Here is a 72,089-nt window from a genome sequence, read left to right on the forward strand (position 1 = left end):
TCCCAGCTTAAAAAAATGGCAAAGCAGAATGATCTGTGTGAGGATAAAGACCTGAATAGACAAAAAGGAAATCATTTTTCCTTTAAACGTTACACTAGCTGCTGTGCAATTTCAGCAGATGGAGGAGAGATGTGTAATATGTGCCCTGAGTGCAGAAGACTGGTGTTAAAGGAATAGTGCGTTAAAAAATGTTATTGTCCCGATAGTTCGGCATGTGGTTTTAAGCAAACTGTGATCGATCGTAAAGACATTTCCTATGCACCTTACCTAAGTTTTCCTCACTTTTACACATGTGAAATCAACGAGCGGGGTGCGGCCATCTTGTGCTAATCTTATCCGTTGCCGCATTGCCCTAAGATCAACTGCCCTCGCGGCACTAAATCATATCACCTGCCCCTGAAGCTGACATCACTATTCCTAGCGATATTCTCCACCTATTTTCATGACTTTAGTGGACAGCGTAGCCAAACGCGCCCAGTCATCACCTACGTCTTACCGTAAATTGATACAGAACCCGGAATATCAACACACACATCCTCTCACAGCACAGCGCGTCCCAAATCGGAATATAAAATGCTATTTTTAAAGGAAACATCAATACTCTGCAATTTACAATGTGCTTTTATTTCACAAAAAAACGCTTGAAGAACGTCTGGTGCTTTCAATTTACCACCAAAATCCTTGGGTTATAGTATCAAAACTATATCATGAAGCACACAGTGTTCCTTTCGGGATAAGATGCGTATTCAACGCACCTTGAATCGCAAGGCTTAGGCATCAGCTTCTTGCTATACCACCGTAAACAATGACAGCTTGCTCCTTGTCGCTGGTATCGCCAAAGGGCATATCGGTCCCGGGCGATCGTCCCACATCAGTGTAATCGAAATCCATCCGTTTAGGCGTATCTGCCACTGCTGGCTGAAAAATCCATCTGTTGGCATCTGGAAACGATGGCAATCGCAGAACGGCAAAATATAGCTGTGTAGAAAACATAATAAAATATATATTTTAGTAGCTGTTCTTTATTCAAATTTATCCATTTACCCTTTAATTCTGCACCGAGTGAAACCTAATAACGAACACAAACCACAAACAATGGAAACACACAAAAAATTCGAACAACACATAGACGGAATTATAACTGAATTTTTATTTTATTTTCAAATTTGTTTATTGGCTTTTGTCATAATGTAATTACATGCAGCACACCAAGAGTGCCGATAGAAAAGAGCATAGAAAGAGAAAAAACAACAATCTCAAACGGTAACATGATAACATAACTGTCTCCTTGTCTGAGCTACATTATTCAGGTATTGGTTTCTCAGCGGGGCATGACTTAATGGTGGTGGGGTTTCTAAGTTTCAGTGACTGCATTAAGTGTTCAGGGTCTCCCATATGTGTTTCTATGTTCTAGCAGTGCTGAATAGTTCAAGTTAATATTGTTCATGGGGGTTTGTCGTCTGAAGGATAGATTATAGATCTGGTCATCTCCTTCCATGCTACCAGAGTGTCGCTTGCTTTGTCGGTTGGCCTGAGGACGCTTTCCTCCCATGCTCTTGTCTCCGCCTCAACCCATCGTATCAGTTCAGTGTGCCAGGCATTATATCTGGGCCCCGTTGGATTTTCCCAGGACATAGCGATTGTCTCTTGGCCAATATGCACAGTAAGTCCATTAGCTTCACCCGGTGTTTGAGTTTAGCCGGTCTGGTATACGTTCCCAAGAGGCATTCTTCAGAAGTCCATCTGTAGCTGGAGGTGCCCGTTTTGTCATATGTCCGTTTGATTTTTGCCCACAGGGATTGTACTATGTTGCATTCCCAGAACATGTGTATGAGGTCTGCCTTGTCTGCTTTGCACCATGGGCAGTTGGGGCTTACATGTTCGTTTAAAGTCGATAGCATGTGTGGGGTCAGATATGTCCGGTGGAGGACATTCAATTGTATGAAGCGAAATCTGTGGTTTCTGGACACTGCTTTAGGGAACGTTAGTGCCCTGTTCCATTCCCCTTCCGATAATTCCCGGCCTGCGTCCAATTCCCACCTGTTTTTCAGTTCCTCACCTTTCGGGTTGGGGGTGTCGTTAAGGTGGCTGTATATTTGGGAAACCAATTTCTGTCCTTCGCCTAAATTGTAAAGTAGAGTTGTGAGAGAATCTGGCTCAGGTTCTTCTGGCCAGGTGTCCCACTTAAGTCGTGCTATTTCACGTATCCTTCGATACCACAAATAATGCCCAGTGGGTATTCCATCCTCGTCTTGTAGTGAGCTGAATTCTCTGAAGGAGCCCCCTGCATATAGGTCCCTCCATGTGTAAACTCCTTTCTTCTCCCAGGCCCTGAGGTGCAGCAGGTCCGAGTCCGTTTTACACAGGTCCCAGATCATCGGTATGTCTGGGGAATACAGGTGTGTCTGGTGTCCTAGTGACTTCGCTCTTTGCCAGATTTGCCGTCCCAGGATGGCTATAAAGGCCATGTTTCTTAGTAGGTGACATGGCGCCCAGATGAGTTATTTTAGTTGCAGCGGGGCGATCAAGGACTGTAGGAGGGGAGTCTCAGATGTGGTCTCGTCAGCTAGCCATTTGGACACAAAACTGAGTTGGGCAGCTAAATAGTATTTTTCAAAGTTCGGGAGTTGAATTCCCCCCTGGGCATATGGTAGAACCAGTGTAGAGTGTGCTATTTTATGTCTGCCCTGTCCCCAGATGAATTCACTGATTATTGATTCCAGTAGACGGAAAAACAGCTTCTTGATGTAACATTGTACGTTTTGGAATTTATATAAGAGTCTAGGGAGGATAATCATTTAGTTATCGAAGCTCTCCCCATTGCTGACAGTGGAAGTTTCACCCAGATGGTCATGGAACTGCGCAGTGTGGGTAATACTGCATTTGGGTTGTGTTCATGCATCAGTTGTGGGGTGTGCATGACCTGAATACCCAGATAGCGAAACTTGGTGGTCTGCCACTGTATCCCTAGTGTTGGGAGCTCCTGCGTATTTCTGTCTTTGAGACCTGCTAACGGGAATAGGCAGGACTTTGCTTTATTGAATTATATGCCCGAGACTTTAGAGAAGTTGTCGAGGACTTCTAGCATAGTGGGAACATTAAGGTGTGGGTCCCTAACATATAGTAATACATTGTCCGCGTGAAGCTAGATGATGTGGTCTATCTCTCCTATTCTTATTCTGGCATCGAAGAATTGTTTTTGAAAATAAATAGCAATGGGTTCTAGGCCCAATATATACAGCATGGGAGATAGTGGGCAGCCTTGCCGGGTGCCTCTGCATATGTCCCAAGCCTCTGCTACATATCTCCCTGTTTTTACACGTGCTCTTGGCTTGGTGTATAGAATTTGAATCCACCTAATAAATCTCAGGCCAAATCCGAATTCCCTCAAGACCGCGAGTAGCCACTCCCAAAATATAGAATCAAATGCCTTAATGGCATCGAGGGATAGTAGAGCGTAGGGTTCGGTGTCTGTGTCTGTTTGTTTGATAATGTGTTGGAGTCTGCGTAAATTCATAGTCGTATTTCTACCTGGGACAAATCCACATTGATCTGCATGTACAATATCACCTAACAGTCTAGAGAGTCTCTGTGCTAAGATTGTGGTTAGCAGTTTGACGTCATAATTGAGCATGGCCAGCGGGCGATAGGAGTCGCAACGCTCTGCCGTTTTGTTTGGTTTGAGGATTGGGATCACTAAGGTTTCTCGCATGCTGTCTGTTAGGACTCCTCGTTCGTATGTTTCTTGGAACACCTCGTGTAATAGTGGTACTAGAGAGGGGCCATACGTTTTATAGAATTCCTAGGGTAGCCCGTCACTCCCAGGAGCCTTGCACGTGGCTTGTGACTTAATCGCTTCTGCAATTTCTTCTATTGTGATATCCGCTTCTAAGGCTTCAGCTTGTGCATGGGGGAGCCTGGGTAGCCCTATCTCCTCCAAGGTGTCTGCTATCTGTTGTGCAGGTAGTTTGGTTTGATGGGAGTATAGGTGCGTGTAATAGTCTTTAAAGGTGTTATTTATGTTCTGTTGGGTCTGAAGTGTGTTACCCTGCACGTCTTGTATTGTGGTGATGGTGTGTCGGGGGTGTTCCCTTTTGCAGAGCCATGCCAACAGCCTGCTGGGCCTATCCGCATCTATATGTGCTCTATTTGTTCTAGTAGCATAATCAAACTTGGCAGGTCTATTCCATGTGTTTGAGCATTCAACTCAGAGTGTCCTGAGCCTGTCTTTATGTTGCTGTGGGTTCGTGGAGTCATTACTAAGCCTCTCTATCGTTGCTTCCGCTTGTGTTAGTTCATCACGTAGCAGTCTTCTGATACCCCCTGCCTTCGACATGACCACCCCTCTGGTTACTATCTTTAAGGTTTCCCATACTGTGCTTACATGTTCCACACTTCCCTTATTTAGTTCTATGTATTCGTCAATCGAGTCCTGGAGTTCTTCTCAAAATGCCTGGTCTTTTAAAGCCTCTATGGGCATACGCCACGTGGGAATGGGGGGTCTGGGGCCTGCATGGTTCCATGTTATTACTAAGGGAGAGTGATCTGATATCGTTCTCCCCAGATACTTTGCCTCTTCCATCTGGGGTAGGTGTTCCCTGCTTACAAAGAGATAATCTAGCCTCGTATGGAGGTCATGTGGGGACGAATAGTACGAGTAGTTTCGAGTCTGTGGGTGGAGCTCTCTCCATATGTCTGTCAGATCTAGTCTGTCTAGCATCGTATTAAGCACAGTCGTGGCAGCTGATGTAGTTGTGGGTGGTGGTAATGACCTATCTAGTGTCGGATCATGTACGCAATTAAAATCCCCGCCCCATATGAACAAGCCATTTCTATGTTGTGTGATCTTTGTGTACATCAAGGCCAAGTGAGTCGGGATGTTGTTGTTAGGCAGATAAGAGTTTACTATGCAGAGTTCCTGTTGCTCAATGTGTCCCCATACTATCACGTATCGGCCCTCTGGGTCACTCTCATATTTAGACAGACGAAAGGGGAGTTGAGGGTGAATCCAAGTGTATACCCTGCGAGCAAACTTGGAGTAAGCAGTCTGAAACCCCTGCCCACCCCAATGTTCTTGAAGTTTGGTCATGGAATCTTTGGTGCAATGCGTTTCCTGTAAAAGCGCTATTCCCACTTTATTCCTGTGCAGGTATGACTTAATTCTGTTCCTTCGGAGGTATGTACCAAGGCCCCTCACGTTCCATGTCATTATTTGTACTTTCCCTGCCATGCCGCTTCAAGAGAGGTGTCCCTGGTTTCACTATTCCGCAGGGAGGTCACCCATAGCATGTCGTCCACTCCTGCCCTCATCCCCGCTTCTACTGTAAAGTATTCTGGAGACTTACCAACTGTTTTAACTTTCATTCGGAAGAATGAGTGAACCAAAACGTGTAACTGCAAACTGCCCCCATCAGTTGCTTCCAACTTTCAGCGCTCGGGGGCTCCCGAGCCTTCCGGGCCACTCCAGGCCTCTCGGTACGGGTGGTGTGCAGGCATTCTGTCTGCACTGTCCTCGTGGGGGTGGGTCAGCTCTGTTCTGGGTGGGGCGGGATGTCGACGATGCCGCGTTCAAGTCCTTATGCTCCTGCCCAATTAAGCCGACTATTCGTTGCTGCGTTAAGTAAGGTCTCAAAGGTAATGTCACGGTCGCTCAGTTTGGCGGCTGCTCTTCTTCGTGGTCTCAAGCGTTCGTAATCATTGGTTTCCTTCCATGGTTTCTTCTGCGCCGCCAGCAAGGTTGTTATGCTCAAGCCACATATTTGCTGCAGATGGAGTCTCAAGAAAGATTGCCTTTCCTTTGTAAAGTATTTTAAGTCTTGCTGGGTACAGTAACATATACTTCAGGCCAAGTTTCCGTAATCTCGCTTTTATAGGTATGAAGGAGTTCCTCGCTCGTTGCACCACAGGGGTGTAGTCAGGGTATATAACTATTGTGGAATCATTCTTCCTGATCACTCCACCTTCCCTTGAGAACCGTAGTATTATCTCTCTGTCACGGAAATTTAATATTTTAGCTATTATTGGGCGAGGATACGACCCAGGCAGCGGTCTCTTCTGGAGCGATCAATGGGCTTGTTCCACTGAGAACCCTTGAGTAAGTTTACCTGCACCAATTTCTTGAAGCAGTAATGTTTCGATGAATTCAGTGGGGTTCGGGCCTTCCATGTCCTCTGGAATCCTGAGTATTCGAACATTGTTTCGACGGGCACGTCCTTCCGCGTCTTCGGAGTGTGATTCTAATCTAGCCACTGTTGCTTCCAGTTGTTGAACTTTTGCTTTCAGCACGTGCGTGTCTTCGCCGAGTTCTTGTAGGGAAGTTCCCGTTTTAGTCACTCTCTCGGTCAGATTGGGGACATCTTGCCTCATCAGTTGTATGTCTGATCGTATTTCACCGATCATACCTTCCATAGATGTTCGGAGGGCTGCAATGGCTTGCAAAATTTGAGCATCTCGAGGATCCGTCGCCGTCGTTGGTGCTTCCACCACGGCAGTGGCCTCCTGCAGCGACTAGTGGTTCGATCTGCCTGTTGTAAAAAAATCCATTGTCGCGTTTTTGGATTTGTTCTTGGGAGGTGACATGGTCCAGTTCGGGGTTTCGAGGTCTAAGCGGTAGGCCCCGTGTCGTAGCCTTGGGTGCAAGGTGGGAGCCTAGAGGTTCACTGTATGTGGCTCCAACTTGGATGTGATGTTATACACCGGGTCGCAGCGCAGCCGCAGGTTCCCGCCTATCGGGCTTTATGGATTGACTCAGGACTCTCGCCTCTAGGCTGGTGTTTCAGTGATCACCGTTCCCTTCCAGGCAGGTGGGGTAGAAGCACTGCCTCCGGGTGTGTTCATGGCCATCCGGGTCTGTTCCATCAGTGTTCAGCGACCTCCAGTACTGGCAGTTCCAGCTCGTCGGCAGATTATTGTATGTTGACAAGGTTTATGGTATCCAGCCTCAGGGTGCGGTGGTCGATGTCCCCAAATTTGGGCACTCACCGTGTTGTTCACAATTTCAAAGTGGACTTAGAGTTGGTGTGAAGCCGCAGATCGAAGTAGGCTGGTGGTAATTCAAGTGCCCAGTTCTGTGGGTCGCCTGGCGCGTTTAGGTGCCTGTCAAGTTGTAAGCTTGGGGCTAGAGTCAATGGGTATGCCGTGGTACAATTGCAGCCTCCCCGGGCTCGTTAATGTGTGTTTACACCGTATCTCGGCAGTCCTTTCCCGTTTCAGTTCCCCTCTTGTGTTTCTGCCGGCAGGTGATCGGCAACATGCTTATTTGTGCCGGGGGGTGTCTGCTGTCCGTGTGCAGTGTCACCCGGTCATAGAACACAGTTCCGATTTTTCTCCCTTTCAGTGACAGGCAGTTCACCGAGTAGGCGCCAGCGTTACTATCTGGTATGCCGCGGGGGTTGAATTCAGGCGGCCCTCTCCGTCTCTGCTTCCCTGCGCGGTCGGAGGTCCACCGCACCTCCTCGCGCCAGATCGGATCGATTTGTGCGTGTGACTATCTGCGTCTCCAGCGAGGCAGCAGCACAACGTTGTGCTCCTTCCGCGGGAACGCCGACAGCCCACAGCCTCGGTAGCTCGCAGAGGGGCCCCAGTCGGCGGTCCAAGCAATCGGGCACTCCGTGCGATTTCACCGTCACCGTTCGTTTTTTGTCCCCGCAGGGGAAGCCGCCATGTTAGGTGTCTCCGTTTTCCAAGTTACGGGTACCGAATCTCCCCAATAATGCAGTCGAATGCAGGAGAAGGGTTCTTCTGTGCACACGTTTGTTTATATCTCAGCCCTTTAAGATATAACGCCGTTATCACGTTTGTTGCAGGATCATGGGCAGGAGCACCGTGGGTTGCGACTTCACTCCATGCGTGCTGGCCACGCCCCCCCCGGCATTATAACGGAATATTAGCAATGAACTTGTGGTTGGTGGAAGCTGGGGGAACCCAGACATGGACTCCATGCTCACTGTGCTCAGAGAGGCACAACAAGGCTGAAACGTGTATGGGGTTGCTGTAGGTACTCTAGTACAGAAGGGAATTGGCATAGCATTTCGGTGCTCTACTGACCATGTGGGCGGTACAATGCCTGATATGCAAACGGATATTTCCCATCTGTAGAAGGTACAGTGAGCTAAAAGCAATGGCTGAAGACTATCAAAGTGGGAAAAAAACCACAGAACTGGTTATCATCTCATGTTATTTCTAGACAGGGGCGCCTGCTACCTTTTTAAAAAATGTAACGGAACTGGCAACATAAAATTTTGACAAGCGAACCAAGTCCCCTTGGAAAATGTTCTGCACCCGGCTCACCCAATAATACAATGTTGATAGCACACACTGATATGCCATGGGACAAAGTGGTTTAGATATCACCAGCCTGCATACAGGTTGTGTTTGCATGTTTTCACAATATGCCCCAACCAACAACCCATAACAATGTAAGCAAGCAATACCGGTGAGAAAATGAAACATTTACTTGTTCATCTATAAACTCGTCTTTATTCACTTAACTTACATTATATTTGGTATTTACATTCACTTGGACTTGGCGTAACGCAGAGTGTCCGCTCAAAACAACGGTTTTCATAGAATGAAAATAATTGTTCCAATGTCAAGTTTTAAAATAGTGAACCTTATCATTTTTACGGGTATTCGACACCTTCTGTCCTTCAATCCATAGCGAATTCTCCCTTTCTTCCAAGGTCGAACAACAATTGAACCTTGTTTTGAGTGTGTATGCCTGGTAACTTTTGTTTTTGTGAAGGCAAGCCACAAATCAAAAACATACTGTACAAGACGCATCGGTGTGAACTCCCCACAAGCAACATCAAACAAAGTGACCTTCACTCCATGAGAGCGATTAGCCCCGCTGACCAACGTGGCATTTGAAATATGTTTGAAAAATACACAAATTGTTTGCTGGCATCCACCAATGCCGCGCTATCGTGAATACTTTTTTACCCATCAATAGTGCTAGTGATTTAGATATTTTTGGACAACAGTTACAGTTAGGGTAAGTAAAACAGATAATTAGGAAACCATTTTCAAATAGGCCGAATGACATCTTTCTACTAGGCCCGAAAATCCATCTCTTTGTACAAATGTAGCTCTCCCATCCCCCGGCGCTTAGCTCAGCCAGCCCACACCATCTACTCCCCATTGCCACGTCTGCGTGCGCCTTGTTCTTGCGAAGGAATGTGCTCTGAGGATAACTTGAGAGACTGACAAGTCATAAATCCAAGTGCCCATTCATCTCCACTGAAATTCATGTGCACTCACAGCCTCCACCACGCCAGGCCTGAGCCCACCAGCTCAGACCCCGCAGTTCCTTTCACGGTGATATCCATTTGACCCTCCCGTGCCCTGATCATTCAAGGACCCACAAGAGCGGGGCGAAAGCGGGAGGGGGCACAACACAGAGTTACACAGTATGGCATCCTACAACAGGCACTTCGTTCAAAATGAAGTTGACAAAGAGGATACATTTGAAAAGACACTTTGGATGCTATGGCCACCTATGTTGAGCTTTAAATAGGATACCTCTTAATACTTTTAATAGCTTTGAAATTCGAGTTTAATAGCATTACATTGTTCATGTACAATGTACAAACATTGGTGAACAAATCCCAAAAGTTATAGTGAGCACATTAAGAACACTGCTACAAATCATTTATACCGGGAAGTCAACTGTCCAACGAGTTCTGCTTTAGGTGGACAGGGCTCGTTTGCAATGTTTTGTGGCAATGTATGTGTCCTAGGAACAAAATCAGGATCAAATCCATGAGTATGCATGGCCAACACAGTCAAAGTGAGATCTTTTTACAAAATTGAATTCCATTTCCTGGTATATTGGCTTGGCCACCCATTTTTTGCTTCGCTTTGCAAAGGCACAGGTGTAATGAAGCATCCCAAAGTTTCCTGCAGTTCTCGATTGTTCTCTCCCTACATTCTCGTTATGCGCTAATACGGCTAGTAATGTCCTAGCTTGCATCCCGTCTATGCTGAAATGCAACCTTTTGGGTCTGTACTTTAAGCACCTATTGTGGAACACCTCCAAATCTCTGGTGTGATAGAATTCTGTGAGTCCCTTTAGGTCTCTTGAAAGAGTTTTATCAAACACAACCTTCTCAAGAGCTTTGTGTAGAGGTGAAGATGGAACCAACCACTTCTTCTTCTTGCGTTCCTGCTCCTCCGATGAAGGTCCATATGCACATTCGTGAAAATGTTGGTTTTCTGTCCATGAGTGAACGTTGGAACAGTGGTGCATTAATGAGGGCCATTTTTCAAATAGAATTTCCACAGACCCATCACAAGTTTTGGAGCTCCACCAAAGATGGTTGCTGAAAGACTGAGACCACTGTAAAATATTTTCCAAACCCTTTTTTTTGCCAGCAGCTGTCCTTTTTTTATTGACTGATTTGGCAATGTGCCATACATCAAATTGATGACAAATGTTTGGAAACTGCTCTCGCATGGTCTTGGCTATTGCCTGTCAGTGGCTATGAGGTCTATTTGCATTCCCCTTGATTGAAGATGTTCAAGGGATTTTATGAAAATATGTTTCTCCATGGCCACAGAGGATTAACATTGGGCACCTGCATGATCTCCGAACTCACAATTATTTTAGTTTCCATATCTTGAAAGTGGTATGTGCAGTACTTTGCTGAAAAACCAGGGCTATCACACTGTCCATCGCCAGCTAGCCTGAACCGTTTGAAAAGAAAATTCCCTTTCGATTGATATTTGTTCACTTTTCCAGTCTTGACTAATAGCAGGGAATAAGAATTCTCTTTGATATTTGTAGTACTATGTTTTAGCAAGGAACTGAACTCCACAAATTGACAGAAACTCAACAATTTACTAAAAGTAGAGCCACTGAAAAGTAAAGCTGCTGAACGTAGTAGAGTTCTGGCTGGCACTTTGCCCACCATCGGTTGAGCAGACCATGAAAATGTTTCATGGAGTTGGGAACAGCTTGCTTGGATTTTCAGGTTAGTGCCTTGTAATACACGAGACACATTCACCAATGGCTGCCTCTATATTTTCCCCCTCAATGTATGGACACATTTCAGCTTCAGTATAATCTCTACCAGGTAGCTGTCGAATACAATGTATTTCTGCTCCTTTTTTAGGCAATCGTCCCGCATGATTGTGGTTTGTGAGTCAACTGTGGTGGACAAATCGCCCAACCTAGACAAACTGTAGTCGAGATCTCTGCCAAGTTCCTCGGTCAGTTGCTTTGAAGCCTCAGTCTCTGTTAGTTCAGCTTGTGTTATTTGCACACGAATTGGAAAAACCATCAACGTTGAATGTTTATTGGGTGGACCTATTTTTGTGGGTGTAAATTGTGTCATGTGGTCAGCGAGGAATTCCAAAGCATCTTCAGTATATTCAGTTTCATCTTGTCGAATTCTCACATTGTAGCAATGCTCCAAGAACATTTTGCTGGCTTTGCCGGTCACATTCAATTCAGTTTCAGGCCATTGGACATAAACATCTCATAAACTGTCTTTATTGACAGGACCACGCTGCGCCAAATCTGCTTGGCAAGCCGCATCTTTGGTTTCATTTGTTGTCTGTGTCTTTATACTTCTTTTCCTTCTGGGCTTCTAGGAGATGGGTTGTAAAAACATGTTCAATGTATAGAACACATACAGTAGATAGCAATTTAAATACAAAAACATGTTATGAAGAAAACACCAGCCCAAAACACTTCTAGAAAACGAAATTGTTTTTTAGTTACCCTTGTTTTCTTGATCTTCTGTGAAACCGTGGTCTTTTCTGTAACGACCACACCAGCAAGCTGATCCACCACCTCTGATCCATGTGCCTCCACTTCTAATTCCACACCCTGTGTACATTCCTTGAATAGAATATTAATTTAAAAAAAGAAAAGTCAATCGTGTTGGAAATTAAAATCTTTCATTGCACACACACATACCCTCGCAAACAGTGTACGTCATTTAGTCAAAATATACATTTCAAATTTCACCCTGATTGATGGCAAGTGTACTTGATCAGAGATCACTGTGCAAAACATACTGATTTTAATGTTGCCCTCAAAGATTTTGCAATGTATTCTGCATTAGGGAGAAAGTGTAATGTTAGAACTGAAATCAGAAAAGTTTGAAACACTGCACGTTTATATGAATGTCACTGTCTAATAGTATCCTTTATAGGATTTACTTTTTGTCATTCAAGGGAACTGTAAGTACGAATACCTCATACTCTGGACCAGCTGCAAAGGATGATGTAATTGTAGTCAAAGTACCAGCGACCCCTGTAATACAGTACCTGTTTTAGTACAGATGAAAACAACAAAACAGAACTGAGACAATGGGATGCAGACAATGGTACAAGAGAAACCCATAAATGACACCTAGTGTAAACAACCGACCGGATACATAAACACTTTCATATTATTTGAAATTCCAAGCATTATACATTCTCATGATTGAAAAGTGAAATAAAAATACCTGATAGGCGCTAGAGGTTGTTGACTCCTGAAAATAAATGGATGCAGAATCGTGCTCCTTCATTTTCAGTGCATTGTCATCAAGTCGTAAAAGGGAAAATTAGATTTGCATTAGATATGTAGGAAAATCCAACTGTCGAGAATATAAACTTCTGCAAGTCTGTAGGGCTCACCATTGGTATACTGGACATGTCAGTGGTTTTGTCACTTCCGAGGGCCTGTGCTTCCGTTAGTATGCTTTCCTAAAGAAATGGACATGTCAAGCAAACTATTACGAAAACATAATGCTTCTTGTGAAGGGCACTATGGCATTGTTTTCCATGGTCATAATGACTTCATTTGAGGCTCCATAAACAAGGGACAGATGTATAGTGAAATGTGGTATAGTTAAAATGTAATACAATCTGGTACATATGCACACTTTAGTAAGACACATTTACCCCGAAAGCACCAATGCGTTCATTAAGTTACCTGTTCAGTAGCCCACCTCTTGCAGCTAATTCATCATCCGGGACTCACCTGAGGCAGCGTGTGCATCAATAGAGTTGGAATTGCATTTGGAAGCAATTTACGAAACATTCTGGCTCGACGCTTTTTTGTGTACTTCGATTGGTCGCACATATTGTCTGTAAAGTGCAGGCTGCAGATGCAGAATCGATTGGCCCGCAAGTCTCAGAAGACAGCCCGGGCTCTACTTTCAATCTCGTGCACCGCAAAACCACAATATCGAACACAACTTCTTATGAAATCAATATCATTTGGGAATGTATGCAGGATTGTGCCCCGACTTTTGACATGGCTCCTAGAATGGCAACCCAAAACCATACAAGCAGGCATTTTTGAAAAATCGATAAGATCTGTATAAAAAAAGTATAAATAATTAAAAAATAATGGTATTGAATGCATATTATTGATGGAATAATATCATAATTTTCTATGCAATAGTTGTTTTGGTCAAAGAAGTAAAACCTGTGTAGCGTAGTCGAATATTCACTGAGCTAACTATCATACAGAATTGATTGATGTGACGCAAATCGTAACGTGTTACTCGTCCATTGAATGTACTTTCATGCAGCAAAAGGAAACATGCCTATAGACATGGTCCGAGAAAGATGCGATTCTATTACAATTGACACTGATGAAATTTGCTACATATCGAGATCAGAACACTTGAAACATTAGTCAATGGTAAAGTCATTGAGGTGAATGAACATTAAACTACTGGGTACATTAGGTCGAAATAGATAGACATTTTGAGATCAGAAAGAGATGAATATAATGAAGTTAATAGGTGACCTGCCCTTACCTTGACTAACAAGCAATTAGATTCAGCAAGCAGGGGAGTTAGTAACAGGAGAACAGGTAGCACGATCAAGAGTTGACTTCAAGTGCTCCGAGATGTTCTCCGGATAAATATCAAGGGGTTTACAAAGGATTAGAAAAGTGGGTGTGTGAATGTGTGGCATGTTTCTGGCGGGGTCTGCAAGAGGGGAGCCTGGAGACACAGGGTCTGGGGAGGCCATGTGTCATGACCCGGCGAAATTGCCCCTTCTGGACCTCATGGTCATTGTCACGAAGGGCTTGTACTCCTTGTTCCTCCCAACATGGCCGTACCAAGCTCCGTGCTACGCACTAGCTTTCACGTCGTGGCACGTACTACAAATTGGTCACGCCCCTGCGGGTCCGCGTGTCTCAACACTATCTTCGGTAGTGACCCGACGTGTGTTTGCTCTCTACTTTGGTTTCCTTGATCCTCTTACTTCCTTCCTTGCCATTTATCCTGTTCCTGGATTTCCCCCCCCTACTTACTCGTTCATCGCTAATCCTGGATACCCTGGAACCACGAACTTCCCGGAACTCTGAACGCGTCCTGCAACCTGACGAGGCTCGGGCGAGCCTATTCAAGACCCGAACCATCCACAGGAAGAGTCCTGCGGCCGAACAATGGAGATCCCGATCACAGGTGAGACGGGGGGAGATTTACGACAGTTTGAGACGCCAAACGATCAATACGGATTCTACCATGGAGAATGCTATTCAGGACCTGATGCGCGAAATGCAAGAACTTTCCACAGAGATGCAGAATTTAAAAGCCGAGAATGCGGCGCTAAGACAGCTTATCTTGTCACGTGACTCCGCGAACAAGGACAGCGTATTATTGGGAGGAGTGGTTGATAAATACAACGGTTCAACAAAGACCTTACGTGGATTCCTGGATTCTTGTTTGGTACATTTTACCCTCAAGCCCTACTATTTCTCAACTCCTAGGGCTGAGGTGGGCTTCATAATATCGCATCTTTCCGGTAATGCCCTTACATGGGCCACTCCTTTACTCAATTCAGGGGATGCTCTCCTGGATGATTATGAAGGGTTCATCGCGGAACTCAAGACCATGTTCGAACGACCAGAGCTGGTCCACGGTGCTCAAGAGAAGTTACTTGACTTCCAACAAGGATCCCAAGACATGTTGATCTTTGTTACCAGATTCAAACAGCTAGCCAAAGAGGCGGACTGGCCCCTGGAAGCCAGTTTTACCTTGTTTCGCAGAGGTCTAAATGAAGAGATTAAGGACGAGTTAGCCAGGGTGGCACGTCCTAGTTCATTCCAGGCCCTCCTGGACTTGTCTATGCAAATAGACTTCAGAATCCAAGAAAGAAAGTCCGAAAAGAAAAAGAATAAAGTATCAATTCAAAGAAACTCCCCAGAGAATACTACAAGGACAGAATCTGCCAAGAATCCGAGCACTGATTCTGAACCCATGCAACTTGGAGCCTTTCGTGGACCAATTTCCCCGCAGGAAAGGTTAAGAAGGATACACACAGGCTTATGCATGTATTGTGCCTCAGATAAACATCTAGTTAAAGAGTGTCCTCTGGCTCCTCCCCGACGCTCGGGAAACGCCAGCTCCCGATCCTAAATGGAGCAAGCTTTCGGGAGAACGATGTTTGCTCCACATCAATTCCATCCTTGAACTCTCCTGGACAAAACAAATTGGTGATATTACAGGCCTTTTTATTGCCATCCAAGGACAAGGTCTACCCCATACTGGCATTGGTGGATTGCGGATCAATGGGAGTCTTCATTGATCAAGATTGGGTCAGAAGTTATAACATTCCATATGAAGCATGAAGTTTGTCACAGCCAGTGGAAGCAATTGACGGAAGACCTCTTTCCTCAGGACCCATAAGTCTGCAAACAAGGGAGAGCCATCTTTCCATAAATCATCATCAAGAAAGAATTGTGTTTGACATTATAAAATCAGCCCATTACCCCTTGGTTCTGGGCATGCCCTGGTTATAAAGGCACAATCCATATATTAACTGGACGGCCGGATCCTTATTCCTGGGCTCGGAGTTCTGTATGAACCATTGTTTAAACCTGGATACCTCAGTCACAGCTCCTATAAGTCTACCAAGGTGTCCAGAGACACCACTCATGGTTTCCAATATTGTACAAGTTCCAGAGATCTATCAAGGGTATGCTGATGTATTCTCTACTGCCATTGTTCAAGCCTTACCTCCACATAGACCCGAAGACTATGCCATAGATACTGAACCCTCAGCAGTGATTCCCTTTGGCAGAATGTTTATCCTTTCAGAACCCGAAAAGAGAGCCCTCCGGGAATACCTAGACACTAATCTTGAGACCTGGACTATCAGGGCCTAAATCAATACACCCTGAAAGACAGATACCCACTACCCCTGATCTCGGATATCCTTGAAGCTGTGAGAGGTGCAGTGATATTCACGAAACTGGATCTCCGAGGTGCTTACCATTTGATCCGTATCCGGGAAGGAGATGAATGGAAAACAACCTTTAGAACACCCTTTGGTCACTTTGAATACCTAGTCATGCCCTTTGGTCTGACTAATGCTCCCGCAGTCTTCCAGCGTTTTATGGCTAGGGTGTTCTCTGACATGTTATTTCTCAATGTTATCGTCTACTTGGATGACATATTGATCTTCTCCAAGGACTCCTTGAAACATGAAGAACATGTAAAAGCAGTACTTCAACGTCTCCGTGAAAATCAACTCTTAGCCAAACCAGAAAAAGGTTTGTTTCATGTTACATCAGTTCACTATCTGGGATTTGTCCTCAGTTCAGAAGGAATTAGTATGGACCCTTCAAAGGTGAAGGCCATACTGGCTTGGCCCGTCCCAACATCTGTTAAGCAAATACAATCCTTCCTGGGGCTTGCCAACTTCTACCGGAAATTTATTCCCACCTTTTCCGAGATTGTTCAACCCATTGTTAATCTCCTGAAGAAAGACGTTCCATTTAACTGGTCTATACCACAAGACAAGGCATTCCAACGCTTGAAAGAAGAATTCACTCAGGCCCCCATCCTGGCCCAACCTGACATAAATCGTCCTTTTCTAGTAGAAACTGATGCCTCCAATTACGCCATAGGAGCAGTTTTAAAACAAGAATCCGATGATAAGTTGGAACATCCCATTGCTTATCTTTCACGGACCCTGACCACCAGCGAGACTCACTACTCAGTTCTGGATAAGGAGTTATTGGCCATTCGTCATGCCTTCACTGAATGGAGACATCTACTCCTGGGTGCTAAATATCCAGTTCAAGTCCGTACTGATCATCGAAATCTTCAGGTCCTACAATCCATGGAGTGCAGGAACAGTAGACAAGCTCGATGGGCCTACTTCTTTGCTCAATATCAATTTCAAATTTCACATGTTCCTGGATCGCAAAGCTTGATTGCCGATGCCCTTTCTCGGCGTCCTGACTACGTTCCCTTGGAGGATAAGATCTATCCTAAAATGTTTCCACCCACAATCTTTGTAGCTCAAGTGATCAATCTCCTGGAAGAAATCAGAGTACAGACTCAATTATCTGAACTCTGGAAGGACATATCCGAGAAAAATCCCTGGCGTCTGACAATCAAGGAAGGATATTTATTCAAGAACAATTCAGTGGTCATTCCGACAAAAGAACTTCAACAGAAGGTAATGAATCTATGCCATAATACTCTTCACTCCGGCCATCGAGGAGTAACCAACACCTTCCGTCTTATACGAAGACAGTTCTGGTGGCCAGGGATGAAGTCCAGTGTAGTTCAATACATCAAGACCTGTGCTATTTGTAGTCAGAACAAATACGTTAATCAGAGGCCGGCGGGTCTGCTTCTACAACCTACGTTGCCAACCAGACCCTGGGAAGTTATTGCCACTGACTTCATTGTTGAATTACCACCTTCCCGAGGATATACAACCATCATGGTAACCATTGACTTGTTCACTCATCTAGCTCATTTTACACCATTGTACAAACTACCATCTTCCTCAGAACTTGCTGGAATTTTCCTGGAACATATTTTTCGTCTTCATGGCCTTCCTTCCAAGATTATTTCGGATCGGGGACCTCAGTATATTTCACAATTCTGGAAACATCTCTCTCGTGTTCTAGGAATCCAACGTGCCCTTTCTTCAGGCTATCATCCACAAACCAATGGGGCAACGGAACGAGTAAATCAAACCCTGGAACAATATCTTTGTTGTTTTGCCACCAAAGTTCAAGACGATTGGTCTCTCCTTATACCTTTAGCCGAATTCTCCTACAATAACTCAGATCATTCAGCTCTCAAGATCAGCCCTTTCTATTGCAGTCAAGGTTATCATCCGTCTGTTTTACCATCAGTTCTTCCAGAATCTACTCCGGTACCTACCCTAACTCTTGGATGCAGACGCTGATCGACTTACAAAGAGAGGCCAAGGATCAGTTAGAACAGGGCCAGACTCGAACCAAAAGATATACGGACTCTAAGAGAAGACCTTCACCTTCCTATTCAGTTGGCGATCAAGTCTGGCTAGCCTCGAAAATGTTACCTCGACATCTACGACCAAACAAATTAGCTCCTCGCTATTATGGTCCATTTTCTATAAAGGAGATCATCAATCCTGTCTCCTTCCGACTTAAGCTCCCAGATTCCTGGAAGAAGATACATCCAGTCTTCCATACTTCCCTGTTGAAACGCTACGTTAGTTCTACTCGAAAACCCTTCAAACCCACACCTGTTGTTGTGGACGACCAGTTGGAATATGAGGTGTCCAGGATATGTGATTCCAGGTATAGGAGGGGTCGACTACAATATCTGGTCGAGTGGAAAGGCTACCCCCCTAGCGAGAGAACATGAGAACCAGTTTCTAATTTAAAGACCCCTCGTTTGCTCAGAAGATTCCATCTTATTCACCCAGGCAAGCCTGGAGGAACCAGTCTTCGGAGGGGGCATGCTGTCATGACCCGGCGAAATTGCCCCTTCTCGACCTCATGGTCATTGTCACGAAGGGCTTGTACTCCTTGTTCCTCCCAACATGGCTGTACCAAGCTCCGTGCTACGCACTAGCTTTCACATCGTGGCACGTACTACAAATTGGTCACGCCCCTGCGGGTCCGCGTGTCTCAACGCTATCTTCGGTAGTGACCCGACGTGTGTTTGCTCTCTACTTTGGTTTCCTTGATCCTCTTACTTCCTTCCTTGCCTTTTATCCTGTTCCTGGATTTCCCCCCCTACTTACTCGTTCATCGCTAATCCTGGATACCCTGGAACCACAAACTTCCCGCAATTCTGAACGCGTCCTGCAACCTGACGAGGCTCGGGCGAGCCTATTCAAGACCCGAACCATCCACAGAAAGAGTCCTGCGGCCGAGCAAGGGAGATCCCGATCACAGGTGAGACGGGGGGAGATTTACGACACCATGTGTACAATGGCCCCTTTGCGGAAGATACCTTTAAGGTGCACATGATGTTTGGCATCTTGGCCGTTCCCACCCTGCCAGCCCCCTTGGGAGGGCACGGGCAAAGGTGCAAACTGCCATTGATAGTGGAGGGGGGTTGGATGGGCATGAGGCGTGCAGAAAAGGCCTGGAACACTGCTGAAGGGAGACAAACTTATGTGGATTGCAGGGGCGGGGTCTGCGAGAGAGGGAGCCTGGAGACACTGGGTCTAGGGAGGCAATGTGAACAATGGCCCCTGTGCGGAAGATACCTTTGAAGTGTACATGGTGTTTGCCACCTTGGCCGTTCCCACCCTGCCAGCCCCCTTAGGAGTGCAGGGCCACAGGTGCAAACTGCCATTGATAGTGGAGGGGGGATGGATGGGCATGAGGCGTGCAGAAAAGGCACGGAACACTGCTGAAGGGAGACACACTTATGTGGATTGCAGGGGCGGGGTCTGCGAGGGAGGGAGCCTGGAGACACTGGGTCTGGGGAGGCAATGTGAACAATGGCCCCTTTGCGGAAGATACCTTTGAAGTGTACATGGTGTTTGCCACCTTGGCCGTTCCCACCCTGCCAGCCCCCTTGGGAGTGCAGGGCCACAGGTGCAAACTGCCATTGATAGTGGAGGGGGGATGGATGGGCATGAGGCGTGCAGAAAAGGCACGGAACACTGCTGATGGGTGACACACTTATGTGGATTGCAGGGGCGGGGTCTGCGAGAGAGGGGACGCTGGAGACACTGGGTCTGGGGACGCAATGTTTACAATGGCCTCTATGTGGAAGATACCTTTGAAGTGTACATGGTGTTTGGCGCCTCGGCCGTTCCCACCCTGCCAGCGCTCTTGGGAGGGCACAGCCAAAGGTGCAAACTGCCATTGATAGTGGAGATGGGATGGATGGGCATGAGGCCTGCAGAAAGGGCCCGGAACACTTCTGAAGGGAGACACACTTATGTAGATTTCAGGGGTGGGGTCTGCAAGAGGGGAGACTGGAGACACAGTGTTTGGCAAGACCATGTGTACAATGGCCCCTGTGTGGAAGATACCTTTGAAGTGTACATGGTGTTTGGCACCTAAGCCGTTTATAATGGAGGGGGGATGGATTGTTGCAGAGGAGGTGAGCGTAAAAGGGCACCAACCATTCTTTCACGTCCCTCATAGACAAGTGAGCGTTTTGTATTTTATTTTGTTGCTGATGTTGATGGCACAAATATACTACACATTGTATACTTCGGGTTGCAGCACATTGTGGGAAAATCCCCTGTACTGCCGCTGTCACTGGGGAATTTGGCGCGAATGGCTCCAACAACACAGGCGGGTATTACTCGTCAAACGCAGTATCCAAACCTCCCATGAAGCCACCATGTAAAGGAACAATAGGCCACCAGCCTGTACAACCTGTGGAAGAGAAACACACATACTGTATTTAAATGAACCTGATAAGTGTACAGTCCTTACTTGAAAATGCATCCTGTATCCTATGGCATAGTTGCCCGTACAAATGTTACTTCATGGATCCATCAACTTGGGCTTTAAAGTGTGGACACATTACAAAAGTGAACCCCCATGCAATCCATAACGTTTGGCTCACAGAGAAATATTGTTTTTTAGTTGAAATTGAAAGACCCATAAAATGATCACTATGATTTCCCCATATCGAGAGAGATGTATTGAATGGCCAGACCACATTCATTTGGCAGTGATAGATCAAAGTTACGACAATATAGGAGACAAACAAGAAATGTTAGTGGCCTCGGTGGTCAAAGTGACATCACATCTAGAGTACACTTACTCGTTACTTGGATTGCGAGGGCAAACTGTTGCGCAAAGTTCGTGCATAAGCACCATCATAATCCTCAAAACAGACCTTGTGAGGCAGGCTGCCCTGAAGTCATGCAGCTCAGTAACGCATAGCGAAGGTGTGTCTTCTTCCCATATGCAGGCCACGCAACCAGATTTTTCACTGCAGCAGCAGTTCTCCTCCTCAGTTGGCATGACCTTTCATCGATTGCAGGTACACCAGGTGGAAAGGTCTTCCATGCGACTAGGCTCTAGCTCAGGATCCAGTGATTCGTCATCCCAACCGTCGTCCGATGCCCCATTGTTTCTGCATCTTTCTCTCTCAACTAATTCCGCCTCTGAATACTCCGGCTCGTACTGGTAGGGCTGTATTGTTTCCATTATACAACAAAATCAGAATCAATAGCAATGCTAGTACAAATATCTGTTCGCACAACCTCCGAGAAACGAAGATAGCTGAACAGAGCAGAAACGAGTCACAGGCTATACAAAAAAAGCAGTGAAACGATTGAAAAAGCAACTCTGATGTTGTCTGATGAGAAGCTGTCTTTTTATTCTTATTGAGGAAAGAAGCGTCTTGCCATTTCCATGGAGACACATCATTAGCTGGGGCACAGAGAGCGCTGACACGAGATGTGCATTTGCGTTGTGAAATGGCCCGTATGCGTCTAATGATGTCTAGTAATGTCAGCTTCAGGGGCGGCTGATATGATTTAGTGCTGCGAGGGCAGTTGAACTTAGGGCAATGCGGCAACGGATAAGATTAGCACAAGATGGCCGCGCCCGCTTGTTGATTTTGCATGTGTAAACGTGAGGAAAACTAAGGTAAGGCGCATAGGAAATGTCTTCACGATCGATCACAGTTTGCTTAAAACCACATGCCCGAACGCTCTGGACAATAACATTTTTGAATGCACTATTCCTTTAATGACCAGATTGAATTTACTTTCCCTAATGAGCAAAGAAAGTGGGACAAGTATGTTTGGGATAAACAATGTTTATGTAATACAGGTGATGTTGAGAATTTCCCCCATATTTTTGGTTGTTCTGTAGACATTTTTCAGACATACGAAGAAAGTTTTATTTTCCATATTTTAGGAATTTTAATTAGGTTTTATTGTGATGCGTTATCTTTTATATGAAATAACAATGACATAAATGTTATCTTTAGCCTATATGAATTTGTTAAGACTGCTCTTTTGAGATGAGATGGGCTTATTTATTGAACTGTGTTCAGTTTTGAACCTTTTCATTACTTACCTGTTTTCATACAGGAGATATATTTTTTGTGTTAAATTAGATTGGAGTGATTTCAAGAAGACATAGAAAGTTACAACCAAACTGGAGGGTGCAATCCCTCTGCAAGTGATTCAAACACTGGAACTTTCATGTTATCCTCCCTCCGCCCTCCCTTGCCCACCCCTGGCCTCCCACCAGTCCACTATCAAACACTTTCCCTTATACGTGGAATTTCTTTCTTTAAACAAACAACTCAAACCTATAGTGGTCAAGTAAACTCAATTAGAGCTCAAAGTACGTCCTGTGGTTGCTCTTGCTTCTGCCCGGGCCGAGCCTGGTCATACTGGGTATCCCTGTTACCCAATGTCTCAAAGTGTTACTAAATTGCTGCTATTCCACCTATATGTGTGAACTTTCTCCATGGATCACTGCAGTGATCTTTTCCATAAGATATATGTCCCTTGGTGTATTAGACCATTCCTTTAGGGTTGGAAGAGTCCTCCCCTTTCAGTATCTTGCGAGGCATGCTCTAGCCGCTAGAAGCAGAAAGTGAACCATGGTGGGAAGGGTGTGCCACTGTTCATCTTGCTTATCCAAGCCAAAAAATACCAACATTGGGTCAATCGCAACCCCCCCCCCCGCATCTTTGATCCATGCCAAGACCTCAGCCCAATACACCTGGACCTTCGGGCACCCCCACATGTGCCAATGATCGGCTTTGTTCCCAGAACCATGCCAACACTGAGGATTCACTGTGGGGAACATCTTAGATAGCTGCATCGGATCGTATTGCCACTGGAGTAATTTCAACCGTGGAGTTTATACTGACAGGATATTGATGTTTTAGTTTTAAAAGCCCTTCTGCACATCAGTTTCCAAAGATGGTAGTTCAGATCTAGGCCCAGGTCCCTTTCCCACCTCTGCCGGAGTCCCTCAACCACGCTCCCACTTGTCTCTAGCAAGGCTACATAGAGTAGCAAGATGAGACCCTTCATCTCCGTGTGTCCATCGAGGACCTTCTCAACTGGGGTAAGGTCTCTCTGAATCTGTTCCCTTCATTTCTCTGTGGTGAAAATCCATTTTAACCTAAGGTAGAGGAGCACAGATAGTTTACAGATACCTAGAATAGCCTCCAGTTCCTGCATCCCTATGAACCCCCCTCGTTCCCAGAGTTCACTCATTCTTGCAAGTACTGCCTCAAACCATTCCTGGTATTTCTCTGGCTCGGGTATTTCATCTCGCACAGGGGGGCCCAGATATGACTCATCATGGAGGGCCACATGGTGACTCCTATCATCCTAGTTCCTCTACTCAGCACCTCCCAATAGACCCCCAGAAACGGGTGCGTGCGGATTCTCCTCAGGAAACGCCCCCTTGGGACCCAGAGCCATTCCCCCACTGTTGCTGGTAGCATGCGTTTGTTTTCCAGATAGACCCACTGTCTCTCAGGATCCTCCCACAGGTGTGGCACCATTGCTCTGAGCTGTGGAGCTGTATAATATAACATCAAGTCTGGGAGCCCCACACCCCCTCGGTCTTTCGGCAATATTAATGTGTCGTATCCAAACCTGGGTTTCTGGTTCTGCCATAAGAACTGCAGCATCGGGGTCTTAGCCTCCCTCAGGAGGGTCTCCGGGACTCTGACTGGCAGCATCTGAAAGAGATACAGCTCCCTCAGGAGAAGGTTCATTTTTATGGCATTTAAGCCTCCCCATCCAAGATATTTGACCCTTGCCCCAGGTCGTCATCTCCCTAAATAATTTGTTGAAGGAGTGTAATTGGCTTCACCCAGGTCCTCCCCTGGCCAACAATAGTAATTCCCAGGTATCTAATGCTCTCCAGCTGTACTTACAGCCTGAGAGGCTGGAGCTCCTCAACATCCCTTCGGCCATCTCTTGAGAAGGGAAAGATGACTGACTTTTCCTTAGTCTTGGGAGGATAGCTCAGCGGCAACATGCTTGCCTTGGAAGCAAGGCGACATGGAGCAACACAAGTTCGATCCCCGGGTCCGCACTTAGAAATCTCTGGGTATTAAGTACATTATAAATAACCTATCATATCATATCATATTCACCCTAAAGCCCGAAAAGAGTCCATACTCCTCAATTATTGCTAAGGCTGCCGGGGTAGAACTCACTGGGTTGACTAGGTGCAGCAGGATGTCGTCTGCGTAGAGCCCCGCTTTGAATTCACTCCCACCAACTGTAATCCCCTCCACCTGGGGGTCCTCCTGAGCCGTTCCGCGAGCACTTCCAGTGTGAGCGCAAACAGGAGTGGCGAGAGGGGGCAGCCCTGTCTCGTATCCCTCATCAAATCAAAGGGCCTCGACAGTGTCCCATTAACTGTCACCCGGACCACCGGGGATGCGTACAATGCGTACAATGCACATATTTCCTTCAGGATCCGATCCCCAAAACCATATTTGCGCAGGACCCCATAGAGAAAACCCCAATCCACACAATTGAATGCTTTCTGAGCATCCAATGTGACCAATACTGGTTTTCCCTCCTTCTTCACTGCAGCCTCCATCAGGGGCAGCATTTTGCGCAATGTATCGGCACCCTGCCTGCCTGTCATGATGCCCGCTCCCGGGGAGCTGGTTCAAGCCCTGCGTCCCCGAAAGCGGACATCCAGTCCCCAAGGAAGGACCCAGCAACCCCATATAGGGGCCCTTTGGACAGTGTCCTGGCGCCTATTGCGCCAGGCTCATAAAAGACATCAGTCCTGGCGCCATAGGCGCCACGCTCATTATGGGAGTGCTTGGGTGCACTTACCTGATGCAGACCATGCTGCAGGATCCCGGCCTCCTTGAGGCCTGAAAGGAACTACTTTACCTGTGGGACTAATTTACCATCCGGGCGTGGTCGGGAAGGATACATACCTGATTGGAGGAAGGATACATACCTGGAACTTCTTCCAAGGCTATTTAAACCCCACCCGAACAGCCACACGTGCTTCGCGTTGTTCTGCATCTAGCAGCTGGACGCTCACCGTGTCTGCTCCTGCATCCTGACTTCTGCCACGCCTGCCAGCATCCTGGATCACCTGCAAAGGAAGAGAAGAAAAGAACAGAAGAAGGAAAAGTCCTTACCTGCTAAATCCGCATCCCGGAGACATCTCGCCGACAATCCTGAAAAGGAAGACTTTTATTTAAAAGCTCATCGCGTCGTTCACTGCAGCGCCGCATTCCACTCACCTTTACAGGGCGCCTCCATGTTCAGCAGCGATCACCCGGATTCGCAGTCACGCCCCAGCGCCTAGGGAGAAAAAGACCAGAACAAAAGGTGAGAGAGAGAAGGGAATAAGGAAAGCTAAATCTCCATGTTAAGACTTGCCTGTTGATTCATTCCCTCTTCATTTCGGGTCCGCGCCGCATCCTGGCATTTCCGGACCCCGGCCCCTAAGGGGAAAAAGACACTAGCATTAGTACATTAATGCATGGACACAAGGGGAACCTCTTATCAAAAAAACTTACCTGGAAGCCAAGCAAGTTTGGTTCTCACCAATCCGAAAATCCAGTGAAGTAACTGGATACCAACGCGCCCCTGCATCAGAAGCAGGATGGAGAGCTCGTCCTTCCAGACCCTAAGGTGAGACGCTACGAGGAATCACAGAAGGGTTTCGAGGAGGGTGAGAGGGGAAAGTGGGAGGCCGATTGCATTACCCCGCAGACAGTTAATCCCCTATTTTCGCCTACAGAAGGATACTTCTGCGAGCCAGACAAGCCAGATTTGGGGGGCCCGGTCCAGTCCGTCTTCCGAACCCTGTGCATCACCTTAGAAGAGGTCACAGCAGCGCGAACCAGGCCAGCGCCTCCGTGGGAGTCAGGTGAGCGTTACAGAACGCAAAGCCTTTCTACAAATTCCCACCCAGGCGCTATGGAAAGTTCTGAGACTGATCAGTTGGCCCAATTACTGGGGGAATTACGGGCCGAAGTACATGCCGCTCGTCAGGAGACTAATGCCCTCAGGAGGGAATTAATAATATCAAAGGAAAGAACTGATGACCTGGCCAGACAGCTTTTGCAAGGTCAAGCTGGGCAAACTCCTCTACCCGGTTCCGGAGGGAACCCCGCTCCTGTGGTTTCCAGTAACCCTGTGCAGATTAATCTACCTGGAAACATGCCGCTGGCCCCACCCGAACGCTTTGCTGGGGACCCCAAACGATTCGCCGTATTCATGAATCAGTGTCGTTTGCACTTCCTATGCAGACCTGGGGCCTTCCCTAATGATCAGACCAAGGTAGCCTTTGTATTGTCATATCTCAGCGGCTGCGCTGCCGATTGGTCAGTTCCTCTGGTTACTCAAGATGACCCGATTCTCTGTGATTTTCAAAGGTTTCAAGCAAGCATGGAAAGGTTATTTGCTCGACACTCTCAGGGGCAGGCTCTGGATGACGAACTTCTATCCCTGCGACAGGGCAATCAGGACCTCCTATCCTATATTGCAACCTTTAATAGACTAATTGTGGAAACGGGATGGCCAGAGGATAAAAGAGTCATGTTGTTTTATCGAGGCCTACGCGGAGAACTTAAAGATGTCTTGGCCCAAGTTGTAAATCCGCCCCAAGAATGCACAGAGTATATAGACTTAGTGGTCCAATTGGATCACAGACTTCAAAACAGAAAAGCAGAACGGTCCAGGTTTGAGACCCGGGTGTTGGTCAAGACCGATGCTAATCCCAAGGGAGTTGATGTCTCTGAGCCTATGCAAATTGGAGGGGTTAAAGAACCCTTAACTCAAAAGGAACGTGAAAGGAGGCGGCAGTTAAAATTATGTCTTTATTGTGGGAATTCTGGACATTTTCTACGAGATTGCCCGGCAAAACCGCCCCGAAAGGCGGTAGGAGCCGCTGATAAAAACCATGAAGTCTCTGTTTCGGGAAACGACTCCGCCCGACAAGTGTAGGGGTCCGCTTGCCGAGCTTGAAAACTAACTCTCAGACCTCGCATTTCATTGTGCCAATGGTTCTCGTAGATCCAGAACAGCCTAAGCGGTTGCATGCAATAAAGGCATACATCGATAGTGGGGCTATTGTAAACTATGTGGATCGTGAATTGGTCTCTAGGATTAACCTCCCTCTCGGTCCTAAAACCAGCAAAGATGTCATCACCACAGTCGATGGAACTGAAATTGCCTCTGGACCGCTAACACATTCCACTACTGAGGTGACTCTTATTGGTCCCGACGGTCATCGGGAGGGTGTTGTGTTTGATGTAATCAAGGCTCCACAGTTTCAGGTTATTCTTGGAATCCCTTGGTTAGAGACACATAATCCTCGAATTGATTGGCGAGCTAAGAGAATAACCTTCCCGGATTGTACACAAACCTGCTACCCAGAAAACCTGAAGATTAATCTAGCATCTGTAACCTCTGCCTCCATGCAACTACCTCCGGAATACCAAGACTTTCAGGACGTCTTCCAAAAGGAACAGGCCAACACGTTACCTCCTCACAGATCGTACGATTGCCAAATCGATCTGGTGCCCGGTGCACAACCCCCTTGTAGCAGGATTTATGCCCTTACCGAACCTGAGAACCTGCATTTGAGACAATATTTGGATCAATACCTAGCTAATGGTTTTATTCGCCCGTCAAAGTCCCCGGCATCCTCAGCTTTGTTCTTCGTGCCCAAAAAAGAAGGCGACCTTAGAACTTGTATCGATTACCGCGCATTGAACCAGATAACGGTTAAAAACCGTTATCCTCTGCCTCTGATCCCTGAACTCCTTGACCAGGTGAAGGACGCTTGCATATACACCAAGTTAGATCTCCGGGGGGCTTATCATCTGGTACGAGTTAAAGAAGGTGACGAATGGAAAACTGCCTTCCGTACTAAATACGGATTATTCGAGTACCAGGTGATGCCTTTCGGGTTGTGTAACGCGCCGGCTGCCTTCCAATACTTCATGAATGATGTCCTTCGGGAACTCATCGATGTTTGTGTTGTCGTATATATCGATGACATTCTGGTGTACTCCTCTTCGGAATCTGATCACAGAAAACACGTCAGGGCAGTACTTGAAAAACTGCGCCAACACAAACTTTTTGCTAAATTGGAGAAATGTGTTTTCCATACCACAGAAGTCGAGTTTCTAGGTTTCATCCTGACACCCAAAGGAGTCCGAATGGACTCAAGAAAAGTGGATGCCATCCTCAAATGGCCATCACCTAGCTCTGTAAAAGGGGTTCAAAGCATGCTCAGCTTTGCCAATTTCTATCGCAGGTTTATCCCGGAATTTTCACGCGTGCTACAACCCATTACTGCACTCTTGAGGAAAAATAAACGTTTTGAATGGTCTGAAGAAGCCGAGCAGGCCTTTCAGGATTTAAAAGCTAAGTTTACCTCCGCACCTATATTGAAACACCCACGTCCAGATCTCCCTTATGTCGTCGAGACTGACGCATCCAGCCTAGCCATGGGAGCTGTCCTGTCCCAAAGAGATCCCGAAACCAACCAACTGCATCCCGTAGCATTTTGGTCCAGAAAATTCTCGGCACCCGAGGTTAATTATGCAATCACGGACAAAGAACTGTTAGCCATTAAGTCCGCTTTTAAAGCCTGGCAGCATTATCTGCTTGGCGCTCGACATACCATCACAGTGATCACTGATCACCGGAATTTACAGTATTTGAAAACCGCCAAGGCTCAGTCATCACGGCAGCTCCGATGGGCTTTGTTTTTCGCTGAATTTGATTTCCTGATTACCTATCGACCTGGCTGCAAGAATGGCAAAGCAGACGCCTTATCCCAAATTGGAATGGGAGAATCTGATACAAACTCAGAACCAGTACCAATAATTCCCGAACAGAGGATTCTAGGCATGACTTCGTTACAGACCCTTGAAGACATTCAAGCCAGAGTGAAACAACTCCTGGACCCTACAACCTTACAGGATTGGATACAAAAGGGATCAGACTTTACCATAGATAATGGTTTACCTTATTTCCAAGGACGCTTATTCCTGCCACATAAGGAATTACACGAACTAGTTATTTCCGGTTATCATGATACATTAATAGAGGGACACCCCAGTATTGCCAAGACAGAGGAAAAGGTGAAACGACAATTTTGGTGGCCCTCTTGGCGAAAAGATGTTAAATCTTTTGTGATGTCCTGTTGTGTTTGCGCCCAAAATAAAAGTCAAAAGAAAAGACCAGCCGGTCTCCTTCAACCTCTAGACATACCGCCAGCACCCTGGCACACCCTATCAATGGATTTTATTACGGACCTGCCTCCTTGTTCGGGGTACAATACTATTCTGGTAATTGTGGATTTGTTTTCCAAAATGGCCCACTTTATTCCTTTGAAAGGTTTACCTTCAGCTTCTGTCCTAGCCAAAGAATTCCTCGAAAATATTGTTCGGCTACATGCATTCCCATCTATACTAATCTCTGACCGGGGAAGCCAATTCATTTCCCACTTCTGGCGCAAATGTTGTCAAATGGCGCAGATCGACGTAAGATTATCGACCAGTCACCACCCTCAGACCGATGGTCAGACTGAGAGGACAAATCAGACCCTTGAGCAGTACTTACGGTGTATGTTACAGCAATCTGAAAGCAACTGGAAAGACATTCTTTGGATAGCCGAATACTCATATAATAATTCAGTACACTCTGGAACTGGCCACAGTCCTTTTTATACTTTGTTTGGGCATCACCCTCGAACCTCAAACCTTGACTCACCTCAGAACCTCGGAATGCCTGCAGTAGAACATCTGCATTCTACAATTACCCAAGCCTTCAAAGAGGCAACTACGCATTTACAACAAGCCAAGAGAAAATACAAGGAGAATGCTGATCTACATCGGAGTGAAGCACCTCCGTATCAGATTGGGGATCAAGTGTGGTTAGCTACCAGACATTTACCACTCAAAGGGCCTCGAACCTTTAACCCAAAATATCTGGGACCTTATTCTATTACAGCAATAATTAACCCAGTGGCTGTTAAACTTGATTTACCAGCTAGTATGCGAATTCACCCTGTTTTTCATGTGTCACTTCTGAAACCAGTGTTACCCGGAACCCGACTACTCAAACCTCCAGAACCTATTCTAATAGATGGGGAGCCCGAATTCGAAGTGAAGAACATTTTAGACTCAAAAATGTTTAGGTCAAAACTGTTCTACCTAATTGATTGGAAGGGGTACGGACCTCAGGAGAGGTTGTGGGAACCCAGCGACCATGTGCATGCACCTCGATTAGTCAGGAAATTCCACCGACTCTTCCCAGACAAACCAAAACCCACGGAGGGAACAACCTTGGGAGGGGCCTTGGGGGGGAGTGCTGTCATGATGCCCGCTCCCGGGGAGCCGGTTCAAGCCCTGCGTCCCCGAAAGCGGACATCCAGTCCCCAAGGAAGGACCCAGCAACCCCATATATAGGGGCCCTTTGGACAGTGTCCTGGCGCCTATTGCGCCAGGCTCATAAAAGACATCAGTCCTGGCGCCATAGGTGCCAGGCTCATTATGGGAGTGCTTGGGTGCACTTACCTGATGCAGACCATGCTGCAGGATCCCGGCCTCCTTGAGGCCTGAAAGGAACTACTTTACCTGTGGGACTAATTTACCATCCGGGCGTGGTCGGGGAAGGATACATACCTGATTGGAGGAAGGATACATACCTGGAACTTCTTCCAAGGCTATTTAAACCCCACCCGAACAGCCACACGTGCTTCGCGTTGTTCTGCATCTAGCAGCTGGACGCTCACCATGTCTGCTCCTGCATCCTGACTTCTGCCACGCCTGCCAGCATCCTGGATCACCTGCAAAGGAAGAGAAGAAGAGAACAGAAGAAGGAAAAGTCCTTACCTGCTAAAATCTGCATCCCGGAGACATCTCGCTGACAATCCTGAAAAGGAAGACTTTTATTTAAAAGCTCATCGCGTCGTTCGCTGCAGCGCCGCATTCCACTCACCTTTACAGGGCGCCTCCATGTTCAGCAGCGATCATCCGGATTCGCAGTCACGCCCCAGCGCCTAGGGAGAAAAAGACCAGAACAAAAGGTGAGAGAGAGAAGGGAATAAGGAAAGCTAAATCTCCATGTTAAGACTTACCTGTTGATTCATTCCCTCTTCATTTCGGGTCCGCGCCGCATCCTGGCATTTCCGGACCCCGGCCCCTAAGGGGAAAAAGAGACATCAGCGTTAATGAGCGAATGAAAAGACATTACCAAAAAACGCTCATTAAAGACTTACCTGATTTCTACAAGGATTTCACCTCTCATCTCGGGTCGGTGCCTGTTCCCCGGCATTCCGTACCCCGGCCCCTATGGGGAAAAAGACACTAGCATTAGTACATTAATGCATGGACACAAGGGGAACCTCTTATCAAAAAACTTACCTGGAAGCCAAGCAAGTTTGGTTCTCACCAATCCGAAAATCCAGTGAAGTAACTGGATACCAACGCGCCCCTGCATCAAAAGCAGGATGGAGAGCTCGTCCTTCCAAACCCTAAGGTGAGACGCTACGAGGAATCACAGAAGGGTTTCGAGGAGGGTGAGAGGGGAAAGTGGGAGGCCGATTGCATTACCCCGCAGACAGTTAATACCCTATTTTCGCCTACAGAAGGATACTTCTGCGAGCCAGACAAGCCAGATTTGGGGGGCCCGGTCCAGTCCGTCTTCCGAACCCTGTGCATCACCTTAGAAGAGGTCACAGCAGCGCGAACCAGGCCAGCGCCTCCGTGGGAGTCAGGTGAGCGTTACACTGCCCTGCATAAACCATACCTGGCCAGAATGGGCCAATTTTGGCATGAACCCCTCCATTCTTGTGGCCAGGACCCTGGTAAAGAAGTTGGTGTTGATGTTTAAGAGAGAGATAGGGTGGTATGACTTACAACCACGTCCTGCCTTGTTTATGACAGTTATTAATGCTGTACCAAATGAAGGGGGGCCTTCCCAGTGCCCAGGAAGCTAGTGAACAGTTCCGCCATGTGCTGGGCCAGGGAGCCTGAGAAAACCTTATAAAACCCTACTGTGTACCCATCACCCCCAACTTCAATCCGCAAAATGCCCTCAGCACTTCCTCCTGGGTGATCGGCCTTTCCAACCCTGTAATCTCACTCTCATGGAGAATAGGCAGGGGCACACCCTTTAGGTATCTGTCAAGCTCCCCTCCTGGACCCCCACTTCTATTCCGTATAGTTGTTCATAAAACGTGGCAAATACTGGACCACCTCTCCTGTCTTGGAATGTAGTTGCCATCCAGAGTCTTTAATTACCGATACCCACCTTTCAGCCCTCTGATCTGGATCATTGACACCAGCAGGGCATCCGCCTTATCCCCCTTCTCATAATATCGTTGTTTGAGGAACTGTAAACTAGAGATCACCTTCCCCACCTCCAATTCCTTCAACTCCTGATATTTTTCCCTTGCCAGCCGCAAGTTGTCCTCCTTTCTCCCTGCCTCGTCCAGTCCCAACGTTTCCAACCCATGGATCTCACTCCTCAGCTTCTCTATCAGGTGGGTGCTGACTCTTTTCTTGGCTGAGCCCTCTCTTATCAGGAGGCCTCTAAAGGTGACCTTGGATGCCTCCCATACCATTCCCGGTTCCACCTGCCCTGTATTGTTGAAGCGTAAGTAGTCATCTATCGCCTCCCTCATTTCTTTAGCAAAGGCAAGGTCCTTCAGCAGGATCTCATTACATCGCCATAGAGATTCCCTGGGTCTTAGGCCCATCAATACTATGCCCATGTCAACCATATCGTGGTCCGACCATCTAATAGGGATGAGGTCGCTATTGGAAACCCTTTGAACTTGCTGCTGATGCACAGACCAGTAGTCAATCCTTGTTCTGGACCCGTGGACAGGGGAGAAAAAGGTCAAGCCCCTATCTGCAGGGTGGCATTCCAATCACACATCTATCAGACCCTGATCAGTCATGTAGCCAATGGGCTCTCCTTCTGTTTGTGTTACCCCATTTCCCAGCGGATCCTGGCCACCACTGTGATCCATGGATCAGTCTGCCCACATGTTAAACTCCACCCTAGGAAAAGTAGACCCAGTGCCCGGGTGAGTATTTCCCCCATGACTTCCTGCAAGAACTGAGACTGTCCCGTGTTTGGACAATATACTGTGGCAAGGGTCACCTGAACTCCTTCGAGGGTTCCAGAGATCACCAAGGCCCTTCCATCCGCCCTCCTCCAGACCAGTGGGTCACCAATGGGGGTTCACCGATTAAGGAGGATACCAACTCCGCCCCTCTTGGTGGGCCCCAAAGACCAGAAGACCTGCCCAATATGGGCCCCTGGGATTTGCTTTTCCTAACCGTGAACTAGCCTTGTCTCTTATACCACCATTATATCTTGTCGCGGAATTCCCTTCCAAGTAGCGATCGCTTAGTGGGTGAGTTGAAGCCCTTGACATTTAAGTTCCCCACATTGAGTACATCGTTCCTGCCCCCATTATCAAATTGCATCATTCAGGAGGTTGAACACATATCGCAAACACTTGAATCCGTGTAAAGCCCTGAAATCCAACTTCTCACGGACTGTACCCCCCTCCCCAGACCACCCCTTCCCTTCCCACCCTCCTGTCCCTTGCATTTCCAATGGGGCTTGCTAACACAGATACCCAACCTTTCTGCATTAAGCTACCTCCCTCCCTTCCCCTGCCCCATCTGCCTCCCGCCTCACACCTCTGCCCCTCATCCTCCCACTTTCCTGCAAGACGCCCACCTTGTGGATGGGCCATCAGTGGCGAACACTGCTTCGCCCACTGTCTCACATAACATCTCCCTTCCCCCTGTCTGCTCCCACGCATCCCTGGCTGCTTGGGGCCTGCATCTACATCAGCTCTTTACACTAAGACCTCAGTCTCATTTCAAAGTCGGTGGAGTGTTGAGCTTCTTATATTTTCTATCCCAGGCATTCTTCTTTTTACACTGCGGCTGCTCTCTTGGCTCAGTTCCATTGCTGAACCGTCAGTGTCCCCTCTGGGGCCTTCGTTTGCGATCTCCTCCTTTAGGACATGTAACACCTGTTGTGCCTCCTGGCCACTTGTAATTCGGTAGTCCATCTCTCTTCTTTCAAAGCTTAGTGTGAAAGGGAAGGACCAGCGATACCTAATACCCTTCTCTATGATCCATTGAGTTAGGGGGGGAGCAGTCTCTCCATCGGGACAGAGTGACATCTGACAAGTCCTGAAATACTTTGACTGTATCTCCTTCAAATTCAATACTGCCCAGGTGCTTAGCCTTCTGTAACACTTCCATCTTCTCCCTGTACCTCATCAAGCGTACCACTATCGACCTTGGGCAACTGACACTCCCGCGGCCACCTCTATGGGCTCTCTCCAACTGGACGGCCTTTTCTCCGTCTGCCATGAAGATTGAGTTGATCAGACGTTGGACCTTCCTTTCCACATCTGTAACCGTCTCACGCTTCTGTTCTTTCACCCAAAAGATGCATAGATTATTGCGACGATCCCTATTTTCGAGATCATCCAGTTTCAGCAGCGGATCTTCTTCATGGGACTCGAGGTCTGGTAGCCCAGCCTCATACTTCATGGAGGTCAATTTTTCCATACCTTCCATCTTGACCTCGAGTTTGTCCTCTCCTCCTTTGAGATCACAAGATGCTGCTTGGATGTCCGTTCGAATGGCCTTGAGCTTTTGAAAAATGTCTTTTAGGTCATCCCTGGTGAGGGCTGGCACACTTCCTCCCTCCGCCATTATGTCCATGGTGCTCAATGGATCGACTTGGTCCTTCCCTGACTGTCTCCTAAAGTGTTGTAGGTGTCCTATCCCCGACCCAGGGTCCCCCTGGCGCGTGGCCGAGCACCTGGGTATCTCCAGAGTGGCTGAATATAACAGGGTGGACTCGGGTCTGGCCTGTGCCTGGCCCTGTTCTCGTTCTCTGTTCCGGGCCCTGAATAGTCCCCTCCTTTGCCTATTGTTGGGGTAAGCCCTTCTTGTATTCCTGTGTGTCCCCAAGAAGTCACCAGTCCCTGAGTCCAAGAGGCAGATCATGATGACAAGGTCTCTTCTCTGGATGGGTGTGTGGCCTCCTGGTCTGCCCTCGCTTCCTCTGTTCTCCATCTCCTATTTCCTGGGCCACTCCACACTGTCCAGCCAGTTATATCCCGCTGTGTCAGTGGCTCCACGATCTCAGGGAGGGCACGGGAAGGAACCCGGACCTGGGCCAACAGCTTCGGCACCTGCATGTCTTGGTTTGAGGGACTATGCTCTTGCTTCTTGGTGGTCTTAGCTGGGGCCTTGTCTATGCTTAAATTTCATCCCTGGGGCCCGGTGTTCCTCCTCACCTCATATGCTGCTCTAGGTACCAGTCTTCCCCACGGTCCTGCCTGCTCTGAGATAGGCTCCCGGCTGGAGCTCCTCCTGTCCCGCTGTTCAGGGCCTGCACTGACGCTCAGCTCCACTCGCTGGAAGAGGCAGGGCAGCGCTGCTGCCTCTCCGTAATTATTCTTGTGGGCCCGTGACTCGCGCTTCTCTGCTTGTGTGCACCCTCCCGGCCTGCTTCACTCCGGTGTCACCGGTGACCGTATCCCTCAGCTGGGCTCCGCGTCGGTCAGGGGCACAGACTTCTTTGCTGCTCAGGGCTCGGGAAGGTGCTTCGCTGGCTGCTGGGGGGGGATGCAAAGATCACTCCTGAGGGAGTGCCGCATCTCTGCGGGTGGGCAGTTGGTCCCGGGGCTCCCGCCTCACCATTGGTGTGCCCCGGCACGGCCAGATGTGCAACTCGGGTCAGTTGTTCCCGAAAGCACGGGAAGACAACGCTTCTCTGACTGCTGGGGGGAAGCAATTATCTTTCTAGGAAGACGGTGCTTAGCGGAGCGCTGTCACTAAGCGTCCATCTTGGTCCGCACCCCCTGGTGGTCTCCCATACAGAAGATTTTGTTGTTGGTTTCTGTATTCTGATTATTCCTTATTTGTAAGCTACTGTGTATGTGATTGTTTTATGTGATCTGTTTATTTGTTTTTATTTGTTCATGGAGTAATCCGATTCAACGAAGTTACTTACTTACTAGTTTTCTGTCCCATCTATAGTCCAAACCCCTAGATGGATTTGCATCCAACCTTTGCGGAGAACGGACCTCTTGTCATGAAAGCGTGCCTTTTCAAAGTTGCTTTAAATCTGTCACGTGAGTTCTTTTAAAAGTTCACAAAGGTAGGCAAACATGAACTAGTGATATTCATGTGTCCACATTAGTTGATCATTTGTGGCAAATGGGTTGGTTAGTTGGGAAGCTTCTAACCTGTTTGGTTGAGGGCATGTAGAATTTTTCAAAAGGACACCATATTGTCCGTGGACTACAAGGGGTTTCGTGGCACTTGAAATGTATTCAAATGGGGCAGGTTGCAGTGTTTCAGGACTCATGAAGAGCCTCAGAGGGTTATGGGCTTTGTCAGTGTGTTGCTATAACGCTCAAATGGACCAGAATTCTCTAATATTCCGGCAAATGTCTTTTTTAATAGGGTCAGCCAACCCGGTAAGGTCTATGGCCATGGATCTATGGGAGGCCGGGAGGATAGCTCAGGGGCAACACGTTTGTCTTGTAAGCAATGCATAGCAACACAGGTTCGAATCCCTGTCTCGCACTTAGAGACTAGTCTCCGGTATTAAGCACGTTATAAGAGAACAATTATTATTATAATTATAGTGGAGGTACCTTGGCCACTGGGCCTGCCCGCAGACAATGCCTGGTGCCAGCTTTAGGATGCTTGATGTAGTGTGGGGCATGATGGTAGGGCATGCCCCAGGAAAAGTAGCCACTAGACACCATTAGATGGGCAGTGGGTTTAGTCAAAGGCGAGGTCTATAGAATACTGTGAGTAGCTTTGTCCTTTGTGACAAGTTCAAAACCCTGACCTTGTCAAGAGGGGGTGGGAACCCTTCTCAGTAGCAAAATGTGAGAGAGGCGGAATAGAGAAGCATTGCCAGCTTCAAGAGATGCAGCACACTGCTCCCCAGCATTGGCGCTGGCTCCAATGAGGCCGCCGGAGACTCCTTAGACCACCAGGGACAAAAGCCAGGTTCGCAGACCCCAACCCAGGCTGTACTCACCTTCAAGAACCCAAACTAAGGACTCCTAACATGAACTTGGAATCTATGTACGGGCCGCCATCACCATTCCACGGTGGCTCTGCCGGTCTCTCCTGTGAGTGTTTTTGTGAATGCCGGATCTAGGAAAAAGGGAGAACATCTGGCAAGCATTTGGCTTAAGAAGCATAGGGTGATGCAAATGGATTCTTCTCATATATAACTGGCATGTGGGGGATGAGACAGGAATTGGGGCCCACTCAAGTGCAACCACCCCCCTCTGGGTCAAGAGTGGCGCTGGATTACTTCCTGGTAGGCTGTGTATGGACTGTGCTGCTGAGTGGGCATTTACAGATTTTGGGTGGGCCTTGCCCCTCAGGCCCTACCCTGCCTACACCTCTGCTCTCTCCCCCAGGGCAAAGAGTGGGAAAGGCTAGCTACAGCAAGAGTCTTTCAAATCTTTCACTTTTGAGAGCAGAGTGTTTACATTTAAAAATCTTGAACAAGCAGCAATACCAAAGCTTACAGTAGTAGAGGACAGAAGACTGCCCTGCGCATATCAGTACACCACAATGACAAAGGCAAAGATTTAACTGACCTGCTTAGCTATTAGAGGCTGACACCTCACAATGAGTATCATCTCTCCGTGAAGCAAAACATCCTCTGAATTGGGGTGAAAGATAGATCTAATGTGCCAAAGGAAGGCAACCTGGAAATTCAGTTTTCTGCCCTCAGAGGAAGGAGGGTCGACAGCCCAATGGGTTAATGCACCTCCTGCAGCCTCCTATGTGTAGCCAGTAGGCGACACATTCAGTTGCTGGTGAGATGCTGATACATGTTTGCTTGCTATGCAGGGGTCGGGGGTCACCTCACAGCGCCTCGAGAAGGTGTCCTCTTTGAGTCCCTGTGCAAATATCTTATCAACCATGACCCGTAGGTTACACTTTTTCCCCTCGTTTTTTCCAGTCAGATGGGGGCCAGAGAGACACGCTTTTCGATGGGCGTTACCAAGGCCAGAGTGCAGAAAACAAAGGCACAATCGTTAGTAGGAATGCAGGTATTGAAGCAGCATTTGCTGTTTTCTGATCGCACAGGGCAATTCATACCCATTTTGAAAAGAAAAAAAAAATGTTTTTAAAAACTAAATAAAATACACCCAGCAGATTCCAGACATTGGATTAGAACTCAGGTCGCCAGCATCCCAAGACCAAGCACTTACCACTTGAGCCACTGGTGGCTGTGCTTTTAAGTGTTGCTTTTGGGCGTATATATCTTTCTTCTGCATGCCCCTGTGAGCATACCCATTTGCATTGTGAAATATGTTCACTGAAGAAAATAAGGATAGAACATCTGGGCCCCGCCCCCCCCCAGCTCCACCAAATACCAGCTAACTGAAGTGGCCTAGAGGTTAAGTGCTTGCGTTACAGGGGGCCTGGGTTCGAGTCCTGCTTTCGCACTTAAACGGAATAGTGGGGTAATCTCCTTGTACAGTTGCTGTGGAACATAGCAGAGAAGTGGGACTGTGGAAGTGAGGGAGTGAGGGAGTGCAGGCTAAAGGGAGAGGTAGGGGCAGATGCAGGGGTCCTTGTGGAGAGGAGGTGGGGCTGGCTGGGTCAGGGTAGGTCTAGAAGGGCATAGCGTAGGTTCCCTGGTGAAGGGAGGAAGAACTAGGACCCTCCTTTACACCCCTATTCAGGGCCATATTCCTCACATCGTACCCACGGTCCACATCTCCTCCTTTATTTACCCTGCACTTCCTCTCCCCACCTCCGTGCTTTCTTCCACCCTCCCTTTACCAGGGAACTCATTACATAACCACTGAATCTTTTAGAAGGAGTGTGGGTGGGTCCCCACAACTGATTACCCAACTATTCCGTTTCTGTGCCGAAAGCAGGACTCGAACCCAGGCCCCCAGTGCTGTAACGCAAGCCCTTAACCTCTAGGCCACTGGAGTTAGCTGGTGTTTGGTGGAGCGGGGGCCAGATGTTCTATCCTCCTTGGCTCCAGTGAACATGTTTCACAACTGAAATGGGTATGCTCACAGGGGCATGCAGGAGAAAGATATATATATGCCCAAAAGCTACTCTCAGAAGCACAGCCACCAGTGGCTCAAGTGGTAAGTGCTTGTTCTTGGAATGCTGGAGACCTGAGTTCTAATCCAATGCCTGCAATCTCCTGGGCATGTTCTTTTTAATTTAAAAAAAATATTTTTTAATTGAAAATGGGTATGCATTGCCCTGTGCGATCAGCCAACAGCTGATGCCCCTTCATTACCTGCATTCCTACTAACAGTTGTGCCTTTGTTTTCTGCACTCGGGCCTAGGTAACACCCATACAAAAGGTTGTCTCTCTGGCCCCAATTGACTGGAAAAAAACGAGGGGAAAAGGTGTAATCTACGGGTCATGGTTGATACAATAATTGCCCTGGGACTCAAACAGGACACCTTCTCGAGGTGCTGTGAGGTGACCACCGGCCCCTGCATAGCAAGCAAACCTGTATCAGCATCTCACCAGCAACTGAATGTGTCGCCTGCAGGATACACATAGGAGGCTGCAGTAGGTGCATTAACCCATTGGGCTGTCGACCCTCCTTCCCCTGAGAGCAGGAAACTGAATTTCCATGTTGCCTTCCTTTGGCACATTAGATCTATCTTTCAACCCAATGAAGAGGATGTTTTGCTTCACGGAGAGATGATAATCATTGTGAGGTGTCAGCCACTAATAGCTAAGCAGGTCAGTTAAATCTTTGACTTTGTCATTGGGTTGTACTGATATGCGCAGGGCAGTCTTCTGTCCTCTGCTACTATATGTTTTCAATATTGCTGCTTGTTTAATGATTCCTAAATTTAAACACTCTGCTCTCAAAAGTGAAAGATTTGAAAGACTCTTGATGCAACAAGCCTTTCCCACTCTTTGCCCTGGGGGTGAGAGGGCTGCTTTCTGCCTTAAACACCCTCAATTTTGGAGTGGCTGGCTCCACTACTGAGAATGAGGGCCTAATCCTGGTCGGAAACGGGCAGAGGTCTGCGCCCTGCGTCCTCCACGCGTCCCTAACGCTCCCAAACACGACCACAGCCCTTACGGGCACAGCCCTATGTCCAGTGCAGCCTCTATGGTGCAGCCACCCAGGTAGTTTAGGGTTAGGATATGTGCTCTTCAACATAAGCCTGGCCAACCAGGCCCCGGAGAGTGTCACAGCATGCCCTGTAATCCCCTAGTGATGGTGGCCTTGTTGACGATGATCTTGCTGGAATACTGATGCCTTTTTTCCTCCCAGAAGCCCCAGGAGCCTAGTGAAATGAAGGGGCATGCACCTCTCACTGGCCCCTGTTTACCCTCTGGCTAACTGAAATTAGTTCTGGGCTCTCCAGGCAAATGTATCCATTCGGGAGAGAGCTAGGAATCGGAAGGCTCTTTCTGCAGGCACGGTGGGGAAGAGTCAGAGAGTTACATGCCTGAGGCATCTTTCCTCCTCCTACGCTCAATGTGTTCCCTAACTTCTAACTCTCTGCCAGGCCAGGCCCTGTTTCTTTTACTGCCAACCCCCCTGACCCCTCGTCTTCCACCTACTTCCCGCTCCATTATGCCTTCTCCTTTTTTGCTCTCTTCTATAGCCCTTTGAAAAGGAATACAGGCCTAGCTAAGCCTCATGAAGGAAATCTACCAACAAAAGATGCATTCCTCGCTTATGGGAGGTGCTGTGAGACGAGTAAGAAGGGCTGAAGGGGTGATTGGGTTGTTGAGTCGGGAAGCACCAGAGGCATAGCCAGGATTGTCTAGCAAATGGGGCCTGATGCTAATGTAGTTGGGCCCACTGCACTGACAAAAATATCTGTAAATTCCCACGCAGTGCTGCATACTTGCCAACCCTACCGATTTAGGCGGTAGGATACCGCTTTATAAGCAGTCCTACCGCCTACCGATTTTTTGACACCAAATGCCGATTTTTTTTGTAAAAAAAAAAAACATCTTTTTTTTTTTTTACATTTTTTTTGTTTTCCACGCCAGCTCGGGGGAGACTTTCAAGGGCTCCCCCGAGCTGGTGTACCGGGAGAATGCGCAGCATGCAGGCTTTTAATGTCAAAGGCATCCACGGCGGTGGGCTAAAGCGCCCCTCCGCCGCGGGTGCCTTTGACAAAAGGCGCCATTAGCCCCCCACCACGCCAGCTCGGGGGAGTCTTTCAAGGACGTCCCCGAGCTGGCATAGCGGGAGAAGGCGTGGCATGCAGGCTGTTAATGTCAAAGGCACCCACGGCGGTGGGCTAAAAGCGCCCCTCCGCCGTGGGTGCCTTTGGCAAAAGGCCCCATTAGCCCCCCACCACGCCAACTCAGGGGAGTCTTTCAAGGACTTCCCTGAGCTGGTGTTGCGGGAGAAGGCGTGGCATGCAGGCTGTTAATGTCACAGGCACCCACGGCGGTGGGCTAAAAGCACCCCTCCGCCGCGGGTGCCTTTGGCAAAAGGCGCCATTAGCCCCCCACCATGCCAACTTGGGGGAGTCTTTCAAGGACTTCCCCGAGCTGGCGTAGCGGGAGAAGGCGCAGCAAGCAGGCTTTTAATGTCAAAGGCACCCACGGCGGTGGCCTAAAAGCGCCCCTCCACCGCGGGTGCCTTTGGCCAAAGGCGCCATTAGCCCCCCACCACGCCAGCTCAGCGGAGTCTTTCAAGGACTTCCCCGAGCTGGCGTAGCGGGAGAAGGCGCAGCATGCAGGCCTTTGATGTAAAAGGCGCCCACGGCGGTGGGCTAAGGGCGCCCCTCCGCCGCGAGTGCCTTTCACAAAAGGCGCCATTAGCCCCCCATCACGTCTTTCAAGGGCTCTCCCGAGCTGGCGTGATGGCAGAAGGCGTGGCAGGCGCCTCATTGTCATTGAATGCACCACGGCGGCGGGCTCATTCAATGACAATGGGCTGCTGACGCGCCCTATTCCTATCATTACCTCCTCACCTGACTATGTTTGAAACTTTAAGATTCCTACAGATTTTTGGTCACAGAATGTTGGCATGTATGGAACACCTCCTGGACGGGGAAGACAGACAAGATAACCAGTGCTAGAAACCAACCAAAGTATAGGGTGGGGGTAGTATTGTAGAGGAAGGCATTGTAAAATCGTGGGTTGGAGGCAGGAAAGAGTGAAAGACAGCGGAGGGACAGAGGAGCATGGGTGTAATTTTAGGGGGGACAGGGGTGTTTGTCCCCCCCAACTTTCATGGCACACCATTCTGTCCCCATTCATTTGGGTGGGGCAACTTTTCTTCAGATGTCATGTCCCCCTCAACATTTTCAGCAAAGTTACTCCACTGCAGTGGAGGAAGGCGCAGGCAGTTGGCAGTGGAAGGAGCGAAGCAGGGTGGAGTTGCAAGTAGGACAGTAATGAGTAGAGAACATCAGATAGAGAAGAAGGGAGAGGAGCACATGGGCATGACAGGATGAAGATTGAGTGTCTGGAAGGCACAATCCACTATCCCTTTTAGTCAACTAATCACGGGATAGTGTAGGGTCAGTGAGGACGTCTAAGAGTGATGTTGGGTAGATAAGGCATTGGCCTTTAGGTGTTCCATTTTACCATAAGATAGACCTTGGACAGTAGGGAGAAACCTTCTGTATATATTAACCTGGGGTGTAAAGACACCTGAGTGAGGGTGGAACTGGTGTTTATAGATGGCAGAGAAGGTGGACGGCTTTAGCACCCTGCCTGCCTAAAACTATCATAGAAACCCTTGAACCATTTATAGGAATTGAAGTGACACCAGAGAAAGTTGCCCCTCGTAAAGCCTGTAGGCAACGGACAGTGGTCGACAGACCAATACTGTTGCTATAGGTCATGGCCTGTGGGCCAGGGAAGCACTATGGTGACCAAGAAGGTACTGTGTGTGGGCACAAAGCAGGTCCACTGACTAATCTGGAGGATTTGAGTAGTGTTGTTGGTGTAATGTACTTTGTTTTTTGTAGTAATAGTCTATTGATATTTTATATTCATATATTGTAGCCATCAGTACACGAGTGCATATGTGAGTTTTTGTACTGAAAGATGAATTATGTGTTCTTACCTGTTACGTCATAGTTAATAGGCCCTCATGTTGGAGGAACATTTCACATTTTTGAGACTTTTTAACTAGATCTAGAGTGTGGCTGTAAACATTTGAGTTATAATGGGTATTTCAGGAGTAACTGTAAGCTGTTAGTGTTTGGGTGCGCTCTGTGCCTGTAAAGATGGGGACATTTGATACGAGTTTATAAGAGTCACAAACATTGCATTTGTAATACAATCCTTTCACGTGTTGAACATCTGTGTAATATTTAAGTGTTTCTAACCCTTAGGTCAAGGGGAATAACTGAAGAAGTATTTCAAACAAAATATTTGAAATAACGAAAGGAGTAACCTATTAGAAGTCTATTAGAATAACTTGCAATGCACTTCACATTTCTTACATTGTTAGTCACAAATTGGCATATTCTCATCAGCAAAGTATAAAGAATGAGCACTGCAGATATTTATATAAGTGTAGTCTATACAGTCACGGATGGCACACTAATCACTCCAAATCGTAGAGAAGAGTCAATGTTTTTTTAAATTTTCTTCCTTGTGGGCCCTCTGTCTCTTTAGTTTTGTATTGACTCTCCATCCTAACCCAGGTAATCCTGGTCTGGGTTAGTAAATGCTGATTGTTGACCCCTACTATCTAGTTACTGTCATATTCTGATTGTGAGGACATAAAGGCCACTCAGCCTTTTCCATTGAAGCCTCCCTCAGGAACATCCTAACTGTCCCTACTCTACCCAATAGTTAGTGTTCTAATTGGAATCTGAATAGTGCCTTGAACTATGGTTTGATTCAAGCTGCTCGGTCACGCCCACTTTTGCCTTTGCCTCCCTTCTCTGACTAGTTCCCTCTCATCCCTTCAATGTTTAACTCCTCCTGAGATTGCCCCCACCCTTTAATATTACTTCTCCTCCACATGCCTCCTCCTCCATGCTACTCCTCCCTTCTTCTACAGTCCTACTCCCCTCCTCCAAGCTACGTCCCTCCTCCACGCTACTACTCCCTCCTCCACACTACTACTCCCCTCCTCCACACTACTACTCCCCTCCTCTACACTCCTACTCTCCTTCTCTACATTCCTAGTCCTCTCCTCTACTCTACTACTCCACTGTCTTGTGTTGAGAGTCGTGAAGATATAGAAGACCTCTGTCCCCAAGTGCCGCGCAGGGAGAATCACTAAATCACTCCCTGTGCAACCTTTGCGGCCACAGGTGGAGATAATCCGAAGACGGAACCGAAGTACTAGGAACCCCAAGGCAGCTGTGGAAAAAGGCAATGATTAGATACCAAGCAGTCAGGACACTACATACAATAATCCGAATACAGTCAGAGTCTTACCGGGGATCTGATGAAAGGGATGGAAAACCTGAACGGGAGGATGGTTCCGGGACTCACGTAGGCAAAAAGACCCACCCTGCGGGATAGGTCTAGATGTACCTCGCCAGTCTCCACCTGGAGAGTGTATTGAAGAGGGCCCCAGGTAATCAGGTGGAAGCCACCAACTGGAGAGTGAGATTCCCCATGTAGAGGTGCAATCAGGGAGGCCCAACAGAGATCCGTTGCAGACGAAGGTCTGAAGCCAGGAACAGCAGTCTACACCAAAGGGATAAACAAGAACGAGATCCAGAGGAAGTCCGTAGTTCAGTCCGGGGTCAGGAGCCGTGATGAGCAGAAAAGCCGATGTAGCCAAATCCAAACGTGATCCACAAGAAGTCCAGTAAACATAAGCCAAGTCCAAGGAAGCCAGGTAAGCAATACAGGTAAGAAAGTCAAACAGAGTACTCCTGGTAAACCAGCTGTGAAGCGTAGGATACCGGCACTGCACTGCTTAAATATCGTCCACTTCCTGGTCACATGATGTCAACCGGAGTCACGTGACCGCGAAACCGGGGCACGTGACCGTTTCCTCGGGTCACGTGATCGGGCCACAACAGCACGAGCGAGTGTGTTACTGCTCGAGTGGTGGCCTAATCTCCAAGGCAACTGCCAATGGAGGAACGGCCGCAATCGTGACTGCAGGGTGTATGGCGTTTGTTTGGCCAGCGCGCGAGCCAAACGGGGTTGCCTACGTGAGCCCCGGGAGACAGGTGAATGGGAGGGGTAGGACACTGGACTGGGTGTCGGGACAAGGTCGCAGGAACTACCCGAGGACATGACAGAGCCCCCCCTCAAAGGCCCACGACCCCGTGGGCAGGAAGGATGTTCCCTATGAAACCGGGAGATCAATCGAGGGGCATGGACATCCGAGGCGGGGACCCAGGTGCGTTCCTCCGGACCATAACCCAACCAGTCAACAAGGTACTGCAGGCGACCCCGAAGGAAACGGGACCCCAATATGCCCGAGACCTCGAAAACATCAGGTGCATCCAGGGAAACGGGGGCAGGAGAAGGGCGAAGACGTGTCGAGGATGGGCAGGGCTTGAGGAGGGAGGTGTGAAACACAGGATGTACCCGCCAAGAGGAGGGGAGAACCAGGCGATAGGCCACCGGGTTGATGACATGGGAAACAACATAAGGACCCACAAAACGGGGCATGAGTTTGCGGCAGCCCTTCAAGTGGAGATGACGGGAGGACAGCCAAACCCGGGACCCAACGGGATACAACGGGGCCATGGTACGCCTAGCGTCTGCGGAGGCCTTCATGGATGCCTGTGCCTCCTGCAGATGAACGAGGACCTGGGTATGGAGGGCTGACATGTCTCGAACGCAGGCTACTGCTGCAGGGTTCTCGGTGGGAGAAATGTCGGGGATAGGGAGGACCCTGGGATGCTGGCCATACATGGCGTAAAATGGAGAGAGACCTGTGGAGGAGTGAGTAGCGTTGTTGTAGGCGAACTCAGCGTAATGTATGTTCTGTAACCAGGTTGATTGTTGTTGTAGCATCAAACAACGCAGATATTGTTCCATGGACTGATTTGTTCTCTCGGTCTGGCCATCGGTTTCCGGGTGATAAGCGGAGGAGAACCAGGCATCGATACCCAGAAGAGCGGTCAATGCACGCCAAAAACGGGACGTGAACTGAGAGCCTCGATCGGACACCAGGACAGAGGGAAGGCCGTAGCGGCAGAAAACGTTGTCAAAGAATAACTTGGCCAAGGCAGGGGCAGACGGGATACCATGACAAGGGATGAATTGAGCCATCTTGGTGAAGACATCGACCACTACCCATATGGTGTCGTAACCCTGGATCTTGGGTAAATCGGTTACGAAATCCATGCTCAGGGTGTGCCAGGGTTTTGGTGGCACGGGTAAGGGTCGCAGTAGCCCCAATGGACGACCCCTACGATGTTTGCCCTGAGCACAGACTGAGCATGTGTTGACGTAACAGCCTACGTCGTGCCTCATGGACGGCCACCAACACCATCGTTTCAAGAGATCCAAGGTGCGGGCCTGGCCCGGGTGACCATTGATCGGGGCGTCATGGGACCACTCTAGGGCTAGGTTTCTGGTGTCAGTGGTAGGGAGTACTAGACGATCCTGTACATATGGCAAACCGTTGTGATAGGTGGGATCCCATTCTGACAGCTGATCGGGGTGCCTTTGAACCCAGGAACGAATGTCTTCTAGTAGTGCCAGAGGGGGTGCGCATGTACAGACAACATGTCCCCGGGGTAAGAGTGTGTCGGGAAACACCGGTAACGAAACCCCCCCAGGGGAGCGAGACAAAGCGTCCGCCTTGCTATGTTCTGTACCAGAGCGGTGTTTAATCTGAAAGTCGAAAGCGGCGAAGAACAGATGCCACCTGACCTGTCTACTGTTTACACATTTCAAGGCTGCCAGGTCTTGCAGGTTCCTGTGATCTGTGTATACCGTAACCTTATGTTTGGCCCCCAACAGGTGGTGACGCCAAGTTCGGAAGGCGTCCATTACCGCCAGTAGCTCTTTTTCGGTTACGGTATAGTGGGATTCTGCGGGGCTGAACTTACGCGATTGGAAGGCCACAGGATGCAACCGCCCTGTAGTGGGACAAACCTGTGACAGAATCGCCCCCAACGCAAAGGAAGAGGCATCAGCCTCAACGACGTATGGTTGGTCGGGATCGGGGTGTTGGAGCACCGGGGCAGTGGTAAAAGCGTTCTTCAACGCCTCGAAGGCCTGCTGGTGTATCTCCTGCCATTCAAATGGAACAAGAGGACTGGTAAGGGACGTAAGAGGCGACACGAGAGAAGAGAACCCAGAGATAAAGCGCCGATAGAAATTGGCGAAACCCAGGAAAGATTGCAAAGTCTTTAGGGTCTTTGGTGTTGGCCAATCGAGGATAGCTCGAACCTTGGCATGATTCATGGCCAGACCACCAGGCGTGATGTTAAACCCCAGAAACTCCACGTTAGACACATGGAACAGACATTTTTCGGGTTTGATAAACAACGTGTGTTCTTGCAGTCGGGACAATACTTCTCGTACGTGTTGTATGTGTTCTTCCAGGGTGTGAGAGAAGACGAGAATGTCATCAAGATACACCACCACAAACGTGTCTAATATGTCCGAGAAGATGTCGTTCATGAAATGTTGGAAGGTGGCAGGGGCGTTGCACAGGCCGAAAGGCATGACCGTATACTCAAAAAGGCCATACCGCGTACAGAAGGCGGTCTTCCATTCGTCACCCTTTCGGATGCGGACGAGGTTATATGCCCCCCGCAAATCCAGCTTGGTATAAATGGAGGCGTGGGTTAACCGGTCCAGGAGGGGAGAGATGAGTGGAATCGGATAACGGTTCTTCACCGTGACGGCGTTAAGCCGACGGTAATCCACACAGGGACGAAGGTCGCCTTCTTTTTTGGGCACGAAGAATATGGGACTGGCTGCAGCCGACTTGGAAGGACGAATGTGACCCAAACGCAGCGCCTTATCAATGTACTCCTTAAGAGTCAGGTCTTCCGATAGGGACAAAGAATAGATGCGGCCTGAAGGTACCAAGGCCCCAGGCACAAGGTCGATTGGACAGTCATAGGAGCGGTGAGGAGGGAGTACTTCAGAGGAGCCCTGATCGAATAGCAAAGTGTAATCCTGATAAGCCACAGGGATGGGAGCGGTGACTAAACCCACTATGTGTGAGGCAGGGGGAATGTCGTCGCCCAGTATCGTGAGTTGGGCGACAGCACCGAGTGCTAATGCTGGTGTGTCTGTTTCACTGTCCACGGGGAGGCAGTAGTTCTGACAGAGTTCAGATTCGAAATGGACGTGTCCCGTTCCCCAATCTATATGCGGGTTATGTTCTCGTAACCAGGGTATGCCTACTATGACGCCGAACTGAGGCGTGGATATCAGATCGAAATGGAGGATTTCCCTATGGACTGACAGGATAGTGAGGACGAGGGGGGTGGTCTGTTGCTTAATGGGACCAGAAGCGAGTTCCGTCCCATCAACTGCTTGAACCGGTTCGGGTCGGGGTTTATTGATCAGGGGTAGGTTCAATGTCCGAGCCAGAGCGATATCAATATAGTTCCCGGAGGCCCCGGAATCGATAATGATCCGCACGGGGTGGATAATCCCAGGGGCAGGCTGTATGGTGGCATCTACCTGAATGGGCCTGATCTGACCAAATGATGGAACGATCTTCGGGGAAGGGCATGGAGAACTCGATCCTACCCCCGTATCTAGGATCGAGCTGGATGAAAAACCTGCTTCTTGGGTCTGGGTCTCCGGGGACACTCCTTCACAAAATGCCCCCCTAAGCCGCAATAAAAGCAGGCATTCTCAGCCCTTCTGCGCTCCCTCTCTCTCGAGGTGATGGGACTCCTAACACCTCCTATTTGCATCGGCTCACCGGTGGCTTCAGAGGACGACGACGGAATAGCAGAGCTGGCCGTTTGGGAAAACCCGGCCTCAGCCCTGCGTTCGGAGCGTCGTGCGTCTACTTGGAGAGCCAGGTCCACCAGGGCCGGGAACTGGACTGGCAGAGACGGTACCATAGCCAAGGCGTCTTTCATAGGGCTGCTTAGTCCTCTATAGAATACCACCGATCTCTTACTTTCAGGCCAGGAGGTCTCTGCTGCCAGTTGGTTAAATCTTGTGATGTATTCAATAAGAGAGCCCTTCCCCTGGGACAGGTCCAGTAGTTCTAGATCATGGGATTGTGCTTTATACCTGGTGTCGAACACTCGGGACATTTCCAATACTAGCTGATCGAAATCATAGAGGGCAGGATGGTTGGTTTCTAACAGCGGGTTTGCCCAAGCAGCAGCCGTGCCGGCTAGGTGAGAGAGAGTGAATGCCGCCTTGGTGGTAGGATCCGGAAAAACAAGGGGTCGACACAAGAAGTGCAACTTACACTGGTTAAGGAAAGTCCTAAACCTTCTTGGGTCCCCATGGAACTTTTCTGGGGCAGCCAAAGGAAAGGGAGAAGGCAAAACCACCGGAACAGGAGCAGAGGGAGTCGGGATTGGGTGTACAAGGGGTATCGATGCTGAAAGGGCGTCTCCGAGCTCCGGGTCCAAGGGTAAGGGGTGTTGGGTGCTTTGTAACAGGTCAAGACGCTGATGGACCGCGGTATTAGCCGCCACCATATCGGCTCGTAGTAACGTGATTGCTTGGATGACAGCAGCCAGGGGGTCTTCGGCGGCACCCTCCATATCTTGCACGACAAGGCTTCACAGTCTGTCTTGTGTTGAGAGTCGTGAAGATATAGAAGACCTCTGTCCCCAAGTGCCGCGCAGGGAGAATCACTAAATCACTCCCTGTGCAACCTTTGCGGCCACAGGTGGAGATAATCCGAAGCCGGAACCGAAGTACTAGGAACCCCAAGGCAGCTGTGGAAAAAGGCAATGATTAGATACCAAGCAGTCAGGACACTACATACAATAATCCGAATACAGTCAGAGTCTTACCGGGGATCTGATGAAAGGGATGGAAAACCTGAACGGGAGGATGGTTCCGGGACTCACGTAGGCAAAAAGACCCACCCTGCGGGATAGGTCTAGATGTACCTCGCCAGTCTCCACCTGGAGAGTGTATTGAAGAGGGCCCCAGGTAATCAGGTGGAAGCCACCAACTGGAGAGTGAGATTCCCCATGTAGAGGTGCAATCAGGGAGGCCCAACAGAGATCCGTTGCAGACGAAGGTCTGAAGCCAGGAACAGCAGTCTACACCAAAGGGATAAACAAGAACGAGATCCAGAGGAAGTCCGTAGTTCAGTCCGGGGTCAGGAGCCGTGATGAGCAGAAAAGCCGATGTAGCCAAATCCAAACGTGATCCACAAGAAGTCCAGTAAACATAAGCCAAGTCCAAGGAAGCCAGGTAAGCAATACAGGTAAGAAAGTCAAACAGAGTACTCCTGGTAAACCAGCTGTGAAGCGTAGGATACCGGCACTGCACTGCTTAAATATCGTCCACTTCCTGGTCACATGATGTCAACCGGAGTCACGTGACCGCGAAACCGGGGCACGTGACCGTTTCCTCGGGTCACGTGATCGGGCCACAACAGCACGAGCGAGTGTGTTACTGCTCGAGCGGTGGCCTAATCTCCAAGGCAACTGCCAATGGAGGAACGGCCGCAATCGTGACTGCAGGGTGTATGGCGTTTGTTTGGCCAGCGCGCGAGCCAAACGGGGTTGCCTACGTGAGCCCCGGGAGACAGGTGAATGGGAGGGGTAGGACACTGGACTGGGTGTCGGGACAAGGTCGCAGGAACTACCCGAGGACATGACATCCATCCTCCAGCCTATGCATATACTCTTCTTCCACACTGTACGATTCACATTCACTCCTTACCCTAAAATATATTCTCACTGGCCACACAAATATACACACGTAGACTGCAAGCTGTTAAAGTCTGTAATACTACTATATGATTAAAGCAGTTGTTACCAAAGGTTTCAACACGCTCACCTTGACAAGTAGGAGACTCCAATATGGAAGCGACAAATGCGGCTGTGAAGGTTCCCCTGAATCAATCCTGGCCCCCCGACCTAGAAATGGAATAACCAGGGGTGAGGGCAGGACCGCCAGGGAAACCCTCTAATGGGAAGAAAACCCTGGTCGAATCTGGAGTCTCGAGGATCTGGAGGGTGTGGAAGAAGAAATGTTCCTGGGGCGTGGTAGATAACTGATGTCACCCGGGAGGCTTCTTCTGGATGCACAAAAGGAAAACAAGGAGAGAGTCAGATAGGAGATGAGAGTTGGATGTTGAGTAAAGGGCGGAAGGGAGATCCTCTCACCATTGAAGTTTCTAGAAGGGCTTAGACGTTACGTGATGGGAACTTGGAAGAATTGCAGGTGAGCGACTGGAACTCTAAAAGAACAGACAGGTAAGTGCTCTGATCGGAACTAAGAAAGGGGAGCTCAAAGGAAACAGGGCTTAGCCTAGTGGGTTTCTGGGAGGAAGCGAAAGCCGGAGAGACTTCTCTCGAAACGGTTGGTTAAGCTGGATTAGCCGGGTTGGTCTGCACTCAAAGGGATCAGGGGCTGAGTCGAGCAACTGTTGAAAACGTCTAAGAGATATAGAATTAGAAGAGTGAGAAAGGGTTAGCATTAAATATTCAGCAAAGTAGACAAGGGATAGAATAACAAACACACGGAGCGTCAATAGCAGAAACGACGCGATGATCCATAGGTTTCGAATCAGGAAATAGGGTCATGTGAGCGGTCTGCGGCGTCTCAAAAAGGCGTGGAAAGACTGGACCGCTGTTGTCCGCTCGAAGATCCCTATGGGCGTCCATCTTGGAACTGCCTCTCCAAAGGCAACCGCACAAGCGGGTATGTTTACCGCACAAGCGGGTACGGGACCATAGCGACCATCTACAGCCATGTGTAACAGTATGCCCCCTTCTGCTGGGGGGCGCCCCAGGCTTACCCGGGTGAAGGCGAAAAAAACGGTGCACCAGCCTAGGTGCATGAACCCCAGAGGCCGGTTCCCAGGTCCTTTCCGCTGGGGAATAACTTTTCCAGTCAATCAAAAACTGCAATCGGCCTCGTCGAAAACGAGAGTCACATACACTGGCCACCTCAAATTCTGGACCATTATTCGTGAGGACAGGAGGTGGAGGGACACCTCTCCGCCGATGAAAATGATCTTGCACCAGCAATTTAATCTGAGACAGATGAAATACAGGGTGTATTCGAGACCAGGAGGCAGGCAAAGCCAATTTGACTGCCGCTGTACCCACCATGGACAACACCTTAAACGGTCCAAAGTATTTTGGAGAAAGTTTTGACGGGACGAGGCAACGAGGAAGGAAGCGGGATGCCAACCAAACAGAGTCACCGATAGTAAGTTTCGGGGCTAATCGACGATGAAGATCGCCGGACCGTTTAGCTCGGTCCTGAGCCATCAGCAGAGATTGTTTAGCCAGTTTCTGACCCTCCTGAATGTCTGCAATGAGACTATCTACTCCCGGGCAGCTGGAAGTAGGAATCAAAACAGTAGGAATACTGGAGGGATGGTAGCCATACGAACAATGAAAAGGACTGGTCCGGAGGGCAGAATGGTGAGAATTATTGTAGGCAAATTCTGCGAATGAAAGCAATTCCACCCAATTATCTTGAGCCAATGATACAAAGCATCGTAGATATGCCTCTAGGGTCTGGTTTAAACGTTCCGTATGCCCATTGGTTTGGGGATGGTATCCGGAGGTAAGGGCTCATTTGATCCCTAAGACGTGACATGTCTTTTGCCAGAAGAGGGAGGTATATTGAGGACCACGATCTGAAACGATAGCATCCGGGAGACCGTGACGAGAGAAAATTTCAGAGAGGAAGATTTTAGCCATTAATATTGCTCCAGGTAACTTCTCAAAAGGGGTGAAATGAGCCAATTTGGTGAAATAGTCTATCGTCACCATGATGGTAGTCTTGTTCTCAGATAGAGGTAGATCTGAAACAAAATCAGTCGATATCATTTGCCAAGGTCGTTCTGGAATAGGCATCCTTGTTAACAATCCCAAAGGTGGGGTTCTTGGAGTCTTTGCATGAGCACAGATACTGCAAGCTGCCACATAATCACATATATCAGATCGTAGGTTTGGCCACCAGAAATGTTGTTGTATAAGTTCTAAAGTGGAGAGAAACCCTCGATGACCCGCAGCCCGTGAATCATGACACATTTGTAGCACTTCCAGTTGTAATGAAGGAATGGGAATCAGAACCTGCGTTCCATGAAAGAAATAATCCGTTTCTTTAGTAAGATGGTGGGAGGAAGCGATACTTTCACACAATGATTGATTTTGTGCTGTTGCGGTTTGTACCTTTTGGAGAAAGTCTGTTAGGACAGCGATGAATTGAGCTTTGGGAAATATTTTCCCCGAACAGAATGTAGAAGGAGGAGAATCCTTACGGGATAGAGCGCCTGCCCTTTGGTTGTATTTCCCTGGCAAAAAGGTGAATTCTATCCAAAAGGGAAGAAAAAAATAAGCCCAGCGGGCCTGCATACTGTTAGTAGTGTAAGCATTTTGGAGCACCCTAAGGTTCTGATGGTCCGTACGAACCTTAATAGGATGGGTAGATCCCAACAGTAAGTGTCTCCATTCCTTGAAGGCCTGTTTAATAGGCAACAATTCTTTCTCTAGTACAGAATAGTTCTGTTCTGCTCTGTTGAAGGTTTTAGATAGGTAAGCTACTGGTCTTTCTTCTCCCTGATACGACACTTGTAAAAGTACAGCTCCTAAAGCATACTGCGATGCACCTGTCTCCACAATGAATTGCTTGGATTGATCAGGTGTTAAATAACTATCAAATTCTGAAGGTGAACAATAAACTTCAGTGGTGATGAAAAGGAATGAAATCTTTAAAGTGGACTCACCCGCAAAGAAGGCCTCTGTCACGCTCACCTGATTCCCACGGAGGCGCAGGTCTGGCTTCGAGTGCTGATGCTTCTTCAATGGTGAAGCGCAGGACTCTGATGATGGACAGGAAGGGCCCCTCTACTCTGGCTTTTCTGGCTCGCAGGAATATTCCCCTGTGCGTGAAAAGGGAGTATTACCTACTGACGGAATAATGCTCAAGCCTCCCACTCCCTTCCAACCCTCCTCGATACCCTTCCACGATTCCCCGTGAAGTCTCACCTTAGGGTCTGGAAGGATGAGTTCTCCATCCTGCTTCTGATGCAGGGGCGCGTTGAAACCCAGTTACTTCACTGGATTGAGGTTTGATGGGAGTTCAAAATAAGCTTGACTATTCAGGTGAGGCGCTGTAAGAGTTCTGTTGCAAGTTCAAAAGTTCAAGCTTAATAATAATGTTCATTGTCTTATTGCAGCAAGCGCTAATGCTTATGTCTTTTTCCCCTCAGGGGCTGGGGTTCGGAATGCCGGAGATATGGCGCCGACCCGAAGTGGAAGTTCTGGATGAGCGTTCAGGTGATGTCTTTGCATTCGCTCATTCAATGTCTTTGTCTTTTTTCCCCATTGGGGCCAGGGTCCGGAATGCCAGGAAGCGGCAGGACCCGAAATGAAATGGGAATGACCCAACAGGTAAGTCTTAGAAGGAAACTGAGCTTTTCCTTTTTCCCTTCCTTCTCTCACCTTGTTTTCTTGTCTTTTCTCTCTAGGCTCTGGGAAGTGGGTGCGGATCCGGATGATCGTTGCTGAAGATGGAGGCGCCCAGGAAAGGTGAGTGAAATGCAGCGCTGCAGCGATCGAAGCGAAATGCTTTTAAAATGATGTCTTCCCTTTCAGGATCGTCGGTGTGATGTCCCCGTGATGCAGCTTTAGCAGGTAAGGTCTTCTTTCTCTCCAATTCTCACTTATCTCCTTTTGCAGGCGACCCAGGATGCTGACAGGCGTGGCTGAAGTCCAGATGCAGGAGCTGACACGGTGAGCGTCCAGCTGCGAGGAGCAGAACAACGCGAAGCGTGAGTTGCTGATCGGGCGTGGTTTAAATAGCTTTGGAAGAAGTTCCAGGCATGTATCCTTCCACCGATCAGGTATGTATCCCTCCCCGACCACACCCAGATGGAAAGTAGTCCCACAGGTAAAGTAGTTCCATTCAGGCCTCAAGAGGGCCTGGATGTAGCAGCATGGTCTGCATCAGGTAAGTGCACATTAAAACACTTGAACACATGTCTAGCTTTATGAGCCTGGCGCCTAAGGCGCCAGGACAGGGGTCCAACATGAGCCTGGCGCCTAAGGCGCCAGGACTTTGTCCAAAGGGCCCCAGCTTGGGCCCGCTGGCACTTCCCTGGGGGGAATGATGCCTGCCTCTGGGGTTGCTGGGTCGGACCTGGCTCCTTGGAGGTAGGCATCATGACAGCCTCTTGAATCTACTTGAAACCGAATACCAGGTAGGAAGTAGTAGAAAATGAATTCCACTGGGCTCTCCCTTCCTTCCGTGGCAAAGCCCTGGAAAAGGAGAAAGCTCCCAGGGAAACCCTTGAGTGGGAAGAAAACCCTGTGCTTCAGCTTCCTCGTCAGCCCTCTGATGTCTTCTAGTTGTAGCACCTCAAGGTAGGAAGTATCGTGAAGTCTAATATCAGGAAAATAAAAGAGACAGGTTAGACAAGGAAATGGGTAATTCACTTCAACAGAGAATCTATACTAGAGGGAAGTAGAATGGAGCTAGCACCTGTGGCGGTTGGGCAATGGTTATGCCAAAGACCGGAGATTCAGCTTTCGGCGGGATTCACTAAACAGAAGAGGAGGTTAGATTTGGGACAGAGATATAGGAATCAGAAGTAAGTGGGTCTCGGCTAAAGAAATACCTGTTAGAGGATTCGGATTGCCTGCTGAACTGTGGTTCAGCAACGTTTATCTCTGTTTTTTACGCAAGTGAGGTCTTAGCTTTGAGAAAGGAGAAAATAAATTTAGATCTAAACTCTTCGAACAGATAGAAAACAGAGTGCCCTGCCCGGTCCCTGTACCTTGAAAGAAACAGAGGGAAGTTCTGGTTCGGATATCCGAGAAATGCCGGAAGAGCCCCTTGACAGAGATACCGCTCGACCTGCTAAAGGCAGTACAGCGGTTCCTATCCTATTACATGAGGATACGGATAGCTAGTACGGGAAACAGAAGAGAAAGTTAATGAACACAATAGTACTGTAAGGACAGATAGACACAGCCTAGGTCCGAACTTACGTAGCGTTGTAATGCTGGAGTAGTAATGCGTCTGCTTGTCGTCAAACGGGACTGATATGCGGCGTTCGAGTGAGAGGGAGGAGTCAGGTTGCCGTGCGGATACATAACAACTAGACTGCAACCAAACGTGGGAGCCGCCATCTTGGGTGAAAAGATGGACGCCGCATACTTTCTGGTCCAGTGGCATCATAGCGACCAGCGCTTCCTAAGGGGCGTGACAGTATGCCCCCTCCGAAGGGCCGGGGCACCCGGTTTACCAGGATGAAAACGATAGAAGCGCTGAATCAAATGAGGTGCATGCACAGCAAACGCAGGCTCCCAAGAACGGTCAGCGGGTGAATAGCCACGCCAGTCTACCAAATACTGTAGGCAACCCCGATAAATTCTGGAGTCACAAATACCAGCCACCTCATATTCAGGACTCGAAGGAGTAGAGGCAGGAGGAGGTCGGGAGCCTCGGCTTCTAGCATAACGGTCCACCACGTCCTTCTTTAGTTGGGAGACATGAAAGACAGGATGGATCCGGGACCATGAGGCAGGGAGCTGAAGCCGAAAGGCAGCGGAACCCACCTTCTGTAGAATAGAGAAAGGACCAAAGTATTTTGGTGACAATTTAGATGGCACCAGATGGCAGGGTAAGAAGCGAGATGCCAACCATACAGAATCCCCTGGGACCAGCAGCGGAGCGGCGACGATCTGCCGAGATCTTGACGCGTTCTTGTGCGGAAAGAAGGGAGGCACGAGTGGAACGTTGACACTCTTGGATGCTGAGGAGCAGAATATTGACATCTGGAAATTTAGATGGAGAGGACAAACCCACAGGAAGACAGATCGGATGAAATCCGTAAGAACACCGGAATGGGCTGGTTTGCAGAGCAGAATGTCTTGAGTTATTATAGGCGAATTCAGCTAAGGGTAACAACTCGCACCAATTGTCTTGGGAAGCCGATATGTAGCAGTGTAAGTATCCCTCCAACGTCTGATTGAGACGTTCTGTCTGGCCATTCGTCTGCGGGTGGAATCCGGAGCTCAGGGCCCTTTTGATCTTTAGATAAGAACAATTCTGACGCCAGTATCGAGAGGTGTACTGGGACCCTCGATCCGATACTATGGTTTCCGGGAGTCCATGAAGAGAGAAGATTCGGGCGATGAAAATTCTTGCCATTTGAGCCGCCGTGGGTACCTGGGGAAGTGGAATGAAATGGGCTAACTTTGTAAAGTAGTCCACGACCACCATAATTGCGGTACACCCCTCGGAAACTGGTAGGTCAACCACAAAGTCGGTAGAAATGAATTGCCAAGGACGATCTGGAACAGGCATTTTAGAAAGGAGACCCAGGGTAGCTGTGCATGGAGATTTAGTTTGTAGACAAATCGAACAAGCCGAGACATAGTCCCGAATATCCTTAGTCCATTCTGGCGACCAAAAATGACGCTGCACCAGTTCTCTGGTATTGGCAATTCCACGGTGTCCTGCGAGGCGTGAGTCATGGCACAGTTGCAACACCACTCTCCTCAGATCTTCTGATGGTAAGAACAATAGTTTATCCCGGTAAGCACAACCCTGGAACATAACTAGCTTCAAATCATCCAGTGCAGTGGGTTCATGTCTAAGGAACAAGGGTGTCGCCTCCGCTACGGACTGTAGAAAGGTTGTCACTACCTGCAGAAAGCGAGCCCTTGGAAATAATGGCTCTGACCTGAAGGGATGAGATAAGGTGGAATCTTTTCTTGATAAGGCGTCGGCCTTCAAGTTTACCCTGCCAGGTATGAAGGTGAAAGTTATATCATAAGGGGAAAAGAAATGTGCCCAGCGGGCTTGTCTACTATTTCGAGTTTGTGCATACTGGAGAGCTCGAAGGTTACTATGGTCTGTCCGGACTTCGACTGCATGACGGGCACCAAGTAGTAAATGTCGCCATTCCTCAAAGGCACGCTTGATAGCCAATAGTTCCTTTTCAAGGACAGTATAGTTTCTTTCAGAGGGTGAGAGGGTTTTGGACATGTAGTCCACCGGACATTCAATTCCCTGTTGGTTCTCCTGCAAATGGACGGCTCCTAAAGCAAGGTGGGAAACGTCTGATTCCACGATAAACCTCTTAGTTTGATCAGGGGAAATAAGGATCGGACCAGAGACGAAGCGCATCTTGAGTTTATCAAACGCCAGTTGAGCCTCATCTGACCAAAGGAACTGCACTCCTTTCTTCAAAAGCGCGGTCAAAGGTAAGATCTCTTCCGAGTAGTTGGGAATGAAGCGCCGGTAAAAGTTAGCGAACCCGAGAAATCTCTGAAGATCCTTGACGCTTCCGGGTGTAACCCATTCGGTTATAGCAGAAACCTTTCGGGGATCCATGGAAGTTCCGTGTTTGGAAAGAATGTAACCTAGGTATGCCACCTTATCCTTGTGAAATTCACATTTATCCTAGTTACAGTACAGGTGATTATTGGAAAGTCTTTGGAGTACCTCTAGGACATGTCGAGTGTGTTGAGAATATGATGGAGAAAAAATTTGAATATCGTCTAAATAAACGATCACCGAATGGAGAAGGAGATCGGAGAAAATGTGGTCCATAAAACGCTGGAAGACGGCGGGGGCATTGGAGAGGCCAAAAGGCATTACTTGATATTCAAAATGCCCGAATGGAGTTCGGAATGCCGTCTTCCATTCGTCGCCAGCTCGGATACGGATAAGGTGGTACGCTCCGCGGAGATCCAGTTAGGTAAAGATTAGTGGCTCCTCGAACAGCTTCAATAATGTCCGGAATCAAGGGCATCGGATACCTATCGGCGATTGTGATCTTATTCAATCCACGATAGTCTATACAACGTCGAAGTTCTCTTGTATCCTTCTGAAGAAAAAAAAAAGTAAAGAAGCTCCCGCTGGAGAAGTGGACTCTGCTATAAGACCATGGCGCAGATTCTTTTGCAGGTATTCCTTTAGGACTTCCTTTTCCTGGGAGGACAAGATATACATGCGCCAAAATGGGATTGGAGCATCTGGTATCAATTCGATAGGGCAATCATCCCTCCGGTGAGGTGGGAGTTCAGCATATTCTGTGTTTGAAAACACCGAATTAAAGGGTTGATAAATCTCAGGAATGCCCTGAATTAAGTTCAGCATTGTGGGCTTCGGCCTAGGGTCTTGCGCAGAAGGACTAGAATGAAATCCTAGAGCTTCGTTCGAGAGACAACGTGTGGTACAATATTCAGAACCCTTAAAGATGGTTCCTGCCGTCCAGTTTATGTACGGATTATGCATCCGGAGCCATGGTAAACCAAGTATTATTGGATAATGGGCGGTCCGAATAATTTCGAACATGATGGATTCGTGGTGGGAAGCAATTCTCAACAGAAGAGGTTGAGTTTGTCTGGTGATAGGTCCAGAAACCAATGGACTACCATCCACTGATTCTACTGGAATCGCTAGTGTCTTTAATGAAGATGGAATTCCCACTTGCTGAGCCCACTGCAGATCTATAAAGTTGCCAGCAGCGCCACTGTCAATCAAGGCGGATACATCTATGGGCTCGACGGTATCCCACTGAAGAGTAACGTGTAGAACTACCATAGACAAATCAGGAATATCAGCAACTTGAGAAGGCATAAGTAACCGTGAGGAACCGTTCACTAATTCCCTATCCGTGGTTCCCCTGACAGTAGAGAACAAGCATTTCCCGACTTCTTCACTGGAACAACCGGACAGTTCTGAACTGAGTTGCTCCTTAGCCCCACAATACATACAAAGGTTGTTTTGCCGACGTCTGTTACGTTCTTCAGGAGTAAGACGTCCTTGGGTAGTTCCTATCTGCATCGGTTCCTCGACAGAAGCCCTTGCTTGAATGGGGCAGAGTCAGAGGTAGATCTTGAATTCCTGGGTCTACGATGCTCTCTATGTCTTTCCTGTATGCGGTAATCCATTTGAATTACCATAGAGGTTAGTTCTGCAAGATTGGGGGGCGCGAGGTACACAAGACACCTCATCCTTCAACTCTTCCGTAAGGCCTCTTCTAAAAAGAGTAATGAGGGCATCATCTGCCCAGGAAGTACCTGCGGCCAACTGTTTGAACCTAGTGATATAGGACAATAAATCCTGTGACCCTTGCTTAAAGTCCAAAAGTTGTTCTTGAGATGAAACAGTGATTTCTTGTCTATTGAACATACTCCTAAGGCTATTTAGAAAGGCTGGGTAAGAATCCAATAAGGGATTATTGTTTGTGACTAAGGGTGTAGCCCAAGCTAAGGCTGGACCGGTTAAATTAGAAATCATGTGACCAACCTTATCCCTATCACTGTGAAAGAAGGCTGCCTTGAATGAAAATTGTACCGTGCAGGCTTCTATGAAAGCTTTCAGAGGATCGCCATCACAGAGACCTCCGGGAATAGGTCCCGGGGGTAGCTCTGAGCAACTAGGAGCTCTCCCCACATGTTGGCGGAGGATAGCGTTCTCCTGTTTCAAAGATTGAACCTCAGCGGTTAAAGACTGAACCGCGGTCAGCAGTTGTTGCTGCTGGGCTGGATCCATCTTAATTTACCTTAATTGAGAAGCGAGCCAAGGTTTCACTCCCTGTCACACCACTGTCCTGAAAATGTTTCTTTTTTGGGCCTTGCTAACTGTTAAACAACTATCAAATTCTGAAGGTGAACAATAAACTTCAGTGGTGATGAAAAGGAACGAAATCTTTAAAGTGGACTCACCCGCAAAGAAGGCCTCTTGAATCTACTTGAAACCGAATACCAGGTAGGAAGTAGTAGAAAATGAATTCCACTGGGCTCTCCCTTCCTTCCCGTGGCAAAGCCCTGGAAAAGGAGAAAGCTCCCAGGGAAACCCTTAAGTGGGAAGAAAACCCTGTGCTTCAGCTTCCTCGTCAGCCCTCTGATGTCTTCTAGTTGTAGCACCTCAAGGTAGGAAGCATCGTGAAGTCTAATATCAGGAAAATAAAAGAGACAGGTTAGACAAGGAAATGGGTAATTCACTTCAACAGAAAATCTATACTAGAGGGAAGTAGAATGGAGCTAGCACCTGTGGCGGTTGGGCAATGGTTATGCCAAAGACCGGAGATTCAGCTTTCGGCGGGATTCACTAAACAGAAGAGGAGGTTAGATTTGGGACAGAGATATAGGAATCAGAAGTAAGTGGGTCTCGGCTAAAGAAATACCTGTTAGAGGATTCGGATTGCCTGCTGAACTGTGGTTCAGCAACGTTTATCTCTGTTTTACGCAGGTGAGGTCTTAGCTTTGAGAAAGGAGAAAATAAATTTAGATCTAAACTCTTCGAACAGATAGAAAACAGAGTGCCATGCCCGGTCCCTGTACCTTGAAAGAAACAGAAGGAAGTTCTGGTTCGGATATCCGAGAAATGCCGGAAGAGCCCCTTGAAAGAGATACAGCTCGACCTGCTGAAGGCAGGACAGCGGTTCCTATCCTATTATATGACGAATACGGATAGCTAGTACGGGAAACAGAAGAGAAAGTTAATGAACACAATAGTACTGTAAGGACAGATAGACACAGCCTAGGTCCGAACTTATGTAGCGTTGTAATGCTGGAGTAGCAACGCGTCTGCTTGTTGTCAAACGGGACTGATATGCGGCGTTCGAGTGAGAGGGAGAAGGCAGGTTGCCGTGCGCATTCACAACAACTAGACTGCAACCAAACGTGGGAGCCGCCATCTTGGGTGAAAAGATGGATGCCGCGTACTTTATGGTCCAGCGGCACCATAGCGACCAGCGCTTCCTAAGGGGCGTGATATCAGGTGTGATAAGAATGGAAGCAGAAGTAAACATTTTCTTTAAAGTTTGGAAGGCTTTCTGAGCCGAATCGTTCCAGGAGAACGTGTTTCCTTTCTTCAGAAGTCTGGTGATGGGTACAATAATATCCGAAAAACAGGGAATGAACTCCCGGTAGAAGTTAGCGAACCCTAAAAAACGCTGAACGTCTTTTACGCTTGCGGGAGATGGCCAATCCACAACAGCTGATACTTTCTTCGGATCCATAGAAATCCCCTGAGACGACAGTACAAAGCCTAGGTAGTTAACTTGCTCCTGATGGAACTCACATTTAGCGGCTTTAAAGTAGAGATTATTTGATTGAAGCTGTTCCAAAACTGTATTAACATGTTGGATATGGTCCTCAGGGTTGTTGGAATACACCAAGATATCATCCAAATTAATGACAAAATGAAATAAAATGTCGGCAAATAGATGGTCCATAAACCGCTGAAAAATAGCCGGGGCATTGACCAAACCGAACGGCATAACGTGATACTCGTAGTGACCAAAAGGCGTCAGAAGGCGGTTTTCCATTCATCACCTGGAGCTATTCTTATGAGATGATAAGAACCTCTGAGATTGAGCTTTGTGTAGAGAACCGCTTCAATGATGTCCGCTATGAGAGGCATGGGGTATTTGTCGGCGATAGTTATTTTGTTTAGTCCCCGGTAATCAATACAAGGGCGGAGTTCATCCGAGTGTTTTTTGGGGATAAATAACAGAGAAGCTCCCGCCGGTGACACCGATTCGGTTATGAGGCCATTGCGTAAATTGGTTTGAAGGTACTCTTTCAATACATTCTTCTCACGTTGGGAGAGTACATACATCCTGCCAAAAGGAATGGGCTGATCAGGAAGCAGATCTATATGGCAATCATCTCTCCTATGTGGAGGTAACGTAGGGAACTCGGGATTTTCAAATATAAATCGGAATCTCCAATGACATTTACGGACAATTTCTAGCTGATTAATGGTTGATACAGAGGGGTTAGGAGTCTCTATAGAGGGGATATGTAAGCCTACCGACTCCTGGGAAAGGCAATGGTGTACCCAATATTCTGACCCTAGAAAAAGACTTCCCGCTGACCAGTTAATAAAAGGATTATGGAGTCTTAACCACGGAAGACCTAAGATGATACGAAAATGGGCAGTTTTGATCAGGTCGAAAACTAGGGTTTCTTTATGGCTGGCTATCAGGCAGGTGATTGGATTGGTCTGTTCTTTAATAGGACCAGAACTTAAAGGACTCCCGTCTACTCCTTCGATGGGAGTAACAAAGGTCTTGGTTATGTGGGAACTCCTGTCTCTCTTTGCCCAATCGCAATCCAAAAAAATACCTGCTGCACCGCAGTCAATCAAAGCGGGAATACCAGGTAGTATATGTTGTGATAATATCATAGACAAGGACACTACTACCATCGTCTGGTTAATTGCGGCCTTGTCTAGAGTCATACTTGTTTGACATGGGGAAGGAGGATTCTGTTTCCCTACCGTTCTTTCCCTAACGGTAGGGTCTTGGAGTTTCCCGACTTTGTGTTAGGAATGCGACGTGGGGGTACCAAATGACAATCCTTTAATGCATGAGAGGAAGGCCCACAATACATACATAATCCGAGTGTTTTTCTCCTTTCTCTCTCGGTCATTGATAATGGTCCTCTAATGGTCCCTATCTGCATAGGTTCTTCAGTTTGAAGGAGAGTTTTATTCCCTGTAGAGGAATAATCACTATGTGATCGTATTCCTTTGCCCTTTCTCCTTTCGTAAGATCGTTCATGCATTCGATAATCTATCTGCATGGTTAGGGTGATCATATCAGCTAAATTAGCTGGACGGGACACTTTAGAAAACTCATCTTTGAGTTCTTCAGTTAAGCCTCTACGAAAAAGAGTAAGAAGTCCGTCATCAGCCAACCTAATTCTGATGATAATTGTTTAAATTGGGTAATGTACCCCAGCAAATCCTTATTCCCCTGCTTCAGATCAAGGAGCCTTTCTTGCGTAGCAACTGTGATTTCTTTTCTGCCAAACATAGTCTTAAGGCTGTTAGAGAAGGCTGGGTAAGAATCAAGAATCACATTGTTAGAGGTGACTAGAGGAGTGGCCCAAGCTAATGCAGGGCCCGAAAGATGAGAAATCACATACCCCACTTTGTGTTTGTCCGTAGGGAAAAAGCGTGATTTAATGGTAAACTGTACTTTACAACTGTCGAGGAATTCTTTAAGTTTATAAGGATCACCATCATACATGACTTTATGTACGGAAGAAGGGGGTGTGTCTGAAAAAGCTGTGGCGACTTGCTGTCGCAGTTGAGCATTATCCTGTTTCAAAGATTGAACCTCTAACGACATGGCTTGCATAGCCGCCATTAATTGCTGCATTTGTTGTTCCATGAGGACACCGACTGTCAATAAAATGGCGTTGCTTACTGTTAAAGTCTGTAATACTACTATATGATTAAAGCAGTTGTTACCAAAGGTTTCAACACGCTCACCTTCACAAGTCAGAGACTCCAATATGGAAGAGACAAATGCGGCTGTGAAGGTTCACCTGAATCAATCCTGGCCCATCCGACCTAGAAATGGAATAACCAGGGGTGAGGGCACGACCGCCAGGGAAACCCTCTAACGGGAAGAAAACCCTGGTCAAATCTGGAGTCTCGAGGATCTGGAGGGTGTGGAAGAAGAGATGTTCCTGGGGCGTGGTAGAGAACTGATGTCGCCCGAGAGGCTTCTTCTGGATGCACAAAAGGAAAACAAGGAGAGAGTCAGATAGGAGATGAGAGTTGGATGTTGAGTAAAGGGCGGAAGGGAGATCCTCTCACCATTGAAGTTTCTAGAAGGGCTTAGACGTTACGTGACGGGAACTCGGAAGAATTGCAGGTGAGCGACTGGAGCTCTACAAGAACAGACAGGTAAGTGCTCTGATTGGAACTAAGAAAGGGGAGCTCAAAGGAAACGGGGCTTACCCTAGTGGGTTTCTGGGAGGAAGCGAAAGCGGGATAGACTTCTCTCGAACCGGTTGGGTTAAGCTGGATTAGCCGGGCTGGTCTGCACTCAAAGGGATCAGGGGCTGAGTCGAGCAACTGTTGAAAATGTCTAAGAGATATAGAATTAGAAGAGTGAGAAAGGGTTAGCAATAAATATTCAGCAAAGTAGACAAGGGATAGAGATAGAGATAGAGATAGACATGGAGAGTCAATAGCAGAAGCGACGCGATGATCCATAGGTTTCGAATCAGGAAATAGGGTCACGTGAGTGGTCTGCGGCGTCTCGAAAAGGCGTGGAAAGACTGGACCGCTGTTGTCCGCTCAAAGATCCCTATAGGCGTCCATCTTGGAACTGCCTCTCCAAAGGCAACCGCACAAGCGGGTATGTTTACCGCACAAGCGGGTACGGGACCATAGCGACCATCTACAGCCATGTGTAACACAAGCACGTCTTTCACACTCTAGCCAATACCTCTCCTGCTCCACAATCAGACGATTCTTGCAGTCTCCTGCTGATCTCATGGTCAGCCTACACCTCCACTGCTGACCTCACCGACATAACCCACACTTCCTGGCTCTTCCTTATATTGCCTCTCCTCTCAGAGGATTAGTCTCTTTTCATTGGCCAATCTGGCCTTGTCTTCTCCTCCAAAGGCAGGTATGTGCACTGAAATGCTTAATTAGGGAGCTAAGCCATGTCCACTTTCCTTGTTCAAGCGTGCCATGCAGCAGCCATGGCATCTCAAGAAGGTAAGTGTACTGGTTCCCATTACGGGTTGTTCTATTAAGTATTTTTGTGGTATTAAGTTCGGGGGAGGGTGGATGCTTCTCTCCTTTCAGTCTCTAGTTGTCTAGTGGTGTTGGGATTCTTTGTGTGGCTTGCCATTGGCCTCTGGCAGTCCCGCGATGTGTATCTCCATGCTGTGTCTGCGAGCAGCTGCTTCTCTCTCTCTGCTAGCAATGCGCCGCTCCGGTCCGGTCTCTTCAGGGTTGTTGTCTCTCTCTGCAGCATTTCTTCTTGGTTGCTTTCCTGGGTCTCATTTCTTCCACGTGGGGTGTGGGGGTGCTGATTCTATTTTTCTTGCAAAGTCTTAGCTGCTTGCTTTCTGGTGCCATATTGTGGTCTCTGAAAAGGAGAAGGCACACTAGTATGCATCTTGTTGAGGTAAGACAAGAGCAGACAGTGGGACGAGTTTGCCATTAAAACGGTGAGAATACCGGTGTGCCGTTATTACCGATTAGTCATGTGCCGGATTTGCTGATGTAATATGAGTCCACGGGCGTGCGCACAGCTCCTTGCTGGAAAGGGCAATACTGTCTCGCCGATATTACCGGTTACCATGACAAAGCGCTGGAAACACTGGAAGATAAGTGCTGGTAATACCATTACCGCCATCAAGATTGCTGGTAATACCGGCACATCACGACAGGGCCTGTTTCAGGTGCCGATAATACCGGCGCTGGAAACAACATCACCGCCAGAACAGGAAGGCCTGAGGCGGACATTTTAAAAAACACAATCCATGCGTATCTCCTTGTTCCTGCAGCAATCCAGGCCAAGAAACATGGCACAGGAGAAAAGGGTCCAGGCACAGATCCCCGGCTAGAAAGCCCAGGTTTTCAAATACTGAGCTCACCGCATTGGTAGACAAAGTAGGCCAGCATGCAGAAGACCTGTTTGGGAGCAGGCAGAGGAAGGCCAGCATCCATCGTAAGACTGCCATATGGGCTGATGTCGTGTCAAGTGTGATGGCAGTTGGAAATTTCCTCCGCCCCAACAGGGACTGCAGAAAGAGGTGGGATGACATCAAGGTTGGTGGCCTCATCGCTAAGCACAGGAGGGAGTGTGCAGCCACCGGAGGAGGCATGGTGGACCCCCTTTGCATCATGTCCTGGGGGGAGAGAGCCAGTAGTATCCTTAATATGGAGCACATAGAGGGCATAGGAAGCACTGAGGCTGCAGCAGGGACCCAAGGTGACGGCAGTAAGTACAACTGGATGTAGATGTGCATGTCCCCACCCCAATTGCATGCATCCACCAACATAGCTGGAACAAATCGGCATGGCAAAGGGTTAAAAACATGCCAGGCCCAGCAAACGGGAGGGGAACGCACACACACTTAAGGGATCCACCTGAAATGATCAGTTCTGGGGACACACATTGTGGCATGAATGAAATGCAAGCCAACAGACATCTTCGCAAAATGACTAACAACATGTCTTTACATTTCCAACAAGTACATTGTCCACAGACAGTGAAGAGGCTGGACCCTTGAATGCAGCCACTGCAACTTCCCCCACCCCTGCACAGGCCAAACCACTCACCAGCAGGAGCGAGCAGCAGGGCAGTGCTGCAGGCCCAGCACTGCCACCACCACTGCCACCTGCAGCAGCACTGACACCACCTCCACTTCCCACCATTGTAGAGATCCTAACGAGCCCTGAGGGGGAGACCAGACCCATGCCTGCGGACAGTGTCTCCCCCCCCTACACAGGGATGCCAGCATCCCCATCACATGGACTTTGGTCCATGGCACCGTTCGGCAGGGCTCATGTGACTTCCACCAAAGGGCAAGATGAAGAGGATGAGTGCGAGGGTGACATGACACCTGGCTTCAGCCCAGCCACATCCCCAAATCTGCACAGTCCACCTCCACTGGCTGAATCCAACTTGCAGACAGTACAGGCAAGGTTGGACAACATAGAGAGGCAACAGGCAGACATCCACGCACTTGCAGATCAACCGCTCAATGAAATGCAGGCAATGCGGGACTGCTTGGAGGGCTGCACGTGGCAAATGGGGTGCTCCCTGGGCCATGCCACTTCCGCCATGGTGACAGAATGCTAAAGGGTGCGTGAACACACTGATTTTACCTCGTCATCAGCAAAGTCACTGAACCAGGCAATTCAGTTGACTCTGCAATACAACTGTTTCCAGAGGTCAGAGCCGTCCACCGCTGCAGTATGCGCTGAGGGTTCACTCAAAAGCACTCAAAGGCACTGCTCACTGTGCCACCTCACCAGCAGGGTGCAGGATCTGGCCCCTAAGTCCAATGGGGCACGGAAATGGCTCAGGAACCTGCTTGTTTGGGGAGGGTGTGCTGATGGTGGTTGTTTGGGGATGTGTGATGAGGGTGGTTGTTTGGGGAGGGTGTGCTGATGGTGGTTGTTTGAGGAGGATGCGATGATGGTGGTTGTTTGGCGAGGTTGTGCTGAGGATAGTTGTTTGGGGAGGGTGTGCTTTTGTGGGGATGTTTTTTTCATGTAGTAAGATAAAAGATTTAATTTGCAGCAATGTATGGACATTCATCGTTGAGTGATTGTGTTTATTGTGCGAAGTCAATATACAAAGGTGCAAGGGTTGTGATATTGGGTGTCCACATCTAAAGAAGTTGTGGATGAGTTCCTGGCCCAAAGCCTGGCCTCTGCATGCTCAGTGTGTACATGTGTGTCTCCTGTGGGCAATGCGTCATCCTCCTCAGGGGTTGGAATGTCCACATCCAGGGACAGGGGTATGTTGAGACGCATGCAAATGTTGTGTAACATGGCACATGCCAGCCCCATCTTTCCCACCTTGTCTGGCCTGTACATGAGCGCACCCCCAGTCTGGTTTAGACATCGGAAGCAGACCTTCCACTGGCAGAAGGTATGCTCAATTGTCACCCTGGTCCTGATGTGGGCACGGTTGTATGCCACCTCCTGTGGCATCTGGGAATTCCTCAGAGGAGTCATCAGCCAGGGAAACTGTGGGTATCCGGAGTCACCTGCAAGAAGGGGGTGGGGGCATAGGTGTCAATCATGGTGAGCTTTGGATGAGTTCATTGTTACTGCAGTTTCTCAATAGTCAGCCTGTGCATGTATGTCACATGTGTCATCCCACAACGTTGATTCACATTACAGCCTTTACATGTAGAGTCAACTACTCGGGGGTGAGGGGTGTTGATCTGGCATGGCACATCTTGCACACATCCGACAGCCGTAGCTTCCATGGCGGGTGTTTGACAGGTATGGTGACCATGACATTTTGTGTGGTTTTGGCCTGTGCATTGCTCCCATGCATGGCCCAAGACAGTGGTCTGGTTTACACATGCTTGTTGTCTGTGTGCATCAGTTGATGGATTCATATACATGGTGCACTGGTCATATGCCATGTCCATTGCCAGTGTTTTGTCCCTTAGTTGCAGTTCATCAGGGTGACAGTTCATGTATGGCAGTGTTATGCAGGCCTTGACATGATGTACACCCCATGTGATACATTTTTGTTGGTGGGCCATGCCCCCGGTCGTTCTCCCAATCCCTCAGCTTGCACGAAGGGTGTCTGGGGCTGGGCAGGCCATTCAAACGTCCAGTGTGCCATGATGCCAACTGCTCTACTTATGTGTGTGTAGGATGTGTGGTTCGACTTTTCATGGCTGCTAACCTTGGTCATTGTGTACGTTGCCATTTGTTGTCTTTGCACCTCCTCAATGGCTCTTGGTTCCCCCCCAGACATACTTTGGATGTCCCTAGGTGGTCAAGCCCCTCTCCTTTCAGTCCATGCATATAATGGGATGTGCAATGTTGCATTTTGGTACTTGTGGTCCAGTGTGTGTGGCTGGACTGTTGTGGGAGAATGTCCTGACTCTTCACTGCTGCTTTGTGAGTCATGTCCTACTACGGTGGCCTGCAGTCTGTCATGTTTCTGGTGGGTGGGTCCTGTCTCTATGTGGCCTTGTCAGGCCATGCAATTTAGGTCCCTTCCCGTGTGCCACTCAAACATCAGGGTCAGTGTGATGGGACATGTACTCGCCCAATGCCCAGGTACGTTTGCCTCTGTGCCCCTTCATGTACTCTGGCAGCATGCTGTTCCGCAGGACCATGGCATCATGGGTTGATCTAGGGAACCAGGCACAGCAGTGGTCGATTGCGAGGTCCGCATCACAGGTGACCTGGACATTGAGTGAATGGTACTGCTTCTGGTTCCTGTAGACTTCCTCCGAGGCCTGAGGTGCCACCAGCTCAAAATGTGGGCAATCCAGTGCTGCCACCACATTGGGTATGCGTGCAATGGCATAGAATCTTTCCTTGTTCGTTTGCTTGTTTTATTATTTCTATAGCGCACCTCAACCCAGAGGTATCTGGGCACATTTAGCATATGCACATGTTACAGGAATACATACAGAATTACACATGATACAGACATACATATTGAAATACACTTGTTACAGTTGAAGTACAGAGTTACATAATAGAGAAGTTATACAGAATTGCACATAGTACTGAAGTCAAATTATATACATTGGGCAGGCGACAGTTAAATACAATGTGGTATACAGAGCAAGGGTTAATTAAAGGATCCAAGGTGGTAGGGTAAGGCATAGAGTTAGTGCTTCTTAATTAGCCATGTGAGGGACTTACTTTTGAAGCTTGAGAAGGAGTTGGTGGTTTTCAGGGAGGTGGGCAGTGAATTCCAGAGCTGAGCAGCCAGGACCTTGTTTGCGTTGACCTGTGCTGGGGTGGTGGGGAGTGCAATGTGCTGTCCCACATGCCACAGGAATGTGTCCAGCACATGACCCATCCGTTTTGAGAATGTAGGTTGTGAAATGCCATGCAGCTGGCTCACAGTGTGTTGGAACTTGCCCATGGCAAGGAAGTGCATGACTGACACCAGCTTTATCAGCAATGGTATGGCTGTGCCGATGTCGATTCGGCTCGAATGTCCTCCTGCATCAGGTTTAGGACATATGCAATGCTCTCCCTGTTGAGGCTGCACAGGGTGAGGATTTGCATGTCAGTGAGGGTCCATGGTGTGGCCCTTACACAAGTTATGGGTGCTTGCCTTGCATGGCCTCTCCTCCTCATATTCCTCCTCCTCACCCTCCTACTATCCAGTGCCTCTTGTTTGCTCTGTTGATCCTCCAGCCACTGCAGCTCTATGTTGACCTGATCAGCTGCATGTCGGCACTGACTGCAATCAGTGGCAGCATGGTGGTGTTGGGAAGTGTGGCCTTTTCTACTCCTCCATGGAATTGGGGGCATCTGGATGCTTTAGGTGCACCTGTGGCCTCATTTCCCACACCTGAAGGCATTTACTGGTATTTAGCTCCTGCTTTCAGGTAGAGGTTTCGCTGCCTAGCATTTACCTGTATTACCAGCAAACATTTGGCTGGGGATCCAATAATATTTTCCTTAATTTTAGTTTCCCTTAGTGTTATTTGCACAGTAAGGGCTTTTTTTCCTTGTTGTTATGATCCTTAAGATCCTGGATGTGAAGTTCCGTGGTTTCCACAAATTGAGTCCTTGGTTAATGTATGTTGCCTTGGGAAACGTGGTTAATGTTTCATGATGGGCTGCTTCGTGTACATAGTTCCCTCATGTACATATTCCCTCAACACGTGTTTCTCCAATACTTTAATATTGGCTCCTCAGGAGGGTTGTTTGTTTGATAGAACTGAAGAGTAAATTCGAATGTTGCGTTACTTTGGGCTCGAGTTCCATTTGGGTCCTCGTCACTTGGGCATTGATTTATGGATACAGGTTTGGGCTCCTTTGTGAGCGATTTGTAACAGCGAATCCAATTAGGTTGCGGTATGATAGCCGAGCACTTGTCAGTAGCGGGGATCGTACACCAAGCAGCCCATCATGAAACATTAACCACGTTCCCAAGGCAACATACATTAACCAAGGACTCCATTTGTGGAAACCACAGAACTCCACATCCAGGACCTTAAGGATCAAAACGACAAGAAAGAAAAAACCCTTACTGTGCAAATAACACTCAGGGAAACAAATATTAAGGAAAATATGATCGGATAAATAAGTGCTAAAAACTTACCACAAGACAATAACAAGGACTTCAAGGACCTAAACAATGCCCTCACTGTGCAAATAACACTAAGGGCAACCAAACCTTCAAACTTCATTTGATCCTCACCTCATCTCTCCCTTCTGTGAATTCAACATTAGGGCTCATGATCAAGCTTTTATTTCCTAATATGATTTAATTTCTCCTTTGATTGGACTACCAATAAATACTGCAACTGACGAACCCTCATGCCTCTGTTTGTCATATATACTTTTTTGAC

This window comes from Ambystoma mexicanum, chromosome 1p, assembly GCF_040938575.1.
Source record: "Ambystoma mexicanum isolate Mex_15411 chromosome 1p, UKY_AmexF1_1, whole genome shotgun sequence".
Taxonomy (NCBI): domain Eukaryota; kingdom Metazoa; phylum Chordata; class Amphibia; order Caudata; family Ambystomatidae; genus Ambystoma; species Ambystoma mexicanum.